This window comes from Oryx dammah, unplaced genomic scaffold, assembly GCF_014754425.2.
Source record: "Oryx dammah isolate SB20612 unplaced genomic scaffold, SCBI_Odam_1.1 HiC_scaffold_18, whole genome shotgun sequence".
Taxonomy (NCBI): Eukaryota; Metazoa; Chordata; class Mammalia; order Artiodactyla; family Bovidae; genus Oryx; species Oryx dammah.
In genome coordinates, this window is record NW_024070202.1 from 92,607,193 (window position 1) to 92,679,281 (window position 72,089).

General features: G+C 46.3%; 1 long non-coding RNA gene across 1 annotated transcript; it reads right to left on the reverse strand.

Moving 5' to 3' along the window:
• Nucleotides 1–32,323: 32,323 nt before the first annotated feature.
• LOC120877317 lies at nucleotides 32,324–53,595 on the reverse strand. Its single transcript, XR_005724312.1, has 3 exons — nucleotides 50,599–53,595; nucleotides 49,252–50,250; nucleotides 32,324–32,509 (listed from the first exon to the last, which is right to left on the reverse strand). It is a non-coding gene; the product is annotated as an uncharacterized LOC120877317 (long non-coding RNA).
• Between the last annotated feature and the right edge of the window lie 18,494 nt (nucleotides 53,596–72,089).

Genomic DNA, 72,089 nt, shown 5'->3' on the forward strand with positions numbered 1-72,089 from the left:
TGAGAGCAAACGAGAGGCCAGAGATGGGGCTGGAAGCTGCTCTCTTTAAGATTATTCTGAAGAAAAGGAAAGAGAAGGGCCTGGAGAGACGGATCGATAGGAAACAGCGTGTGCGCTCCAAGCAGGGCCCAGTGCCCTGCAGAGGCCTCGGCGCCCCCTTCAGCAGCCGTAGCACCACCAAACTTGAAGGGGACAGGCAGGCTGGGGAATGCGTGGGGTGGCAAATGGGTCACAAAGGGCCACTTTCTGACCAGAACAGGTGGTGCTCCAGGTAAGTACCCTGAGTGCCTCTGGGTGCTGGTGGGCAGGGGCTGCAGGAGCAGCATTGGCCACCATTCAGGAATGGAACTTCCCTGGTAGATCAGTGAGTAAAGAATCTGCCTGCAGTGCAGGAGACCTGGGCTTGATCCCTGGGTTGGGAAGAAGAGATCCCCTGGAGAAGGGAAAGGCTACCCACTCCACTATTCTGGGCTGGAGAATTCCATGGACTGTGTAGTCCGTGGGGTCACAAAGAGTCGGACACGACTGAGCGACTTGCACTTTCACTTTCAGGAATGAACATTGCCAAGGACGTGAGCCCTCCCTCCCGCCTACAGTACCGGTACTGGTACCGGGCTGGGAGGGAGGAGACCCCAGAAGGGGGACGCAGGACAGCGCCAGGGACAATGCAGCCGGTGTGTCCTGATCTCAGACATGTATGGCAGGGCCTGGGGCTCCGAGGCTCACTGGCTCCCACGTCTGGCGTTCGATGCTGGCAGAGGCTGGGATGTCGGTCACACCCACACGTGGCCTTTCTGCTCGTGAGTCAGTTTTGGTTTTTTTTCACAGCATGGCAGCCTCCGGGCAGTCAGGCTGCTCCTGTGACAGCTGAAGTCTTCCAGAGTGAGAATTCAGTTCAGCCAGTGAAGCAGAAGCTTCATCACTCTTTCTGACCAAGCCTTGGAAGCCACATAAAGTCACTCCCACCATCCTCACCCAACACGGTCTTGCAGCCTTGCCTGCCACGAGGGGTACTAGGGGGTCAGGGGCAGGGGGCGTGGATCCTCCACCCCATCTGGGAGGGGAGATAGCCTTGCAGCCATCCCAGAAAGGGCAGTCAGCCACCCCTCATAGACTTTTCATGACCTGAGTTCCCCAAAGCCCTCCCTTCCCCAGGAATATCAGGGAGTGTCTCAGAGTTACTCTGTGTCGAAGTGTCACGCGGGACATTACCTCTGAGTGCAGCCAGACTAGCTTCCCAGAGCTCACAGGACAGAAAGGCTCACAGACCGGATGAAGACTGTCGAATCACATGGCTTATTAAATCAATTAAAAATGTACCGTGAGAAGCAAGGGCAAAGAGCTGGGTAAGTCAGCATGCTTAGGCTGGGGTGCCCGCGGGTGCAAGAAGCACAGTGCTGAGTCCTGACTGCCCATGTCCACATGTCCTGCTCCCCCCGGTGACGGGATCATGGGTCGGGTGAGCCAAGGGGCTCCGTGCCTGGCACCAACACTTACTCTATCAGAGATGTGCAGAGGCAGGGCCTGTACCAATTAGCCTGGGGAGAAGCTATTCATTTTTTTTTTTCCTAAAGATTCAAGCCCACTTGGCACTTATTTAGATTATTAAAGGTATTTTCCACAGTAGGAGTTAATAGAAGTTAGCATCTGGGTTATTTGAAGTTACTAATTTTCCTGGGCATAGCACACTTGGAGCCAGAATGAGTGTTGCCAGTGGGTGGCCAGTTTAAGACCTTGTGAATATTGAGCATGTTGGGAGTGTCACAGATATTTAGTGTATCATGGCTATACATGCCTAACTGTTTTTTTTAATCTTTCTTTATCTATCAGTAATACTCTTGTTTATTCCATTCTTTGTCTCTCTATTCACATACACAGATTCTGTATACTTTAAAATGTTTTACCAGCTGTTTGCTTTGAGAGTCAATTTTTTTTTTTTAATCGGAATTGGATATTCTTAAAAGATCCAGCCAACACAGGTTACACACATTCATTCTGGAAAAGGCCCCTCTGGGTGTCTTGGCTCAGTTCTCAGATGACTTCGGACACGTTGCTGCCTCTCGGTCCAGTCACTGCTCTTCTACGTCTTTCGGCCCTACTGGTGACTCTGGCTGAGGACCCCACCCCAGCCTTAGGACGGGGTCACTCTTCTCCCCTATGACTCTTCCTCTGAAACCTGGAAAGGCTTGCCAACTGCCATTAAAAGTGGCTCTCCTTGGTGCCCACAACTCTGACCTGCTCAGGGCGGGCTCGCTCCCTGACTATGCCCCATAGCGCAGAGACCAGCCCTCTGCCACCCTAAAAATGTTCCCTGCAGAGCGAGGTTGACTCGACAGAAACCACCCCACTCTCAGAACTGCCTTGTTTCCTATGGGACCAGCCATACCTTTCACAGGCAACCTGAGAAGGCTGTAGTCAGCCTTGTCCTGACAAGACTGTCCTGACAGTCCAGCCACATCCTTCCAGAGCCTGGTCTATGCGGTTACTTTCCTGCATGTGGTCACCAACATCCGTCCCAGGTGAGCTGGGGAAGCCCATCCTGGTTCTGATCTAGGTCTTTCCTTCACTGTGAGCTAGAGAGCATTGGGCCTGTCTGCCTCCTCCCCCAGTCACATCCCCGTTTCTGCTCCTCATCTCCAATGAGCAAATGCTTCTGTTTTTTGTTTCTAGGGTTTGGGTTTTTTTTTTTTGTTTTTTTTGTTTTTTTGGCTGTGCTGGGTCTTTTTTGAGACATTCCGGCTCTTTCTTGTGGCCAGCAGTCATCTTCTAGTCGTGGCTCACGGACGCTGAAGCTTGCCTGCTCGCGGGTGCAGTACGTGGACTTAGTTGCTCCACGGCACGTGAGATCTTAGTTCCCTGAACAGGGACTGAGCCCACGTCTCTGCACTGGAAGCAGATTCTTAGCCACTGGACTACAGGGAAGTCCAGCAGATGCCTCTGTTTAATTCAGTTGCTTATTGTGGCATCTACTAGGTAGTGCTGGGCAGTATTCTAGGCTCTGGTGATTCAGCAGTAAACTAAACAGGTAAAATCCCTGCCTTCACAGCCTTTGTACTCTAGTGGAGGGGACACACAAGACCCCGCATCAATACATAATACAGTGTGTTAGAAGGTGCCCAGGGCAAGGTCGGGGGCTGGGCGATAATCCAAGGGTAAAGGTGGAGATTGTGGAGGAGGGGAGTGAGGCTACCATTTTAAATATGATGGACAGTAGAGGTCTCACTGAGAAGGTGACATTTAAATAGAATCCTGAAGTACAGGAGAGAGCTTACCATGTGAATGCTGGGAAAGGTGTTCTGGGCAGAGGGAGGAGCCGGTGCAAAGGCCTGGAGACTTTGGACAGAAACAAAGATATCTTCTAGGTTATAAATTTTTTTTTTTAATCTATTTTCCTCTGCAAGGGCAGGTTCTTCCTAAGATGAGATGAGGGAGGACCCATCCTCAGACAAAGCCTCCATTGGGTTAGGTCTTTGGGTCATCAAGACACCACCCACCTGACCCTCCAACAGGGAGCAGGCTCTTGTCCACCTACATGATTACAGGACTGTGCAAGGGCTCACTGAAGAACACAGGGACATCTAGTCCCAGAGACAAAGCCAGGTGTCCACCCTCCAATGCAGAAATTGCTTTTAATACTAAAAGAACAATCTTCTTAACATTCCACGTTTTACATCCAGTCTTTCTGATAACTTTTTTGCACTTAAGTTTTTGGAGCCAGTATACCCATGAAACTCTTTTAGGAATGATCATTATCACCCCACTTTGCCATCAGGGCCCATCAGGTCTTCCCTGATGGCTCAGATGGTAAAGAATCTGCCTGCAATGGATGAGACCAGGGTTCGATCTCTGGGTCGGGAAGATCCCCTGGAGAAGAAAATGTCAACCCACTCCAGTGTCCTTGCCTGGAAAATCCTACGGATGGAGGAGCCTGGCAGGCTACAGGCCAATGGGTCACAAAGAGTCAGACATGACTGAGCGACTCCACTTCACTTCTTCACTTCATTTTGCCATTTGGGAACTGAGGTTCAGAGAGGGCAATTTGCACATGCAAGGACACACAGCCAGCCCTGTGCTGTGCTTCTTCTTTGTCCAGAACAACTTGGCCTCTGAGCCTTGGGTGGCTTATCTGAGAATGAGAAGGCTGCTCTTTCCCAGCAGGGTGTGGGGAGGAATAAATGAAAAGTAAGATGGGTGGCACATAGCAGACACTCAGCAAATTGTTACTATTGTTACAGCTCTCACTCTGTGGCAGAAAAGGGGGTTCTGGGTCCATCAGGGGTGCCAGTCCCCCACCCCCACCTCAGTCTGGCCTGGAGGGTCCCCAGGGGACACACTGGGCATTTTGTGGGGTACAGGAAAGGGAGGAGGGGATCTCAGATAGAGACTGGGCTCCTCTGGGCTCTCTATTTTTCATCTTCCTTTTCTTCACCAGCTGCAATAATTTAACAACCCTGAGAGTGAAAAAAGATAGCTGGGGAAGCAAATGCGGAATAACTTAAATTAAAATTAAATTGAAATAAATTAAATTAAATGGGCAACTTTCTGGTGCTCATCTCTCAGGCCAAATTATTGTGGAGCACTCAGGCTGCAGAAGTGGCCTTGGGGTGGATGCTAGCACTTCCTGGGGGCCAAGCCAGGTGGCCCTGGCTGCCCCCCTGCCCTGCCGGGGCTGTTGCTTCTGGCGACCCCTCCTGGTTGAGGGAGGTGCTGGAGGAGCCCAGGAAGTCAGAGGCGCAAGGCTGGCCACACCCCTGTTTCATTCATCCTGTCTGCTTCCACCATTAGGTACCAGGTAAAGGAGAGACTTGGGCTTCCCTGGTGGCTCAGTGGTAAAGCATCCGCCTGCCAAGCTGGAGATGTGGGTTGAAGCCTTGAGTTGGGAAGATCCCCTGGAGAAGGAAATGGCAACCCACTCCAATCTTCTTGCCTGGGAAATCCCAAAGACAGAGGAGCCTGGAGGGCTACAGTCCATGGGGTCGCAAAAAAGTTGGACAAAACTTAGGGACTAAACGACAAAGTTGAGACTAGTATCCAAGACTAATGACCCCCAGCTCCATGTCCCTTTGCTGGAGGAGGTGCGTCTCTGATTACCAGCAGAGGGGCTTAGAACAACACTGGGTCTAAGCTTGACTCCCTGGGTTTTTAAGGCCTAACTTAACCTGGGATGGAGCCCAGCTACTCTGCAGGGCACAGGCCCTTCAGCTGTTGCTTGTCTCCCAAGCCACCACGAGCACTTCAGACCAAAACAAACCAGAGTCCAGGCCAGGCCCAGGGCTCATGGGCTTGAGTTCTTCAGCTTCCCATCAAATTCTACTGCCCCAGGGTCCAAGGTTAGAAGAAAATTTGCCACAAGCAGAGAGTTTCTTTCAAGTCTCAGTTCCAAGTGAAAAATTCATGCGCACTTTGCATTCTGCCTCGTGGTAAATTCATGTTTATTTTAACGTGTAACATTTTCCAGTGTTTACCAATAAGTAAAACTGACATGCCCGGAGGCTGTGCCCCTTTATTCTGGTTCTTCCAGACACAAGGCCTGGCAGCGCCTGAGTGAGAACCAGCCTCCCTGTCCTTCTGCACCTCCCACCCCCAGACACCCCAGGCTGGAATCCTAGAAGGTGGGAAGATCCCAACAACAAAATCAAGGGTATTTACAACAGAGATGAACCTCAAAGGTTATGGTAGGTGAAAGCCAGTCACAAAAGGACAAATGATTCCACTCATGAGATACTTAGACCAGTGAAATTTATAGAAACAGAGAGTGGTTGCCAGGCAGCTGGAGGTGGGTATAGGGAATTATTCTTTCTTAAGTGCATGGACTCATATTTGCAAGATAAGGAAGTTCTAGAAATGGATGGCACAATGGTGTAAATGTCCTTAAAACCACTGTGTTGTTTGGTCATTCAGTCCTGTTCGACTCTTTGAGACCCAATGAACTGTTGCCCAACAGGCTCCTCTGTCCATGGAATTTTCCAGGCAGGAATACCGGAATGGGTTGCCATTTCCTCCTCTAGGGGATCTTCCCAAACCGGGGACTGAACCCACATCTCCTGTGTCTCCTGCATTGACAGGTGGATTCTTTACCACTGAGCCACCAGGGAAGCCCCTAAACCACTGTGCTGTGCACTTAAACATGGTTAGGATGTTAACATTTATGTATGTTTTTTATCACAATTTAAAAAACAAAAAATGAAAGCATCAAAGTCAGAAAGGGTAACAGACCAGGGTCTCCCCTGGGATTAGGGGCAGGGCCCCCAGGCTCCCCAGGGAGGTGGTGGTAGATGCACCCTGGCTGTCTGGGTTGTCCCCAAAGTTGAGGCTGGAAAGAGACCTGGAAAGCTGGCATTCCAATCTCTGAATTTTACAGATGAGGAAATTAAGGCCCGGGGAGGGGGAGCCACTTCTGCAAGCTACAGAGTTAAGAGTGACCCCCTCCTTCCAGGGGTGATATCCAAGGGTTGGCCCGAGCTCTCTTCTGGAGATCCAGCAGCTAGAAGGATGCTGGGTGAGTCAAGCCAAGCCCCGCCTGCTTCCCCCTTTTAAAGGGTGCAGATAACCCTTGCCCCCTCCCTGGGCTGTAAGGAAGATGATTAATTAATTAACCTTCCTTAAGGGCTCAGGCACAGGCTAATGGGCAATAGGCCTTCTTATTGTTATTTTTAATCAGACTTTGCAATATTATAGCTCCCATCACCCAGAGCTATCAGTGTCTCTTGAAGTTAATTAAGCCCGTTAGGGATGGACTCAGAGGGAGGAGGATGTGAGGGCTGGGTTTGGGGGTGAAGGGGGACAGATCCTGATTCCCCTCCGGGTTCAGGCCTAGGGCCCACTTTAGGGGGTGGGTGGGTGTGTGAAGATCCTCCTCTGCTGTGCTCCGTGGTCACATGACCGAGCCTGGGAGGATGCAGGGGATGGGTAGGATTGCAGGTGGCCAGGGGGTCCCCAGCTCCAGTCTCTGACTCCCACAGTGGGGCAGGCCCCTGCTCTCAGCTTACCTTGCTGAGCAGTGGGGAGAACTAGGAGCTAGAGATGGCTGACAGAGCTTCTCTTGCTCCACGTGACTTTCATTCTGCCAGGGGCACACATGCGTGCAGCGCCCCTTCCTCTCGCCCCCCCTTTCCTCATTTCATCAGACAGCAAATACCTCTTGGGTGTATCAGGTCTGTCCCTGGAGCTGGAGACAAATGAGCAGCCCAAGCGTGGTCCGCTTCTCACAGAGAGGACAGTGGTCCTTGGTGGCATGTGCTCCTGGCTGGGATGAACAGCTGTGAAGGTTCTGGGGATAATGGAGACTCAGGGAGTGGGGACCCTGCCAACAGGCACTGCAACCACTGTGTGGGCTGCCAGGGCCCCCGGGCAGCACCGGAGACCATGAGATCCACAAGGAGGTTTCCCTGACCCCTCCGAGCTGGCAGCAAAGCAGGCCCAGCACATGGGGCAGAGATGGTGCCATCACCCCAAGCCCAACCTAGAGCCCGCACTATGGAAGCAGTAGCAGGAAAGAGATGCTACAGACTTAGGGAGTCTGGTACCGAACAGACTGCCAGGGAATTGGGAGCCCAGGGCACAGTGGCTATGAATCCAACCATCCAGGCAGGGCCTCCAGCTCCCACACTTACAATCAGAGCTCCATTGTCTCAGTTGCCAGACACAGCAGGTAACCCTGGAGATCACTGGCAGAGAGAATCCAGGTGTGTGAGCTGTGGAAATCAGGACAGCTTCGGAAAGTATAAGATCTGTGGGCAGCCAGAGGCTATGTAGCCTCTTAAAACAGGCCTCGTCACATCAGGAAGTCCAAGGATCCTGTTCCCCAGCTCTGTCTACTCTGGGATCCCATAGGCCCCGTCCTTGCGGGGAGGGAGAGCTGGGAGGAGCCTTTTGTGAAGACAGCACAAGGATTCACTGAAAACCACTGGCCTGAGAGCCATATGTATTTGGCCTGAGACCCATACGGGGTTTGCTATCAACTGAATACAATCATCCCCAAAGAAAGGCAATGCCAAAGAATACTCAAACTACCGCACAATTGCACTCATCTCACACCCTAATAAAACAGTGCTCACAATTCTCCAATCCAGGCATTCAAGCTGGTTTTAGATAAGGCAGAGGAGCCAGAGATCAAATTGCCAACATCCACTGGATCATCGAAAAAGCAAGAGAGTTCCAGAAAAACATCTATTTCTGCTTAGCTGGGAAAGATTGAGGGCAGGAGGAGAAGGGGACAACAGAAGATGAGATGGTTGGATGTCCACTGACTCAATGGACATGAGTTTGGGTAAACTCTGGGAGTTGGTGATGGACAGGGAGGCCTGGCGCGCTGTGGTTCATGGGGTCACAAAGAGACGCACACGACTGAGCTACTGAACTGAACTTCACTGAACTGCTTTATTGACTATGCCAAAGGTTTGATTGTGTGGATCACAATAAACTGTGGAAAATTCTGAAAGATATGGGAATACCAGACCACCTGACCTGCCTCCTGAGAAACCTATATGCAGGTCAGGAGGCAACAGTTAGAACTAGACATGGAACAACAGACTGGTTCCAAATAGGAAAAGGAGTGTGTCAAGGCTGTATGTTGTCACCCTGCTTATTTAACTTATATGCAGAGTACATCATGCAAAAAGCTGGGCTGGATGAAGCCCAAGCTGGAATCAAGATTGCTGGGAGAAATATCAATAAACTCAGATATGCAGATGACACCACCCTTATGGCCGAAAGTGAAGAAGAACTAAAGAGCCTGTTGATGAAAGTGAAAGAGGAGAGTGAAAAAGTTGGCTTAAAGCTCAACATTCAGAAAACTAAGATCATGGCATCTGGTCCCATCACTTCATGACAAATATATGGGGAAACTGTGGCAGAGTTTATTTTTGTGGGTGCTCCAAAATCACTGCATATGGTGACTGCAGCCATGAAATTAAAAGACGCTTACTCCTTGGAAGGAAAGTTATGACCAACTAGACAGCATATCCAAAAGCAGGAACATTACTTTGCCAACAAAGGTCCATCTAGTCAAGGCTATGGTTTTTCCAGGAGTCATGTATGGATGTGAGCGTTGGACTGTAAAGAAAGGTGAGTGCAGAAGAATTGATGCTTTTGAACTGTGGTGTTGGAGAAGACTCTTGAGAGTCCCTTGGAATGCAAAGAGATCCAACCAGTCTATCCTGAAGGAAATCAGTCCTGGGTGTTCATTGGAAGGACTGATGTTGAAGCTGAAACTCCAATACTTTGGCCCCCTGATGTGAAGAGTTAACTCATCTGAAAAGACCCTGATGCTGGGAAAGATTAAGGGCAGGAGGAGAAGGGGACGACAGAGGATGAGATGATTGGATGGCATCACTGACTCAATGGACATGAGTTTGAGTGGACTCAAAGAGTTGGTGATGGACAGGGAGGCCTGGTGTGCTGCAGTCCATGGGGTCGCAAAGAGTCGGACACGACTGAGCAACTGAACTGAACTGAGGGAATACAGTCATTCACAAAGTGCTATGGGCAATATGCAAACAATTCTGATACACATGTCTGTTTTTTATTATTTAGAATTTGAATTCATTTCAATTACAAGTCAATACATAAATCTAGTGACCTTAAAAATTATTAAAATAAATTGAAAGTCTCTACTGACCTAGCTCTTCTGCTCCTTCCCATGTCCAGAGTGAGCCACTATCACGATTTGGGTGTGGGTCCTTAAGACGAATTTTTTTTTCCACTCCATTAGAGAGACCACAAAAAAAAAAAAAAAGGAAGAGTGTTTTTAAAAATATATAAAGGGAGGACTTTCCTGGTGGCCCAGTGGTTAAGACTTGCTGCCTCTGCTACAGGAGGCACAGGTTGGATCTTAATTGGGGAACTGCATACCACACAGCATGGCCAAAAAACAAAAACAAAACAAATTATATACACGTATACACACACACACACATATGTTGCTTCAGTCGTATCTGACTCTTAGCAACCCCGTGGACTGCAGCCTGCCAGGCTCCACTGTCCACGGGCTTCTCCAAACAAGAATTCTGAAGTGGGTTGCCATGCCCTCCTCCGGGGGATCCTCCCCACCCAGGGATTGAATCTGCGTCTCTTGCATCTCCTACATCGGCAGGTGAATTCTTTACCACTAGCACCACCTGGGAATCCCTATACACATATAGGAGCCCCACAAAGATATGATACTCAAAGAAATGACCAGAGAAGGCAGCTTTTATACCTTTTAGACAAAGAGACAATAAACTTGTGAAGAATTGACAAGACAAAGGAGCTTGAGCTTGGGGTCATAAATTGCTGAAGAAGTAACAAGGTTTGTTTTAACAGTGTTCTCAGCCTTAGATTCCATATCTCTGGTGATAAGAGTGCCTTCTGCCCTCCTGGTACAGGGAACGTACCTTTCAAGTGGGAAATTTATCTCCTGCTTTTCAGAGAGATAAAGGAGGGTCAGAGTGTCCTTCTTACACCAGCTGTTTCTTAAGTTCCTTTAATTCAAAACAATCAATATGCCAAAGTGGCATATTTGGGGGGTGACATTCTGAAACCCTTACATCTGCAACTGGCTTTTTCACTTGGTAATATTTTTCATATTTAAACATAGTTTCACATTTAAACATAGTTCATTCCTTTTGGCTGCAACGTAGTCTTCTATCCCAAGAAAATATCACATTTTATTGCTGTATACAACTTGATATTTCAAATATACCTCAAAGATCATTCCTGTGCATGCCTGTGTACACATGTGGGAGGGTTTCCTTATGTGTCCGTCTCTCTAGTGCCAACACAGAAGCAAAATCACTGGTTATGGGATATGAACATTTTCCATTGTATTTATTTATTCATTTGGCTGCACTGGGTCTTAGTTGCTTCGATCTTTGTTGCAGAATGTGGAATCTAGTCCTCTGACCAGGGATGGAGCCAGATCCCGCCCCTGTATTGGGAGCGTGGATTCTTAGCCACTAAACATAACTCAGTTGGTAAAGAATCCACCTGCAATGCTGGAGACCCCAGCTCGATTCCTGGGTCAGGAAGATCCGCTGGAGAAGGGATAAGCTACCCACTCCAGTATTCTTGGGCTTCCCTTGTGGCTCAGCTGGTAAAGAATCCACCTGCAGTGCAGGAGACCTGGGTTTAATCCCTGGGTTGGGAAGATCCACCTGCGATTTGGGGGACCTGGGTTCAATCCCAGGGTTGGGAAGATCCTCTGGATAAGGCAAAGGATACCCACTCCAATTTTCTGGCCTGGAGAATTCTATGGACTGTATAGTCCATGGGATCACAAAGAGTCAGACACGACTGAGCGACTTTCACTTCATGTCACTTCAAACCACCAGAGAAGTCCCCATTTTCCATTTTAAATAGATACTATCACATTATTCTCTAAAGTGGCTGTACCAATCAATACTCCTCCCCCAGCAGTTATATGGGCATGCCCACTTCCACACACCCTCACTAGCACTTGATATTATAAAGAAATTTTTTTCCAAGCTGGTGACTGAAAATACTGTGGAGTTTTGATTCACATTTCCTTGATTACTCCAGGGATGAACATCATTTGTTGATCAGCACTTATATTTTCTCTTCTGTGAATTTTGTACTTAAATCCATTGTTTATTTGTTTTCTACTGGGTGGTTTTCCCTTTTATTCTATTGATTTATAAATATTCTATGAATGATAGATTTTAATTCCTTTTCTATATATTTAAAATGTTTGCCATCAATATGTTGATTGACTTTTAAATGTGTTTATGGTATCTTGTATCCTGTACAAATTTTACATTTTGTTTGTAAAGTTTCCTTTATGTAGAAATTTCCTGTATGATTTGATGTGTAGACTTTTTGTCATCTTTAAATAAGCTTTCCCTGCTGTAAAGTAAAAAAGATGATCTAAAATTTATTCTAATAATTGTAAAACTTTTCTCTTTGCATTTAGGTCTTAACTCATTTGGAGCATATTTTTATGGCAACAATGTACCCACATATAACTACATTTCCCTGTCTCCTCTGCATATTAGAGCCTCCATGGGACCCAGCTCTTGTCTCACAGAAGCAAGCAGAATCTGGGTGGAAACTTGGGGAAAATGCTTTTCTCTATGGGCACTGCTCTTTCCTCTTTCTCACTTTTTTTTTTTTTTTGCTGCCCAGAATTCAAGTATGTTGTCCTTTCAGTAGAATTTCAGAATTTGTTTGTCAAGTGTCACAAAAAATCTGGTTGGAAGTTGAACTGGCATTTCTATCAACTTTGAGTAACAGAGACAATGGACACTTAATATAATAGAAATTTTAGTTTTGCCTAATAAGTAAATTCACAGGAATGCAGACCAAAGCTGGTGCAAAGAGCCCATGATGTCAGCATGAAACTGAGCTTTTTTCCTCTCCACTTTTGTTCGTGTGTGGTTTTTATGCTCTTGGACACAGGATGTGCTGTACTCCCAGGGATGGTATCTTTTTTAAAAAACAACATTTTATTTATTTCTTTATTTATTTTTGGCTGCGCTGGGTCTTCCTTGCTGCACAGGCTTTCTTTAGTTGTGGAGAACAGGCGCTACTCTCTAGCTGCAGCGCACGGGCTTCTCATTGTGGTGGCTTCTCTTGTTGCAAAGTGTGAACCCAGGACATGGGTTCAGTAGTTGTGGCGTACGGGCTTAGCTGCTCAGTGGCTTGTGGGATCTTCCCAGACGAGGGATCGAACCTGTGTCCCCTGCATTGGCAGGCAGATTCTTTACCACTGGACCACCAGGGAAGCCCTGGGATGGCATCTTAATAGCAACATGAACTCTAAAGCATCTAGCATAAACCTAATAAAATCCAAGTCCCAGGTGGAGCCTTCTCACCACGAACATGATATCGCTTTCTTTTATTCAACTTTTTTCTTGCAAATTCTTCTGGAACAATCCTACTTGGTCATCAGTTCAGTTCAGTTCAGTCACTCAGTCATGTCCGACTCTTTGCGACCCCATAGACCGCAGCACCCCAGGCCTCCCTGTCCATCACCAACTCCTGGAGTTTACCCAAACTCATGTCCATTGAGTCGGTGATGCCATCCAGCCATCTCATCCTCTGTCATCCCCTTCTCCTGCCTTTAATCTTTCCCAGCATCAGGGCCTTTCCCAAAGAGTCAGTTCTTCGCATCAGGTGGCCAAAGTACTGGAGTTTCAGCTTCAACATCAGTCCTTCCAATGAATATTCAGGACTGATCTCCTTTAGGATGGACTACTTGGATCTCCTTGCAATCCAAGGGACTCGTAAGAATCTTCTCCAACACCACTATTCAAAAGCATCAATTCGTCTGCACTCAGCTTTCTTTATAGTCCAACTCTCACATCCATACATGACTACTGGAAAAACCATAGCCTTGACTAGACAGATCTTTGTTGACAAATTAATGTCTCTGCTTTTTAACATGCTGTCTAGGTTGGTCATAACTTTCCTTCCAAGGAGTAAGCATCTTTTAATTTCATGGCTGCAATCACCATCTGCAGACATCTATGTTAGGAGCCATTAATTTATACCAATGTGTCTAAGTACAGTCAACATCACAGGATTCTTTCTAATTTTCATTTTTGTATTTAACTTTTCGCCATCTGTGAGAACTCTGAATTCCATCATTCTCAATATATTTGCTTATGTGATCAGTTATCCTATGTAACCAACCTCCTATTGATACTGACATATCGTAGAAAGAGAGAGATTTTCTAATTCTGTCCACAGAGAGGGTCTGGGAATAACACAATCCACAATCAAAGAGCACACGGAGGGCCCAGCTCTTGGGTTCTAAATACCACTATCCCCTAAAAGGAGCCATAGTCCCTTGGAGAAATGGCTGATTCCAAGGCTAAGGCAAGAAAAGCACAAGATAAGCCTGAAAGATCTTGAACCAGAAGGTAAGGATGTCCTCAAAACATGACAAAGGGACACAGAGGCCAGCCTGAATGAGTGCTCACAGGTCAAGTCAGGGGCTATATGAATATTAAATATTAATAACAACAACATTTTGTTATTATTACTCAGTGAATAAAGTCAGACTCCATGAGCCTATGATGATAGAAGAGAGGGAGAAACACAGAGACAGAGAGACAGACAGGGTGGAGAGACAGGGCAGGGGCAGGGAAGAATAGAGATGACAAAGCTTTTCTTTAGAATAGAATTCCAGCTGATAAATACAGAAGGAAGAATGGAACAAACAAATTTGGCAACCTCCATAGTAATAACAAACTCAACCAAGAAATACTAATGGATGCTAAAACTAATGAGTGAAATTTTAAAGAATAACACAATATTACAGAGTTCAAAATGCTTGTTGATTACCAAGAGGGAGAGTGGCTTTCAGTGGAGAAATCTGGCCATCACTACCTCAACTAACAAGGTTAACATCATCAATAATGAGACAAATTGAAATCATGTACCACCTGCCAGGACTCAGCGAGAAGAATGTAGCATCAGTTCGGTTAATACTTCTGCCAAAGATGCATGACCTGAATCTAATCATGAGAAAACATCAGACAAATCCAAGCGGAAGGACATCTACCAAATAATAGGACTGTGATCTTCAAAACTGTCAAGGTCCTGTAGGTAAAGAAAGACCGGAGAACTATTGTAGACTGAAGGTTACGTGACAACTAAGTGAAATGCATGATCTTGGATTGAATCCTTCTGATAGAAAAGACATTATTTAAAGGATCAGTGAAGCTTGGAGTCTACAAATTCAGTGGCAGTGATGTATCCATGATATTAATAGCATCCTCATTTTGCTGGTATGTTATAGGAGAATGCCCTTGTTTGTAGGAAAGGATTCCTGAGTGATGGGGCAAGATACCAGTAACTTTCATTCAAACAGTTCAAGAAAAAGTTTTTTTTATATTGTTCTTGCACCTTTTCTTTAAGTTTGAAATATTTGAGAAAAAAAAAAGAGAGAGAGAGAAAGAGAACAACAAGCAAAAACACGAAAAGGAATACACAGAAGAGAAAGCCAACAGGCAAATGCGAAAAGTGGGCTATTGTATAAGACAGCTGACTGGGTGTTTTCAAAGTCAATGAGATGGAAAACAAAAAGGCAGAATTCAGAGGGAGGGGATAATTAGACAAAAGAGAGTTAAGAGACAGAGGAAACCACTGTGGATCCTGGTTCTAACAAAACAGTTCTGAAAAGACATTTTAAAGACAATCAAGGATGCTGTACACCTGAAACTAACCCAACATTGTTAATCAACTATACTCCAAAATAAAGTTTAAAAAAAAAGGCAATCAGGGAAATCTGAATGAGGACTGAATGTCAGGTATTACCAAGTAATTCTTGCTAATACTGTAAATGTGAAAAGGCCACTGTGATTATATAAGAAAATATACCCTTCCCCCCAGACACACATGGAAATAAAAGAACTTGAGGTCTGGAGTTGGCTTTAAAATACTTCAGAAAAGGGGGTAGACCAACCAAGAGGAGAAAAACCTTTGATAATTATTGAATCTGAATGTGGATGTTGTATTAGATAGCTCAGGCTGCCATACCAAAATACCACAGGGTTAAACAGTAGAAATTTGTCTTTTTACAGTTGCAAAGGCTAGAAGTCCAAGGTTAAGGTGTTGGCAGATGTGACTTCTTCTGAGGCTATTCTCCTTGGCTTGCAGGTGGCTGCCTCCTCACAGGTCTCCCCTTGGTCTGTATAGTCTGTGTCCTAATCTCCTCTTTGTATGAGGACACGAGTCATATTGAACTGGAGCCACGATGACTTCATTTAATTACCTCTTTAAAGCCCCTAGCTCCAAATATGTCACATTCTGATGTCCTGAGAGTTAGGACTTCAACATATGAATTTAGAAGGAATACAATTTCAATCTGTAACAGGTGTATGGAAGTATATTGTATCATTCTGTCACTCTGGTGAATATTTGATTTTTCATAATAAATGTTTTTCATCATAAAAACAAATGCAGAAAAAGTAAGCAAAGAGAGCCCCCACAGATGTATCTTTCGAGGAATTTTGCTGCAGAAGACATCAGAGAAATGAGATCATGTCTGGGGGTAAACATGAGGTAAAGGGAGTAATTTTTTCATTTAAAATGATTCTTTTTTAAAAAATAATTTACTTATGTTTAATTGGAGGATAATTGCTTTACAATATTGTGTTGGTTTCTGCCATACATCAACATGGATCAGCTATAGGCCCACAGGTCTCCTCCCTCTTGAACCTCCCTCCCACCTCCCCCTGACCGCCTCCCACCCCTCTAGGTTGTCACAGAGCACCAGGTTTGAACTCCCCGCCTCGCACAGCAAATTCCTACTGGGATCTGTCTTAAACATGGTAATGTACATGTGTCGGTGTGCCTCCCTCTGTTCATCCCACCCTCTCCTTCCCCCGGTGGCTCAGAAGGTAAAGCGTCTGCCCGCAGTGCGGGAGACCAGGGTTCAATGCCTGGGTTGGGAAGATCCCCTGGAGAAGGAAATGGCAACCCACTCCAGTACTCTGGCCTGGAAAATCCCATGGACAGGGGAGCCTGGTAGGCTACAGTCCACCGGGTCCGCAAAGAGCCAGACACAACTGAGGAACTTCACTTTCTTTCCTCCTTCCCCCACTCTTCTCTATGTCTGTGTCTCCATTGCTGCCCTGCAAACATGTTCCTCAGTATCATCTTTCTAGATTCCACATATATGCATTAGTATACAATATTTGTTTTTCTCTTTGATTTTCTTCACTATGTTTAATAGGGTCTAGGTTCATCCATCTCATTAGAACTGACTCAAATGCATTCCTTTTTATGCCTGAGTAGTCTATATATGTACCACAAATTCTCTGTCCTAAAATGATTCTTTTATTATGGGATATTTGTATGCTACTAGGAAGGATCCGACATACCCATGGAGGAGAGAAGGGACAATTGCAAAAGAAAGTCTGGGAGTTGGCAAAGGGGTTGGAATGTTCTGATAGGAGCAGAGGCCCTGCCCACTGCTGGGGAATGTGGAAATCCTCTTCCAATTGATTCTGCTTCCTCAGTGAAACAAGAAGCAGGGGCGCCCACCAGTTAAGAGCGAGCCTTGCGGCTGCCAAGAGGGAGAGGGATGGGGGAGGGAAGGGCGGGGAGTCTGGGGTTGGCAGATGCAAACTGTTATACACAGGCTGGATGAAAAACAAAGTCCTACTGTATAGCCCCAGGAACTACTTTCAATATCCTGTGATAAACCAAGATAGGAAAGAATATGAAAAGAATGTGTATATGTATAATTGAGTCAATTTGCTGTACAGCAGAAATTAACACAACATTGTAAATCAACTATACTTCAATAAAACTTAAAAAGCTCAAAGAGAAAAACAAATAAAAGCCATCATGAAATTATTTTTTTTTGAAAAAGAGTGAGAAAGAGTTGGAAATTTGAAGAGAGGACCGAAGATATGAGCTGTTTAGCTGGAGAGTGGAGAGTGAATTGAACAAGGAAATGGAAAGGAATACCAGGGATTAGGGAGCCCCTCTTTGTGGGTCAGGAATATGATTTGCAGATATTTTCCCCCAATCTATAGTTTGTCTGTTCATCCTTTTAATAAGGTTTTTCTTACAGCAACAGTTTTTAATTCTAGTGAAGTCCAACTTGCTAATTGTTCTAAGTTATGGAGCCTCTTTAGTTTCCTCCTAGGGTCAAGCTTAAGAAATTTTTGCTAAGCCCTAAATCCTGAAGACTTTCTCCTACTTTTTCCCTAAAACTTTTAGTTTTACCTTTTGCAATTCTGTCTGTGATCTGTTTTGAGTTAATTAAAAAAATTTTTTTTATTTATATTTTTGGTTGCACTGGGTCTTCACTGATGCTTGCGGGGTTCCTCTAGTTGCGGTGAGTGGGGGCTACTCTTCACTGTGGTGCGTGAGCTTCTCTCGGGGGGCACAGGCTCTAGGTGTCCCGGTTTCGGTAACTGCAGCTTCAGCAGATGCAGCACACGGGTTTCAGTAGTTCCAACACTCGGGCTCAGTGCTTGTGGCTCCTGGGCCCTGGAGCTCACAGGTTCAGTAGCTGTGCTGCATGCGCTTAGTTGCTCCGCGGCCTGTGGAATCTTCCTGCACCAGGGATGGAACCTGGGTCCCCTGCATTGGCAGGCAAATTTGTATCCTCTGTACCGCCAGGAAAGTCTGATTTTCAGGTTTTTTTTTTTTTTTGTATGATGTGTGAGACAGCTCAAATTTCATTTTTTGGTCTGTGCACCAGCACCAATTGTTGAAAAGGCAAGGCAAAATTTCCTTTCCTTCACTGAATTGCTTTTGTATATTTGTAAAAAATCAGACCAGTATATTTGTCTTGGGTCTAGTTTTGTATTGTCTATTTTGTTGATCTATGTGTCTATCCCTTTGGCAACAACACATGGTATTGATTTAGAACCTTACTATCAGGTAGGGTGATTTCTTCCAATTTACTATTCTTTTTCGAGATTGTGTTAGCTATTCTAGGGCTCGTGTACTTCCAGATAAACTTTAGAATAAGCTTGTCTATGTCTGCAAGCAAAAATCTTACTGAGATTTTGATCAAATGATAGAAATTGCATTAAACCTATAGAGCACTTTGGGGAGAATTGACATCTTCATTGTGCTGAGTCTTCCCATCTTTGAACATGGTATCCCCCACCCCCTCAAGTATTCAGGTCTTCTTTGATTTCTTTCATCAGCATTTCATCATATTAATGGGATGTAGGCGGGGCAGACGTAAGTGTGTGTCTGATGTCTTGAACTGGAAGCCTGGTGTCAATTTTCAAGTCTGATTACTAGAATATTGGTGAAGACCTTGGACAACTTTCACTAAGAGGTTCAGACTGAATTGTTCTAGAGTCACTCATGTTCGATGATACTTCTCTGTGTGCTCTTATATTCTATTCTGGGGTGATATTCTGGAGCTACCTCCTTGTAGCCAGCTCCTTGGATTATGAGTTGCTTACAGTTCACTACAGAGTCTTTGCTGTTTGGGTTGCTATGGAGACTCCCCTTCCTTCCAGGGTGTTCTGCCTCCTCTGCTCTTGCTTACTGATTCTTGGCGGTAATCTCTTCTTTCCACATGTTGGCCTTACAGCTTTCTAACGCTAGTGTACAATTCAGGGGTAGTACATTCACAATACTGTGCAGCATCACCACCATCTAGTTACTGGATATTTTTGTTACCCCAAAAGAAAACTCCCAAACCGTTTAAGCATTCACTCCCTGTTTCCGCTTCCCCGCAGCTCCTGGTAGTCACTAATGTGTTGTCTGTCTCTATAGATTTGCCTTTTATAGTTATTTCATACACGTGGATCAGACACTATGTGGCCTTTTTGTGTCTGGATTCTTTCATTTCAGCATATTTTCATAGCTCATGCATATTAGAGTAGAGCTTCCCAGGTGGCTCAGTGGTAAATAATCCATCTGCCATTGCAGGAGGCACAAGAGATGTGGGTTCAATCGCTGGGTTGGGAAGATCCCTTGTAGATGGAAATGGCAGCCCACTCCAGGATTCTTGCCTGGGAAATCCCATGGACAGAGGAGCCTGGTGGGCTACAGTCCATGGGGTTGCAGAGTCAGACACAACAGAACATATACACACGCATGCGCGCATGTAGTAGTAGGTATCAGTACTCCATTCCTTAAAAAAATTATTATTGCTATTATTTTTGGCTGCACCACGCAGCATGTGGGATCTTAGTTCTCTGACCAGGGATCGAACCTACAGTATCTGCACTGCAAGCACAGAGTCTTAACCTCTGGACCACCAGGGAAGTTCCAGTACTTCATTCTTTCTAATGGATGAGAAATGTGCATCATATGGACATACTACATTTTGTTTGCCCATTCATCAACTGAAGGACCTTTCGGTTGTTTTTGCTTTTGAATATTATAAACAGTGCTGCTATGGACATTCACATACAAGTTTTTGTGTGGACATATGTTTTTAATTTTCTTGAGTATATACCTGGAGTAAAACAGCTGAGTCATAGAGTGATTCTATGCTTAACTATTTAAGGAACCACAACATTGTTTTCCACACTGCAACCATTTTACATTCCCACCAGCAATGTATAAAGGTTCAAATTTCTCTGTACCCTAACTGACACTTGTCATTTTGCTTTTTCTTTCTTTCTTTATATATATATACACATATATATATAGACATCCTAGTGGATGTTAAGTGGTACCTCGTTGTGGTTTTGACTATATTTCCCCATTGACTCATGATATTGAACTTCTTTCTCTATGCTGTTGGCCAACTATATATCTTCTTTTCAAAAATGTCTATTCAACTTTTTGCCCATTTTAAAACTGAGTTGTCTTTTTGTTTTGAGTTGTAAGAGTTTTTAATATATTTTGTATAGAAGATCTTTTTCAGATTGATGGTTCAGATTAAAGATCTATGTATCTTTTTGCTTTCTTGAGCGTGTCCTTTGATGCACGAAAGTTTTGGTGAAGTCCAATTTGTTAATCTTTGCTGTTAACTGCTTGTATTTTTTGTGTCATATCTAAGAAATCACTGCTAAACCTAGTCATGAAGATTTACCTTTATGTTTTCTTCTGAGAGTTTTACACCTTTAGCTCTTACGTTTAGTTCTTTCCTCTAAGAGTTTTACACCTTTAGCTCTTACGTTTAGTTCTTTCCTCCATTTTCAGCTCATTTTTGTGTACTGTTGGAAGTAAGGGTAAATTTCTCTTTTTTTTTTTTGGCTTGTGGATTTTCAGTTCTCTCATTTCAGTACCATTTGCTGAAGGGACTGTATTGTGTTTAGTCACTCAGTCGTGTCTGACTCTTTGTAGCCCACCAGGTTCCTCTGTCCGTGGAATTTTCCAGGAGAAAATACTGGAGTGGGTTTTCTTTTCCTTCTTTAGGTTGTCTTCCCGGCCCTGGGATTGAACCCGAGGCTCTTGTGTCTCCTGTATGACGTCCCTATTGAATGGCCTTAGTGCCCTTGTCAAAAATCAATTGACCATAGACGTGTGGGTTTGTTTCTAGACTCTAATTCTATTCCATTGGTCTATGTGTCTATCCTCATGCCACCTGTTTTAATTATTGTCGCTTTGTTGTAAGTTTTGAAACCAGCATTCTGAATCTTCCAACTTTTTTGTTCTTTTTCCAAATGTCTTGGCTTTGAGGGTCTCTTGCAAACTGAATTTTAGAATCAGTTTTTACATTTATGGGGGGAAAAAAGGCCATTGAGATTTTGATATTGATTTTATTAAATCTGAAGACTACTTGAGGAGTATTGTTATCTTAATAATATCCGATATGAAGTCTTCTGACCCAGGAATATAGATGTCTTTCCATTTATTTATGTTTTTAATGATTCAGCTCAGGGTTTCCCTGTTCTCATCCACTTCACACTCAGTCTTATGAGCAGCATCTGCTTTCCTTTCCCATCTGCTGTTAAAGAGCTTTGCTTTTTTACTTCTTGAATTTTCACTTCACTTTTTATGAAATTCTACCAATTGTATTAGAAATTCATTTGTGTTAATAATATTTGGTCTGCTTAAAATTTTTTTTTTAACTATAAAAAGGAAAGAGTTTGTCAGTTATTACAGTTTACCGTGAAACCGTTTAATCTCCAAGTCTTGTGCCTCGAGGAATGAGTCTGATTGATGGAATGGAAGAGAAATGTTAGAAAACAGAATCCCCAGGTGTGGCATTTGGGGTGAATAAGGACATTGGAATGGCCATCATTCCCACTTCCCTCTGTGTGTTTCTCCCCCTGGGCCAGAGCTTAAGTTGGTACTAAAAGTCTGTTCCATTATAGGTTCAACAGACTTTTCAAGGTCATATGTAAAACAGTTCATATGGAGAAAATACATTCTGCATTCCAAAAAAGGACCAACCAACATATAAAACAGTGGGAAGTCTATCCCTTTTACTAGGAGGAACACTCATCTGCATTCCTGGATGTGTGCGGAAGGCTCCCTTGGTATAGCTATTGGCTCTTCAACACCCCTTTACTCACTTTTCCTCCTGGGCATGAGCTCTTCTCAGCCGGGAATGAGGAAGCGAGTCTGCCTTCCTTTGAGTTTCAGTGAGTGATTCTTTTTCTTCTCAGACTGAACTGAGTCCGGGAACTTAGGCTTGATCATCAGGAAAGGTGACATTTTGTTTCTCCATCTCCTTGTGTTGTCTTATTTTAAAAAAATATTTATTTGTTTATTATTATTTTGGCTGTGGTGGCTTTTAGTTGCTATGCTCAGGCTCCCTAGCTGCAGCGAGCAGGGGCTGCTCTGCACTGCTGTGCGGGCTTCTCATTAAGGCGGCCTCTCTTGCTGCGGAACACAGGGTCCAGCTCCTTGGTTTTCAGGAGCTGCAGCACGTGGGCTCTGTAGTTGCAGCTGGTAGCCTGTAGGCCACTGGCTCAGCAGGTGTGGCGCACAGGCTTACTCGCTCCATAGTATGTAGGATCTTCTCAAACCAGGGATCGAACCAGTGTTCCTTGCATTGCAAGGTGCATTCTCAACCACTAGCCGCCAAAGAAGCCCCACTGCTGTCTTATTTTTCAATTTCTCTAGAACCTAGTCAGAGAAGAGAGATGCTGTTTATTGGACTTTCTCAACATCTTGTTGAAGATGGCTGGTTTTCAGTGTCCCACTACGTCCTGGGTCAGATCTAACTAGGAAGGGAGTCTTAAAAAAGAAAACTTTGTTCTACTTCTCAAAACGATGGCCTGGCAAGGACCCAGACATCATTAAGGTGAGTCTAAATGTGTGCACATAGTCATTTATTCATAATCACATCAGTAGAAGATTGAATGTTTCTACCTGTTCACACAGGAATTTTTATTATTTGCAAAGATTCCTTTCCCAGGCATTTCTGGACTCGCCAAGGAGCGTCCTGGCCTGACTACGAATCAGTCTTCAGCATCACTTGTCCTTGCTCTGAAGCCTGCCATGGTCCTCCCCAGCTGCTGCCTTTGCCAATTCCATCTCAGCCAGACAACTGCCCTTGTCTCCGCTGTCCCTGTGGGTGGCTCAAGGGTTCTATGGTTGCTGGTCTGATGGCTGGACAGAGCTGCCCCTGGGCTGAGCTGCAGGAAGTGGTGCCAGGGACCCTCGGAGAGGCTCTCTGGGTGGGAGGAGAGGGCTCTTTGGTGGGTACATTGGATTAGGCTTAAGTTCTGAGGAATCCAAGTCAGTGAACCATTCATCCCAAAGCTCTCATTCTCTCCAGGGCACACTCACACTCACACTCACATGGCCCCTCCTGGTGCCCATGGCTGATCTGGCTGGCTGGGCCAAACTCCCTTCTCCCTTAGGGAGACCTGTGTATAAGCCCCCACAGTCCCTGCCTACACTGTGGTCTCATCCAGCAGCCCCCTCTGCCAAGCCCACATACTGTGGCTGTGTGTCTCAGCCCCAGCCAGCACCCCAGCTCAGACAAGGTCAAGTTGATTTGCTTTAGAAGGTGCCTCAGCCCTCATGTAAATGTGAACCCAAATGCACACTGGGGATGGGATGGGGTGAGGAATGTCTACCCTGGGGAACCTCACTACGGAAACAACCGTTCTGCTAACTAGAGCTTTACCAGCATCCCTGATTGTTCTTAATGTGAGTCTTAAAAGGCCAGATGAGAGCAAATTTGGATGAGGGCATGAAACCTTCAAAGCAGGAGCCTCATTTTAGGGTTGTGTTTAGAAGACCCTGTCTTCACAAGCTGCTTCTGGAACCTCAAGTCAAGAGTGGACTTGAGATGTTTACTCTGGAATGGGGAGCAGGGGTGGGGTCGGGGGGTCTGTGTGGGCCTTGGACCGTAGGCCCCCTGGTTCCACCTCCAGCCTGCACCGACTGGAGCCCAGGAGGGTGAGACGGAGGCTGCATTTGAAAAGAGTCCCTTCACAGCAGCTATGGGGTTTGCCCCTCGCTTCCCAGGTGGGCTGAGGGAAGGAGGCGTTTGGAGCGTGGGAAGGAACTTTGGGGACCCAAAGGAATTTGGCCAGGCCATCACCCCCAGCCTTCTCCTGGCTTGGAGGCAGTCTCACTTCTGCCCTGGGTGAGCCCCGCTCGTCCCGTCAAGCGGACCGGGGCGGCACCGCGCAGTGCCCCCGAGGCTCCACGAGGGGGCGCGCGAGCTCAGTGTCTGCGGCGCGGTGAGCCTGAGAGGCGACTGGAGGACGGCAGAGGTGACCCGGTTCCTGCGCCTGGTGGGGCCCCTGCAAACCACGCACCTCTGGAGGATGGGCTTTACCTCGGAGGCACAGCAGGTCCTTAATAAGTTTTTGTTGATTGAGTAAGTGAGCTATAAACCCAATCACACCGAGAATTTTTAGCTTTAACTTGCTCTATCCTACTTAATTTTATCCCCAGACGAGGATAATTCTTTTTACATATTAAGAGGCCTGCTGGGAAAGGGCAGTGCAAACCCAGACGGTCTTATGCGGTCCATTTAGGGAAGAAATGATTGAAGAGGTGAGGTGGGATGGGACGGCTGGGCTGGGCTGAGCTGGGCTGGGGAGCGGGAGCAGTTGTCCACTTGCCCTGTGTGAGCTGTTTCTGCTCAAAGGCTCAGCTAGGTTTTACTCAAATCCCGGGGAGTTTCCTTGCCATGGCTGGTCCATTTCCTGGGAGTGTTTCAGGTTAAGGACAGCACCCCAGGGCCAGAGGCAAGGTACGCTGATGCTAGGGTAGGGCACTGTTCTTCAAGCCCTCCCAGGCACTCTTCCCCTGTGGGACACACACCCTTCCTCAGACTTGGGCCTTTTCTGCCTGCTTATCCTTCTGTGGGACCTGGGCATCACTTCTCCTGGGGTGTCCTTAACCAGCCTCCCTGACACCCTGTCTGGGTTAGGGCCCTTCTTCTGCTGTGATGACAGTGGGGGGTGAGCAGTTCTACAGATCCAAGTTCAAATCCCTCTTAACAGCTGGGTGATTTGGAGCAAGTTACTTAATCCTCTTTTTTTTTTTTTTTAATAATTAACTAATTATTTTTTGACTGCACTAAATCTATGTTGCTGTGCTTGGCCTTTCTCTAGTTGAGGCGAGCGGGGGCTACTCTTTATTGCCATGCATGAGCTTCTCGTGGCAGCGGCTTCTCTTGCTGTGAAGCACAAGCTCTAGGCATGCAGGCTTCAGCAGTTGGAGCACACAGGCTCAATAGTTGTGGCGCAGGAGCTTAGTTGCCCTGTATTAGTTGCTCAGTTGTGTCCGACTCTTTGGGACCCCATGGACCAGAGCCCACCAGGCTCCTTTGTTCATAGAATTCTCCAGGAAAAAATACTGCAGTGGGTAGCCATTCCCTTCTCCAAAGGATCTTCCTGACCCAAGGACTGAACCTGGTCTCTTGCATTGCAGGTGGATTCTTTACCATTGAACCTCCAAGAAAGACCTAGTTGCCCCGAGGCATGAGGAATCATCCCAGTTCAGTTCAGTCACTCAGTTGTGTCTGACTCTTTGTGACCCCATGGACTGCAGCACACCAGGCTTCACTGTCCACCACCAACTCCTGGGCTTACTCAAACTCATGTTCATCTAGTCGGTGATGCCATCCAACCATCTCATCCTATGTCGTCCCCTTCTCCTCCTCCCTTCAATCTTTCCCAGCATCAGGGTCTTTTCCAAGGAGTCAGTTCTTCACATCAGGTGGCCAAAGTATTGGAGCTTCAGCTTCAGCATCAGTCCTTCCAAAGAATATTCAGGACTGATTTCCTTTAGGATGGACTGGTTGGATCTCCTTGCATTCCAAGGGACTCTCAAGAGTTTTCTCCAACACCACAGTTCAAAAAGATCAGTTCTTCAGCACTCAGCTTTCTTTATAGTCCAACTCTCACATCCATACGTGACTACTGGAAAAACCATAACTTTGGTTGGTTTGGTTCACAGATCGATGCTGGCAAAGTAATGTCTCTGCTTTTTACTGTGCTGTCTAGGTTGATCATAGCTTTTCTTCCAAGGAGCAAGTGTCTTTTAATTTCATGGCTGCAGTCACCATCTGCAGTGATTTTGGAGCCCCCAAAAATAAAGTCTCTCACTGTTTCCATTGTTTCCCCATCTATTTGTCATGAAGTGATGGGACCAGATGCCATGATCTTAGTTTTCTGAATGTTGAGTTTTAAGCCAAGGTTTTCACTCTCCTCTTTCACTTTCATCAAGAGGCTTTCTAGTTCCTCTTCACTTTCTGCCATAAGGGTGGTGTCATCTGCATATCTGAGGTTATTGATATTTCTCCCGGCAATCTTGATTCCAGCTTGTGCTTCATCCAGCCCAGCATTTTGTATGATGTACTCTGCATATAAGTTAAATAAGCAGGGTGACGATATACAGCCTTGATGTACTCCTTTCCTGGTTTGGAACCAGTCTGTTGTTCCATGTCCAGTTCTAACTGTTGCTTCTTGACCTGCATACAGATTTCTCAGGAGGCAAGTAAGGTGGTCTGTTATTCCCATCTCTTTAAGAATTTTCCACAGTTTGTTGTGATCCACACAGTCAAAGGCTTTGGCATAGTCAACAAAGCAGAAGTAGCTGTTTTTCTGGAACTCTCTTGCTTTTTCTATGACCCAGTAGATATTGGCAATTTGATCTCTGGTTCCTCTGCCTTTTCTAAAACCAGCTTGAACATCTGGAAGTTCATGGTTCACATACTGTTGAAGCCTGGCTTGGAGAATTTTGAGCATTATGTTGTTAGCGTGTGAGATGAGTGCAATTGTGTGATAGTTTGAACATTCTTTGGCATTGCCTTTCTTTGGGATTGGAATGAAAACTAACCTTTTCCAGTCCTGTGGCCACTGCTGGGTTTTCCAAATTTGCTGATATATTGAGTGCAACACTTTCACAGCATCATCTTTCAGGATTTGAAATAGCTCAACTGGAATCCCATCACCTCCACTAGCTTTGTTCATAGTGATGCTTCCTAAGACCCATTTGACTTCACATTCCAAGATGTCTGACTGTAGGTGAGTGATCACACCATCATGGTTATCTGGGTCATGAAGATCTTTCCCTTGTGGCTCAGCTGGTAATCTTCCCAGACCAGGAATCAAACCTCTATCCTCTGCACTGGCACATGCTAAGTTGCTTCAGTCATGTCCGACTCTATGATCCCACAGACTGCAGCCCACCAGGATCCTCTCTCCATGGAATTCTCCAGGCAAGAATACCTTGCCATTTCCTCCTCCAGGGGATCTTCCCAACCCAGGGATCAAACCCCTGTCTTTTATGCCTCCTGCCTTGGCAGACAGGTTCTTTACTACTAGTGCCACCTGGGAAGCCCCCTGCATTGGCAAGCAGATTCTTATCCACTGAGCCACCAGGGCTGCTACTGCTGCTAAGTCGCTTCAGTCGTGTCCGACTCTGTGCGACCCCACAGACGGCAGCCCACCAGGCTCCCCCGTCCCTGGGATTCTCCAGGCAAGATCGCTGGAGTGGGTTGCCATTTCCTTTTCCAATGCATGAAAGTGGAAAGTGAAAAGTGAAAGTGAAGTTGCTCAGTTGTGTCCTACCCTCAGCGCCAGGGAGTTCCTATTTAATCCTCTTTTTCTTCCCGGTTACACCATTACATGGGACCCATCTACCACAAGAGTCACTGTGAGATGCTCTAAGACCTTAGAACCAGAACTGCCACATCTTAACTAACCTCAGTTGGGACTGCTATGGTATCTTTTCTTTGTGGTGGAGCAGGTCACCATCTCATTATCAGTAAATATCAGCCCTTCAGAGGCAGTGGCTGCTGTACTCATCTGGAGCAGTGCCCCACACCCAGGGCCAGGCTCATGTGGGCTTACTGGAGACAGTATGTCCTCCCTGGGACCAGGCTGCCCCGGGCAGGACCTCTCACATCTCCCACCCACTCCCCTTTCTCAGAGGCTCTCTTGGTCCTTGCTGAGGTCCCGGAATGACTCCTTGCTTCTCCCCTTTCTCCGCCCCAAGCCAGCTTCGCAGCCTACAGCCCATCAGCTCCTCTATCTCCAGAGGCACTCTTGGCCCAGCCTTGCTAGCAGCTCTGGTCTCTGCATGCAGACGGTCCCCTCAGCAGGGGATCCACACCCAGCAGGGCTGCTTCCTTGTCACTCACCTCTCCTCACCCAGGCTCTGCTGCTGACCCCTTGCTCCACTTAAAAAAAAAAGTGTGTTTATTATTTTAAGTAGTTGTGGCAGCAGGGTCTTTGATCTTCACTGTGGCATGCCGAATCTTCAGCACGTGCTCTTAGTTTCTGCAAGTGGGATTGAGTTCCCTGACCAGGGGTCGAACCCAGGACCCCTGCATTGGGAGCAAGGAGTCTTAGCCACTGGAACACCAGCCTTGGGAGCGAGGAATCTTAGCCACTGGACCACCAGGAATGTCCCTTTGCTCCACTTTAGAGTGAATCTTGTGGAGGACCCAATTCTCTGCTCCCTGGACACTCTGAAGTGCATTGGTCTCAGATAAAGTCTGAACATCGGTGTTGCCAGAGGTTTAGCAATAGTGGGAGATGGCTGCACCATGGGGTGGGTCAGAGAGTCGAGCTAAGCCCCAGAATGGACTCTGTTCTCTAGCGCCCTTATACCCTGGCTTTGGCCTGCATCCTGGAGGCACAATCAGTTCAGTTCAGTTCAGTTCAGTCGCTCAGTCGTGTCTGACTCTTTGTGATCCCATGAATTGCAGCACGCCAGGCCTCCCTGTCCATCACCAACTCCCGGAGTTCACTCAGACTCACATCCATCGAGTCAGTGATGCCATCCAGCCATCTCATCCTCTGTCGTCCCCTTCTCCTCCTGCCCCCAGTCCCTCCCAGAATCAGAGTCTTTTCCAATGAGTCAACTCTTCGCATGAGGTGGCCAAAGTACTGGAGTTTCAGCTTTAGCATCATTCCTTCCAAAGAAATCTCAGGGCTGATCTCCTTCAGAATGGACTGGTTGGATCTCCTTGCAGTCCAAGGGACCCTCAAGAGTCTTCTCCAACACCACAGTTCAAAAGCATCAATTCTTAGATGCTCAGCCTTCTTCACAGTCCAACTCTCACATTCATACATGACTACTGGAAAAACCATAGCCTTGACTAGACGGACCTTAGTCAGCAAAGTAATGTCTCTGCTTTTGAATATGCTATCTAGGTTGGTCATAACTTTTCTTCCAAGGAGTAAGCGTCTTTTAAATTCATGGTTGCAATCACCATCTGCGTCTTGCTGAAATGAAGCCCCATACCCGGGATTCTTGTCCCCTATCTGGCTTTACTTTCTCTGTAGCACCTATTACCACCTGACGTATTATAGATTGTATTTATTGTCCATTCATTCCCATTAACATTCCCCACAAATGTAAGGGCAATGATTTATTGGAAGATTTAGTTATGAGCTGAGGTTTCCAGGTGTGCCAGGTAGAGACTATAACAACAAAAAGTGTCAAAGGGAAAGAGAGGGGAAAACCCAGTGAACCTTTCTGTTGAAAGTTATAAAACACATAAGGAATTTTAATGCTAAAAGAGACAAGAGCAATGAATCAAGACAGTTCATTGCAGCTGGCATTAATTTATAGGTCTTTTTTATTTGTTTATTAATTGAAGAATAATTGCTTTACAGAATTTTGTTGTTGACAGTTTTTTAAGAATAAATGTGTTGAAGGAGCTCAAGAAAATGGTTGAAAGGATAACACCTATTAAATAAAAATTTTAAAAAAGAACAAGACATTCTAATAGGGAAAAGTGAGCCAAGAAGTAGACATCTTGGAAATGAGAAAAAAAATTAGCCATTAAAAAATGTGATAGGATAGATTCCACAATTGAAACAAAGGCTATGTTAGTGAATTTGAAGATAGTACAAAAGAATAGCTTAGAATGCAGCAGAGAACGAAGAGATTTAAATAAGGGCTAATTAAGACACACGTGTGATGGGAAGAGCCTCCAGTGCATGAAAATAGGAGTCTCAGAAGGCAAGAAGGGAGAAGTAACATCTAGAGAGAGAAAGCTGAAAATTTCCTAGACGGAAATGGACATAAGTGCACTCACGGTGCAAAACAAAGTTAGTAAAAACGGGTCCACACCTAGACACGCTGTACTGAAACTTAGAACATGAAGAACAGCAAGACAACCAGAAAATCTACTGTCTTGGTCTTCTTAGGCTGCTAGAATGCATTACCATAGACTGAACAGATATTTATTTCTCACAGTTCTGGGCCCATTTGGAAGTCTGAGATCAGGGTGCCAGAATGGTTAGCTAAGGGCTCTCTTCTAGATCACAGAACTTATCATACACTCACACGGTGGAAGAGGCAAGAGCTCTCTCTGAAGTGTCTAAGTCCCTAAGAGTCCTCCTGCCAATGTAGGAGAGATGGGTTCCATCTCTGGGTCAGGAAGATCCCCTGGAGAAGGAAATGGCAACCCATTCCATTATTCCTGCCTGGGAAACCCCATGGACAGAGGAGCCTGGTAGGCTACGGTCCATGGAGTTGCAAAGAGTCAAACACAACTTAGCAACTAAACAACAGCAATCACATTCATGAGGGCTCCAACCTCATGATATAAGTACCTCCCCAAGACCTAGCTTTCAAATACCATCACCTTTGTGGGTTAGAATTTCAACATATGACTTGCAACATTCAGACCACAGCAGCTATTATGAAGAAAAGATTACACCTAAAGGTATGTCCGTTAGACTGTCAGCTGACTTCCCATCAATAGCAGTGTCTGCCAGAAGACAATGGACACGAATTCTGTAATGCTCTGAGTTTACATGCAGCTACATTATCATGCAGGAACAAAGACAAAATAAAAATATTTCCAAACACACAAAGTCAAAGAGAATTTACCTCCTACAGCTGTTCATCACAAGATAAAGTAATTCAGCAAGAAAAGAAATGAACCTAGAAGGAAGACATGGGATGTGATATACAATGGTGAGCACAGACATCAGTAAAACGTATTAGTCAAGTTAGTGAACTTTCAAAAGAAAATTTGGAGGACTTAAAAAAGTGAAACTTTATAAAACAATAAAGTCATAAGGGAAGAGGGGTGTTCAGTAGTGGTTAAAATAAACTAATGGTCTTGTGTTTAGGAAATTAGAAATACCGAACTTTTGACATTGCTAGAATAATTTATAATTTAAAATGCATATTAAAATGTCAGGATAATTATTAAAAGAAAAGAAATACAATTCTTATTGTGTTAGTCTTCTCAGGCTGCTGTAACAAAATACCATAGACTAAGTGTCTGAAACAGTAGAAATTTATTTTCTAACAGTTCTGGAAGTTGAGAGTCCAAGATCAAGGTGCCAGCATGGTTGGGTTCTGCTGAGACCTTCCTCCTCCGCTTTCAGACAACTGTTTCCTTGCTGCATCCTCATATGACCTTTCCTCTGCGTTAAGACGAAGAGATAAAATAGAAAGCATGGAAGTCGAAAAGTAAGGGGAGGGGAATTAGCCTTCTGAAGGGTGAAGTGTTCAAGATTGCCACATTAGGAGTGGCTTTTTTCTTTTTAATGCACCGTGCTCAGGAAAAATAAAGATTGATGTCTTTCGTCAGTTTTAGAAAATTCTCAGCTGTAATCTCTTCTGTTCTCCTCTATTCTCTCTATTTTCTCCTCTTGAACTCTTGTCAGATATAAACCCAATTCTTTCATATCTCTTAATCTTTTCCATAGTTTCTATGTTCTAGTCTGTGCTGAATTATTGGGTAATATCTTCATATTTCTTTTCCAGCTCACTGATTTTCTCTTCAACTAAGTCTTCAATTGGGTCTAATCTGCTATTCACCCCACTCTAACTTTTTAATTTTAAAATCATATTTTTTCATTTCTAAAAGTGCTATGTGCTTCTCAGTACTTGCAGCTCTTCCCAATTTTGACAGTCTTTCAATGCTGGCCTGTTCTTGGCTCAGTCTCTCATTTCTTTATATACTTGCTACATAGTTATGTTATCTAGTGATTCCAATATCCAGTGTCCTTAAGGACCTAACTCAATTGTTGGTTTTTTTCTTGAGTTTCACTAATGGGAGTTCTTTCTTGTGTCTCCGGAGATCTTTTACTGTGAGTTCACATTGAGAGATATTAATCTGTGGAAATCTTCGGGCCTTAATTGAAGATGATTTTCTCTAAGGAAGATTTGCGTTTGCTTTTTCTGGATGCCAAGGCATGTACCAACCCAGGGCTGTGGCCACTTTGGTCATCTTTCAAAGGTCAAGCTTATTGCAAGGGGTTTGGGTTCGGCTCCTCCTGTTACTGGCTGAAAGTTTAGTCTTACAAAGTTTATCTTGTTGCACAAGATACGTGGATGTTGGCACTCAAGGCCATCCCATCTTTCCTGTGTGCTTATAATTTCTCACTTTGGTTTCAGCCTATTTGGTCCCCTAAAGGTTTCCCTTGCTTCTTGCAACCTCAGCTGTGCAGTAAGAACCATTTTGAGCAAGATAATTATGACTGTGCCACAAGTCTTGTTGCAGCACCTAGGCTGCCTCTTCTAGAAGTCCAAGAAATTAAGAAAAACAAACAAACAACTTTTTATTTCTTTTGGCTGTGCCAGGTCTTGGTTGCAGCGTGTGAGATCTTTAGTTGTGGTATGCGAGATCTAGTTCCCTCATCAGGGATCGAACCTGGATCCCCTGCACTGGGACACAGAGTCTTAGCCAGTGGACCGCCAGCGAAGTCCTCCAGAAATTCTTTACCATGAAAATATCCTGAAAAATAAATAGAATTAATAAAAGAACTCAGAAATGCTGAAAGAGGTCAACTTAGAAAAATTCATACCATTTCTATACATATGTAATAACCAATTAGAAAATACAATAAAAAAGTAATTCACAATGCAATAAACTTTGAGATACCTAGGAATAAATCTAACAAGACATGCAAGACCTTTATGGAGAAAAATGACAAATTATTGTTGAAGGATATAAAAGAAGATCTGAATAAATGGAGATTTTTTTAATGTTCATGGATAATATTCATAGGTTGGAAGATACTATCATAAAGATGTCATCTCTTCTGAATTTAATCTATAAATCCAATGCAGTACACATGAAATTTCCTCTTTTTTGGGGGGAGAACTTGACAAGCCTATTCTAATATTAATGTGGAAGACCTCCCCTGCCTAAAAAAGAAAAAAAGACACCCAGAAGAAGAAGAGCTAAAACAATTGTGAAGAGGCATAACAAGGGGCAAGGGGTAGAGGGGACTTTCCATAGAAGATATGAAGATTTACTATAAAGTTATAGTAAGACAGTGAGGCATTAGCCCAGAGACAGAAATGTAACTCCATAGCTTAGAATAGGCTAGAGTACAGAAAATAAACCCTCTTATGTTTGGAAACTTGATAAATGAGCGAGGTTTCCCACATTAGTAGGAAAAAGAAGGACTATTTAATAAATGATGCTGGGACAAATTATTATCTTTATGGGATAATCAATCTTCACAGATACCATACAAAAATTCTATGTTGACTTCAATGTGAAAAGCAAAACTTCATAACTCTTAGAAGAAAATATAGTGAAGTATCTTTGATCTCCAGTTAGGAGGGGAAGGATTTCATTTTTTTAAGGAGGGTGTTTTAAACAAGGCACAAAACTTCCCATTTACAAAAAATGATAAATTCAGCCTCATTAAAATTTAGAACTTTTGTACAACAAAAGATTCTATGAACACAGAGACAAGACAGATTTTTTTTTTGCAATGCAAATAACCAACAATGAGTTAGCATCTAGAATATATTTTAAAAGTCCTACAAATCAATTTCTTAAAAAGATAGAATTTAAAAATGGCACATGATGCAAATAGGCATTTCACAGAAGTGGAAGCCCAAGAGGTCGCTATGCAATCTGAAAATGGCTTGATGTCAAAATTAATCAGGAAATTGCACATTAAATGCACATCTTAACCTTGTCAGATATTAAACATTTAATATTACTGCATGTTTACACTTTTAGGTATGTAAACTGGTATAATCTCTTTTCAAGAGCAATTTGGCAAAATCTAGCAGAGCTTAGGGGTAAATCCTTAGAGCCAACAATTCTATTCACAGGCATATTCCCTAGGGTAATCATTATGCATATGCATAAAAGACTGTAAACAGGAATGCTCACCCCAGCACTGTTTGTAACAATGAAAAAAAAAAACGGAATCACCAGAGAATAGATAAATCGTGATGTATCCTTATAACCAAGTACAGTGCAGCAGTTAAAGTAAATGAACAAGAGCTACATATATCAATGCAGATGCCCCTAACACAGTGTCTAAATCATGCAAGTTGCAGAAGGATGCATGCTGTCTGAGGCCTTTTATGAAAATTTCAAAATATGCAAAGTGATTCTCTATATTGTTTATGGTTATGGTTACACCATAAATCTGTAGGAAAAGTCTAAAAACATGGATGAAAAGTAAGTACAACAAAATGTTAAAAATGGAAAAAGTGAGTATTTGATGAAGTGGGCACATGGCTGTCTTATTATTCTCTTGTCTCATTTTTTAAAATACTTGATTTTTTTTTTTTTTTAAAAGCACTCCTCCACTGTGTGTGGGATGGACCAGAAGGGATCAAAACCCGCTGGTATCTCTTGCAGTGAGAGGCGATGGGTGACTACAGGAGAAAGTGTGGAGAGAGGATGGTTTCAGATTTATCCTTGAGGATATGGGCTTCTGGTTGCTTGTTTTGTTTTGTCTTATCTGGAACAACTATGTGGCTAAGTAAAAAACTGAAAAGTCTGACAAGTTCAGGAGTTGTCAGTGGAGTGAGGAAATAGCACCCTAGCGCAGTGCTGGCCCGGGTCAGTGGTTTTTTTGGCACACTGGTGGTAGCTCCACTGAGGTCAAACATATGTGGAGGGAGGCTTGTGCAAGGCTATTCAGTGTGGCAGCAATCCCAGTGTCCAGCCAAAGAAGGATGGATAAGTAGGTTGTGGTAAAGATAATGTCTGGGAATCCTATGATACTTGCCTGAGGTCTTTGCCAAACTGATGCTTAAAATTTTGAGAAGCTTTCTTGCACAGCAAGGGAAACCATCAACAAAATGAAAAGATAATCACAGAATGGGAGAAAAATATTTGCAAATCATACTTGATAAGGGTTTTATATCCAAAATATATAAAGAACTCATACAAGTCAATAGCCAAAAAATTCCAATGAAATAATGGCCAGAGGAACTTAATACATGTTTTTCCAAAGAAGACATACAAATGGCCAATGGATACATGGAAAGATGCTCAACATCAGCAGGGAAATGCAAATCAAAACCACAATGAGATATCACCCTACATATGTTAGAATGGCTGTCATCAAAGTCAAGAGAAAGTGTTGGCAGGATATGGAGAAAAGAGATGCATTGTGCCCTGTTGATGAGAATGTAAATTAATGCAGCCACTATGGAAAACAGTACAGAGCTTCCTCAAAAATTAAAAATAGGACAACCATATGATCAAGCAAACCCACTTCTGGGTATATATCCAAAAGAAATGAAAACAGAATTTCAAAGCGACATCTGCACTCCCGTGTTCATTGCAGCGTTATCCACAACAGCCAAGCCAGAAACAGCCTAAATGTCTGAGTATGTGATTTAGTCACTAAGTCGTGTCCGACTCTTGTGACCCCATAGACTCTAGCCTGCCGACTCCTCTGTCCATGGGATTCTCCAGGCAAGAATACTGGAGAGGGCTGCCATTGCCTTCTCCAGGGGGAGTATATATTGGAGTATTATCCAGCCATTTGGGACAACATGAATATACCTTGAGGGCATTTGCCAAACGAAATGTCAGAATGAGAAAGACAAACACTGAATGGTATCACTTACATGTGGAATTAAAAAAAAAAAGTCAGGGGCTTTCCTGGTGGCCAGTGGTAAAGAATGCATATGCCCCTTCAGGAGACACGAGTTAGATCCCTGGTTAGGGAAGATCCCACGTGCCGCAGAGCAACTAAGCCCATGCACTCCAACTATCGAGCCTGGGTTCTAGAGCCTAAAAGCCGCAACTACTGTAGCTCACGCACCCTAGAGCCCGCACTCTACAACAGTGAGAAGCCCGAGCACTGCCAACTAAAGAGTAGCCCCCACTCGCCACAGCTGGAGAAAAGCCCGAGCAGCCACAAGGACCCAGCACAGCCAGTGAATAAACAAAATTACGTAAGAAAAAAAGTCCAACTCATAGAAACAAAGGGCAGAAAAGTGGTTGCCAGGGGCTGGTAGGTGGGAGAAATAGGGAGAGGTTGATAAAAGGGTGCAAACTTTCAGCTCTAAGATGAATCGAGTCTGAGATATAACGTATAACATGGGACTATAGTTGATAACACTGTGCTGTATACTTGAAATTTGCTGAGAGTAGAAATTAAATGTTCTTGCCAAATAAAAAGGATAAATGTGTGAGGTGATGGATGTGTTCATTAACTAGATGAGGGGAATCCTTTCACAATATACACATATATCAGACCGCCATGACATGCACTTTAAATATCTTACAATTTTATTTGTCAATTATACCTCAATAGAGCTGGAAAAAAAGAGGAAAATGATCCATTTTCCTATGGCTTGAAATGCAAATACATGTGTACAGTCATTTGTCATCTGACGCTTATGTTAGCTTAGGTCTACAGACATTTTTTAATTTCTACATAGCTGAATTTACCGATCTTTTTCTCTTATGGCAACTAGGTTTTGTTCTGTGTTTTAAAAGACCTTCTTTGCTTTGAGATTACAAAAACTCCTTCTGTGGTTTAAAAAAAAGAAGTGAGATCAATATATATCAACACGGTCATGCTTGTGCTCAGTGGCTAAGTAATGTCTGACTCTTTGCGACCCCATGGACTATATGCCCCGCTTGGCCCCTCTGTCCCTCGGATTTTCCAGGCAAGAATACTGGAGTGGGTTTTGCCATTTTCTCCTCCAGGAATCGTCCTGCATCTCCTGCACTGGGAGGCAGATTCTTTATCACTGAGCCACCTGGGAGGCCATCAACATGGTAAATCTCAAATAATAATATTGAGTGAAAAAAGCAAGATGTTGAATGAAATGTGCAGTGTAACACTGATTTATGTAAATGAAAACTGCAAAGTAAAGTTATATATTTTCTGTGGATACAATTATGCACATAAATTGCATCTTTAACAACTGGAAGGAAACTACCAAATTCAGAATAGTGTTTCTCCTGGTGGTGGAAGGGGATTAGGATGTTATGGTGGTAGAGGTCAAGGGAGACATTAGCTTTATTTTTTTTTTAATATTATTTATTTATTTATTTGCGACTGTGCTGAGTCTTTAATGCTGCACACGGGCTTTCTCTGGTTGCAGAGAACTGGAATTACTCTCTAGTTGCCCTGCGGCATGTGAAATCTTCCCGGCTGTTGTTCAGTTGCTCAATCGTGTCTGACTCTTTGCAATCCCATGGGCTACAGCCCGCCAGGGAAGGCCCCATGCTTACTCTTGGGAGAATGCTGGCAGCTTGGCAGGATGAAGATAGTGTTGACTGCTGCCAGGAGCCCATACTTTTGAGTAAGGTCACTTTCAATTTTTTACTCTGCCTCCAAGTAGATATTTCACTCATATCAATGAAGTTGCCTGAGCCTCAGTCTTCTCATCTGTGAAATGGGGATAACGGTGCTTACCTTGCAGAGGTTCTCATGAACACTGACCTAGTTCTGCAGATCTTGAACTGGTTCCATTTGATCCTTCAAATACCCCTCCCTACCTCTACCCCTTTCAAGAACCCACGCCCCTTTTCTGGGGCTTGAGGAGTGTGGAAAGTTTGGAGAGGAGGCTGTGTTTCTACACATGGAAAGCCAAGGGTAGATTGGGCAAAGCATTGCCTCTGCTGGCAGTCACCAGCCAGGCTGAATGCTGGCAAAAAGAGCAGTGAAGGGAGGTCTGAGTGTTAGGTGGGGGCAATACTGTTAGAATGAACGGGAGGCACTCTAGGACAATGACTCAGCTTCCACCAGGTGCTGGGGTTTCAGAGAATCCTCCTTGCAGTGTCTTTGGCCAGCTCTGCCCCCTGAGCTCTTTTCAGGCAAAGGCCCTCCTTTTCTTAGGAAACTGCCTTCTCAGGAAACCCCTTCTCCCTCCTCAATTATTTCATAAAAACATTTGATGGCTCATTAGCTTAGAGTATGAGTTGATCCCTCTCTGGGAGGACTGACACCTCCTGGCAAAGAACTGGAATGATCTGAATCTGTGGCCACAGGAACTGAGACCTTACCTTGCCTGGCACAACACAGGTGCTGGTAGACGATACCACACGTGCTTCCCCCTCCCCGACACGCTGGATAAGCAAGTGATATTAATAGGTAGTCTCCAGTAGCTAAGACTCTGAGCTCCCAATGCAGGGGGCTGGGATTCAATCCCTGGTCTGGGAACTAGATCCCACATGCCACAACTAAGACCCAGTGCAGCCAAATAAATAAATAAAAATAAATGTTAAAAAAAAAAAAGGCAGCTAACAAATTGGGGAATTGCTGACTTAAAGTTAAGCAAGTCTATTGTGGGAATTATCTGAGCCTTTAAAGACTATTGCTCCTTGTGACTTTCCAGGAAGAAATTTACATAGGAGGCCTGTTCACAGTTCCTTAAACTTCCTGCACTGTGGGGCTTTTGTTCAAGTTCCTGTGAAACCAGATCTGAGAACACTGTTTCAGAAATAGATTGCATAATTGGATTACAGTAATTCTGAATAATTCATTATCAAAAGAATGATAATTCTTTTGCCTTATGAAGCCTTGGCTTTTAGAGTATGGCTGCAAGTGTGAGGGTCTTCTGAGCCCAAAGCACCTGAACGTTCATTGGAAGGACTGATGAAGCTGAAACTCCAATACTTTGGCCAGCTGATGCGAAGAGCTGACTTATTGGAAAAGACCCTGATTCTGGGAAAGATGAAGGCAGGAAGAGAAGGGCACGACAGAGGATGAGATGGTTGGATGGCATCACCGACTCAATGGACATGAGTTTGGGTGAACTCCAGGAGCTGGTGGTGGACAGGGAGGCCTGGCGTGCTGCAGTCCATGGGGTTGCAAAGAATCTGACACAACTGAGTGGCTGAACTGAACTGAACTGAGGATGGATGTACTTTGGGCTTCCCTGGTGGCTCAGATGGTAAAGAATCTGCCTGCAATGCAGGAGACCCTGGTTCAATCCCTGGGTAGGGAAGATCCTCTGGAGAAGGGAATGGCAATCCACTCCAGTATTCCTACCTGGAGAATTCCACAGACAGAGGAGCCTGGTGGGCTACAGTCCATGGGGTTGCAAAGAGTTGGACACGACTGAATATGCACACACACACAGGATAGGTGAGTGATGGTTGACCACAGCAGAAGGGGGCAGGGTGCCCATATTTTAGTCTCCTGGGGAACCGCAGCCCGTATAACCTCTTTCTCCCCACTTGCCTTAGGTCTGTGTTCCCCATACATGCTCCCCTGAATTCTAATATGTGCTCTCAAGTCTTGGTGCTCAATACACATGTGGTATTTTAACCACAATACAACTTTTCACTTGGGCATATTTTTTTTAAAACATTTCTTACTTCTAGGGTGAGGTAGATTAAACTTCATCAGATTTGAAAAGGGCGATTGTGTTTGGCTAGTGACGGAATGTATTCAGATACAGATAAAAGAGAAAATTGTTTCATAAACCCCATGAGGGGGTTTTACTTGAAAGCTTAACTTGTTGATTATGATTGCAAACCAAGATTTTTAAAATTAAACTTTTGATTTTGAGATAACTGTAGATTGAAAGGCACTTGTAAGAAATGACACAGAGAGATCCAGTGTGCCCTTTATCTGTGGCACAAAATCACAACCAGGAACACAACGTCGATACAGCCTACCGATCTGATTGTGATTTCCCCCGCTTCACACGTCCTCCTGTGTGCACGTTTATTTCTACTCGGTTTCATCACTTGTGTGTGTTTGTGTATCCATCCCCACCATCAAGATACGGAGCAGTTCTAACATCCCAAGGGTGCCCTTCTCCTTCAACTGCAATCAGGGGGGCTTCCAGTGTGAAATGTGAGAGACTTAAGACAGTGAGTGCAGGGGAAGGAAAAAAATAGAGGTAAGACCCTGGGTGACAAAATACGAAATATGTGTTTGCTCTCTGCCCCGTTTCCTGAAGCAGAGCTCCTAAACTCCTTAAATTTCCTGTGAAAGTTTTTTTTTTTTTTTTTTTTTTGGTCTAAGGAGGCAACTCCTGGTGGGTTCTTGGATGGGGCCTTGTTGTAAGAAAAACCAAGCCATGGTTAGAAGCTTAGATCTTTCAGCCGTGCCTCCTCTACTCCCAGGAGAGAAGTGGGGCAGAGATTGAATTAATCGCTGATCAAACCTGTATGATGAAACCTCCATAAAAATCCCTACAGTATGGGGTACAGAGAGCTTCCAGGTTGGTGAGCACATCTACGTTCTAGGAGGAGGAGGATGCACCCCAAATCCACGGGGACAGAAGCTCCTTTGTTTGGGAACCTTCCACACCTCTTCCTATGGACTGCTTCATCTAGCCGTCCCTCAGTATTGCTTGTGATAAACCAGTAAACATTAAGTGTTTCCCTGGAGGTCTACGAGCCATCATAGTAAAGCATGGAACGTGAGGAAGGGGCATGAGGACCCTCTATTGATGTAGGAGATAGACGCACTCCAGGTCAGACATTTACAACTGGCCTCCTGTTCACATTTCAAGGGGCACGAAGAAGTGGGCTTCAGGCTGCATCCTTACAACTGTTAGCACTTTCTGAGACAAGAGATAGGTGTGGTCCAGTTAAGGCACATTACAATCAGCCTCCTATTTGCCCTCCGAAATGGAAGTAACAACAGTAACAGTGTAAATAGCTAGTGTTTGTCTCTCATAAACATGTCAAGGTAATAGCCATGGCAAAGACAAAGAGGGGCAAAACTCCATTTGAATAAAGGATTAAGGGATCTCCGTTCTCCCCTTTGGAGACAAGGGAGACATTACACATACACAGAAAGGTGCCATGTGGGTCAAAAGTCAGGGGATAACACCAGGCCATAATGAGTCTTGCCCCTCCCAGAAGCCTTCACTTCGAGATGCATCTTGGTTAATGGGTTTGAATGCACCCAGGGGAGGGTCTCAGGGTAGGTCAGGTGTGGAAAAAAGAAATCAGATAATCGGCTAAAGGTAAACAAAGACCCAGAGGAACTGACCTATATAAATGGCTTAACCACCTCTCTTCTAGCTCCTCCTCACCAGGGGGGCCGCCCTTGCCCTTTCTCTCTGGGTGTGCCTCTCTGCCTTGCTTCTATATTAACTAAACAAACCATCTCTCTGTGTGCCCTCCCACTTGCTGTTATGCTGTCTCTAGTAATAAACTGTACCTGCCTTTATTGCTTCTGCCTCCACGATAAACGCATTTTTCACTGAGGGCAACAATCCAGGGGCAAATAGCTTCTAGCCGTTAGCCCTTGCTGGTCTGGTGGCTAGGATTCCTGGTTCTCATCCAAACTACTCAGGTTCAATTCCTGGGCAGGGAATTAAGATATCGTTTCATGCCATGGCTCACTGCTGCCTTGTTGAGACCCCTGTGTTTTCAGACACCCCTGGTGTGAAAGTGGGGACAGTATAAGGGGCTGAGCCCCAACCCCATGGGGAGCTGCACCAAGTGCAGGCAGTTAGTGTCAGGAGTGAATGGTAGAGAACTCAGTTGGTGTCCAGAGAGCTGGAGAACTGGTCATTGTTGGGGGGGGTGGGGGTGGGAAACCAATACATCTGGTCTTAGAAATGTTCCGCAGCAAGAAGAAACAGTGGTTTTCTTCATCCTAGAAGACTCAGGCAGCTGCAATGGGAGAGGGAATTCATGGAAAGAATAGAGGCATTTAAAGGGAATTTTCAGAAATTTCTGACATGCAGTGGGTGATTCAACCTTTCATTCACACCCTCCTCCCCCCTCAAAAAAAAAAAAAACCACTAGAGAATCTCCCATTGATTCCTTCAGAGTTGGATATGGTTGGGAAGGGAGTGTTCAGATGCTGGATCAAGTAGGAATCTAATCAGGGTCACATGAAATCTCTTCTGATTCTCACCACTACCTACACAGGGATGGGCACGAGATACTATCTCCATATTTGAGAGAAGAAAAGAAGATTGGACCAGGATTTCCGCGGTAGCCCAGTGGTTAAGAATCTGCAAGGCAGGGGACGTGCGTTTGAGCCCTGGTCAGGGAACTAAGATCCTACAGGACTCAGAGCAACTGAGCCTGTGTACTCTGGAGCCCAAGCACCACAACTAGAAAATTCGTGTGTTGCAACAAAAGATCTCGCATGACACAATGAAGACCCGATGCAGCCAAATATATAAATTAATTAGTTAATTTTTTAAAAGTTTGAACAGAAGTGACTTCTCAGGGTCACATAGCTTATAAGCTGCAGGCTCTGGGAAAGTCTAGGTGTGGAAAGGCCCTACTTCCTGGGTTCCAAATTGCATCTGGTGAGTGTATCAAGACTTAAACTTGCAGATTCCTATGGTCCAGTGGTTAGGACTTGTCACTTTCACCACTAAGGGCTCAGGTTCAATCCCTGGTCAGAAAACTAGTAATAAGATCCCACAAGCCTCCGCTTCCCCCAGATCCGCTCCTTCCTTGTCCTCAGGGAATTCCAGTCATCTGTGACCCCTCTCCTTTCTCACCCCACATCTCACTCATCAGCACGTCCTGGACCTCAATCCCTAGCCTGCATCTCACCCCAGCATCCTCACCATCTCCACTACAACCACCCAAGTCAAGCCTTCTTCACCTCCTGATGGAATATTTTGCAAAAGCCTCCAAAACAGTTTTTCTGCTTCCATAGTCATCCAGCTCGAGTGATGTAAATCAAGCTTTGGCCAACGATACCCTGCAGGCCAAATCTGATTTGTGAGTAAAAATGATTTTTACATTATTAAATGGTCAGGAAAAACCCCCAAATAATAATATTTTGTGACACGTGAAAATACGGAATTCAGATTTTATGGCCCATACGTAAAGTTTTATTGGCATACAGCCACGCTCATTCCTTTATGTACTGACTGTGGCTCTGCCATCACAGAGCAAAACACTGCACAGAAATCACATGGTCTACACAGGACAAAACCTTCACGGAAAAGGTGTTCTGACATCACCTCTTTCCCAGCCTCCTCTGTGGGTGTCCTCCTCCCCTCAGAGTGAAACTTGAAGTCCCAGAGTCCCCTGCCTGCCTCTCTGAGTCCGTTTCTTTCCCTTGTGTCCACCATTATCACACTCCGGTCATGCTGGCTTTGGGTGGGCCCCCACCTGGGCACCCACTCTTGCCCCCTCAAGCACTGCTGCCCACTGTCTTTGCTAAGGTCTTTCCCCCTCAGGCCTCTGAATTGCTGATTCTCTGTCTGGAATGTTCTTCTGCTCTTTGCGTGACTGACTCCTTTTCTCCAGATCTCTTCTCAAGTGTCATCTCTTCCAAGAGGCTTTTCTTGTCCACTCCTTCACCCATTACTCCATTTCATCGCGTGTCTATTTCCTTCATTGCACTTTTGTCTACTTATTTCCTGTCGCCCCCACCATGACATAAATTTCATCTGGGCAGAGAACATATTAGATGCTCAATGATTATTTGCAAATGAATGAATGAATGAGTAGCTTTTCTTGGCTCAAGAGCTGTGTGTCCATTTCCCTAGCAGGGTGACAGCCATCTCAGAATTGAGATAATTCCTGTAAACTTCTCCCCAGCATTTTGTTCTCCTCTTGGATCCATTGCTGTTGTTAACCATTATGAGTTTATTTTCCTAAAATGTTATCCTTAGGTCTTTCTGCAAGAAACCAAGGAGACAGCTGGTACTTAGCCAGTTTAGAGAAGAACTGCGTGCCCTTCTCACAGGTAAAGGAAGTCTTTCTTCTACTATCAAGAGACCCAACCCATAAAAAAGATTTATCTGTAAACATCCAAGTCTGGTAACTTACACTTATAAAAAGTTTCAATTTACTTCTTTTTCTCTGTAACAGGAAACAACCTCAGCTCAACAACCTTGGTAACAGGAAACAACCTCAGGAATACAACAGATCGCTAGGGGATGTGAATACATGAAAAGTACAGGGACTGAGCAGGGTTGCCTAGGTTACAAATAAATAAATCAAATCTCCAAATCTTAGTGTCTGAAGACAACACGTTTATTTCCTGCTCGCCTCCATCATGGTTGGCAGGGACCTTTGGATATAGTCACTTAGCAATCTGGGTCGGTGGGGCGCTTTGCTACCAGCTAGGGTTGGTCTCAGGGGCTTAGTCCCCAAACACAAGGGACAGGAAGGGCAGTCTATCCTGTGCCTGAAAGGGTTGGTGGTGATTGATGAACAACTGTAAGGACAACCACAGGCTTCCCAGGCGGCTCAGATGGTAAAGAATCTGCCCACAATGTGGGAGACCCAGATTCGATCTCTGGGTCAGGAAGATCCCCTGGGGAAGAGAATGGCAACCCACTCCAGCATTCTTGCTTGGGAAAGCCCATGAACAAGAGAAGCCTGGTGGGCTACACTCCGTGGGTCGAAAAAAGTCAGACACGACTGAGCGAATAACACACAATCACAACCACAGGAGGATGAAGAGAACATAGTCTGTTTAAAGGCAAAATGAGGCCAGGGAAGAGGCAAGAAAGATAGGAGCTGAGAAAGAAGGGCTTCAGAGGCTCCTAAAGGCATATCAGCGAGACTAACAACTCTGGTCACACTCCTGTATTCACCTGAGCTGTAAAGTTCTGTGTCATCTATTGTCATGGTGTTTGAAAAGCTGATTATGCACTCTTATGGAGCTCTTCAACGACTCTTTACTCTTAAACATTTATAGCACCCTTCCAAATGAGTGAGTTACAGCAGTCCTCTTCAGGTGAAAGTATTCTCCAAGCTCTTGCTTCTGTAAGCAGAGGCGTGTAATCCTTAGGGACATACAAAGGCATGAACTCTGACCAGGCTCAATTGCTCACAGAATCTCACACACACACACTTCGCAGTAAGGACTGAATCAATACAAGATGACTCATCTTTCTCTTTAGGGCTGACCCTAAAATGTGATTTCCATTTATAGCCAACCCTTCCCGTGGAGCAGTGTTGTCCAACAGAAACTTCTTCGATGATAGAGATGTTCCACCTGCCAATGCAGGAGACATAAGAGACACAGATTCAATCCCTGGGTCGGAAAGATCCCCTGGAGGAGGGCATGGCAACCCACTCCAGTATTCTTGCCTGGAGAATTCCATGGACAGAGGAGCCTGGTGGACTACAGTCCACAGGGTCGCAAAGAGTCAGACACGACTGAAGCGACTTGGGACGTTCTGTGCCTGAGCCGTCCAGTGTGGTGGGTAGGCCCTGGCCGAGTGTGGCTCTCAAGCATTTGAAATGTGGTTAACGTGACTGACGTGTGGGTGCTTAGTCACGCAGTCGTGTCCGACTCTTTGCGACCCCGTGGACTATAGCCCACCAGGTCCTCTGTCCATGGAACGTTACAAGCAAGAATATTGGAGTGGGGTGCTGTTTTCCACTCCAGGGTATCTTCCTAACCCAGGGATCAAATCTGTATCTCCTGTATTAGCAGGCGGATTCTTTACCATTAGTGCCATGTGGTAGTGCTTTATGGGAAGCACAGTGTGACTAAGGTGCTGAATTTTAAATTGTACTTAGTTTTAAATTTTTCAAATTTGAAAAGCCACATAGCCACACATGGCTAGTGGCTGCTGTATTGAATAGCATAGCTTTGGAGTAAAAAAGAGAACCGTAGCTTTCTATTCAGCTCCCATCTTGGCTATGCCAAGAAAAAGACAGCTATGCTGTGAAAAACCAATATAAATGCTAGTCCTGATGCATTCGATTCTATTATCTCCTTCTGACTCATACTGTCTTGCACACGGTCTCTTATTCAGGGAAGATGTCTAGACTGTTCCTTGTACAAAAGTGGCCTCAAACTGGAAGGGGTGGGTGATGGTGGACCACTGACCAAAGGCTACCCACAGGCTGCCCAGAGCCCTGGAAGGTGGCCTGTTTGGAGTCTCTGAAGGAGCAGCAGTGACTGACTCAGCCTATCAGGGTGCCTCCCTTGGAATTTTAAAAGGTTTGGCCAATCAGCAGAGAGAAGGGGCGGGAGCAAGCAAACCAGGAGAGACAAAGACACTAGGGTTCAGAGAGCTGGGTTCTCCGACAGCAATTCTGTTCTAACCCCAGTTGCCAGTCATATATATCCTTAAACAAGCAAGCAAAAAATCACCCTTTCCTTTCCTTTAAGGTGGACTGAGTGACTGTTTTTTCTTTACTTAAAGTCAGTAACTAAAAATTCCTCTAACGAGAGGTTTCTCAACCTGGGTGCCACTGACACTGAGGCCAGAGCATTCTTTGTTCAGGGGTGCTGTCTTGTGCACTGTCGGACGTTTAAGAGCATCCCTGGCTCATACTCACTAGATGCCAGCAGCATGGCCCGCCCACCCCCACCAGTCGTCGTTACCAAAAATGTCTGCAGACGCCGCCAAATGTCTCCTGGTGGGTGGGGGCATGGGGCTGGGGCAAGACTCTCCATTCTCCACCCCCTTGAGAATCACCTCTCCAAATGTATCCCAAGTCCACCTCCTCTGGCCTCCTTGAGGACAAAAAGATAAAAACGGCAGATTATTCCTAGCAACTCCCAGCTCTCCCTCCCTCTCTTCTCCAGGCTAAATAAAGATAGCTTTTTTAGTCTTTTTCCTAGAGTCTGTTTCACAGATATTGATGGCGACATCTAAAGATGAGACTGAAACCATTTGGTGGAGAGGAACTCTGTTCCCTTAGCTCTCCCTATTTATAGAGGCAGTGGGCAGACACAGCTGTGCAACCCTGGGACAGTGACAGCTCCCTGGTCAAGGAAGGGGCATCTCCAAACTCAGCACTCAGTCCAGCCCTTTCTGCCCACCAGCTGATTAAGGTCTGCTGAACCAACATGCTGCTGATTTACGAAAAAAGAGGAAATGCTCTTTTAAGGCCCTCAGCTTTTGTCTCTTCACATCCCTTTGAATATTCCAACCCTTTGGTGGGAGTCTCTCCCCTTGGTATTCTCTCAGACACCTCAAACTCAGTCAAATGAAACTCTTTGTCTTCCTCCAGTGTTTTCTATTGTGTCCATCCAGTTTCCCGAGTCAGAAGCCTGAGAGTATTCCTCTGAAATCATGTGAAAGGAAGAGAGTGCTAGAAGAATCTGGAGATGGAGACAGTAGCTAACTCAGGGAGGACTTTTTTGCGCTGTGCTAAGGCTTTTCCATGTTGATGGCTGCCTCCCCTTTCTCATTAGTCAGTTCCTCATTCATCTCTCACAGTATGACTTGGTTTTTTTCTTTTGGCCTCGTGTGCAGCATGAGGGATCTTAGCTTCCTGGCCAGGAATTCAACCTGCATCCCCTGCAGTGGAAGTGTGGAGTCTTAACCACTGGACCACCAGGGAAATCCCTAGATGCCTCTTGAAAGCTTTCATCATCTTCACAAGTCCCATCCACGGGAAGGGGTTTATACAGGGTGTACAGATCATCAGGGTCAGAAACCTTGGGGCCACCTTAGAATTCTGCCTACCACAAACAATAACTCTTCTACCCCATTTCAAAAATATTAAAAAAAATTTTTTTTTCTCCAACTAACTCCATTTTCAACTTTATCATTTAAGAAAATGAGGTAATGGCAGAAATGGTTAGCTCTTTCCCAGTGCCCAAATGCTTCTTCTTTCATAGAAACAAAATTCACTTCTATCACAGTGGGTATCACTAGCTGGGTACAAGGCTACTTAGAAAATAAAGACCATGCTCCTTAGCTTCCCTTGCAAATAGGTGTGGCCACAGACCACTTTCCAGATAACGGAATATAAATAGAAGTGATGAGTGGAGCTACAAGAAACCTCCCTCACGGGGCCTCTGGCTCTTGCCTTTTGCCCATTTATCATTCCTTTCTCCACGTGAATGCTAGAACCCCAAGTCCAGCTGGTGGCTCCAGCTGGTACCATGAGAATAAAGACTATGCCCCAGGATGGTAGATGAGTGAGCTGTCAGGAGCCTGGTGCTCCAAGGCCTTTGTGAAACAGAGCTGCCTTCCCAGATTTGAACTGCACTCCACTGGGCTTTCAACTGGTAGAGAAATAAACTCCCATTTTGCTTAAGCCATTGTTGATTTGAGTTGTCTGATACTCAGAGTTAAATATAATCCTAACCAACATAGGGGGTTATTTCCTTAGTCCCGCTAGACTTGACAACTTAAATTTATTTTTCCTTCCTTCGATCCCTTTAAACTCTTATGTCCACGAAGGTCCTAACTCCTGTTGATTCTTCCTTTGCGCTTCACCTCACACTCATCCCTTCTTTTCAATGTCTACTGACTGTTGTGATCCCAGACTGTTCTCTAGGCTCCATCTCCCTCCCTCCCATCAAGGCTGCACAAGTCCCAGACTCCTGAGATATCACATTCATCATGTCAGTCCTCAATCTCAAGCCCTCAAACCTAGGCTCCTCTTGTGCTTATTAGGATAAGGTCCCAAAGCATCTTGAAACCCTTTCAACATGGAGCTCCCACCATTTTTATTTTTTGTTATTTTATTTTTTACTGGCTGCACCGCCTGGCATTCGGGATCTTAGTTCCAGGGAAGTGCAGAGTCTTAACATGCTGGACCGCCAGGGAAGTCCCCTCCAACCATTTTAGTTTCTCCTCCCTCTGATTCAGATCTTCCTTAACAACCAGGAGAGTCCCCAGAACAACTCAGTTTGTCTTTGCTTTGTGCTGGAGATCTTCAGCCCTGGTTGTATTAAATCATCTGGAGCCATTGAAAACAACCAGCACCATGTGTCAGCATTGTTCAACGCATGGAAACATTATCTCAAGTGAACCACAAAGCAGCCTCATGAGATGTAGGCACTGGCATTGTCACCATCCTACTGATGAGGAAACAAGAAACTTAGGAACTTCAGGACATCATTTCTAGTCAGGTGGCCAGTGAGTGTGGAGGCAGGACTCCAACAGAGAGGACTGCCCTCTAAACCACTCCGGGTTGGTCCCTAGAACTACAGTACAGAGTATTACAGATGAAAAATAGTTTCTGATGGCAAGACACATAATTCATGGCCAATAAATCACAAAGTACAAATGAAAATTTAAAAAAATACAAATGCCACTGGACTCTGGCAGTCCATTGGTGAGGACTCTGCACTTTGACTGCCAAGGGCACAGGTTCAATCCCCAGTCAGAGAACTAGGATCTAGCAAGCTGTGTCATGCCACCAATAATAACAATAGCAACAATAATAAATACAAATTCCAAACCTCCAGCCTAGACTAGTGGAATCTGTTTCTTGGGATTAGGGTCTGAGCACTTTTGTATTATCTTTAGGGTGAGCCCAGGTTTATCACAGTGTGATTCCAAGGTGAGCTGGGGTTGAGACCCATTGCTTTACATAGCTGCTCTTGCCTATCTGTCTTCCTCTCATTCCCTCTCAGTACCCCAGGTTCCACTTACCTTTTGAGGTTCAGTCCAAGAGTCACCTCCCTTTGTGGAGCTAGCCAGCTTTCTCCAGCCAGAGTGCTGCTGCTGCTAAGTCGCTTCAGTCGTGTCCAACTCTGTGCGACCCCATAGACGGCAGCTCACCAGGCACCCCTGTCCCTGGGATTCTCCAGGCAAGAACACTGGAGCGGGTTGCCATTTCCCTCTCCAATGCATGAAAGTGAAAAGTGAAAGTGAAGTCGCTCAGTCGTGTCTGACTCCTAGCGACCCCATGGACTGCAGCCTACCAGGCTCCTCCGTCCATGAGATTTTCCAGGCAAGAGTACTGGAGTGGGCTACATTTTTGAAATGTCAGTTGCCAAACGTGTCCACACCAGCTGAGCTGGCACCTATTCTACCTCTCGGTTTGAATCCATCTCTTGGCTTCATGCCACTGGATCCTTGGCAGGTTTTTCCAAATTTAATCATCTGCTGCTCAGCTTTTTCCACCTTTGCCCAAAAGAGCAAGAAACAGAATCACCCCTCTATCAGTAGCAAGATCCAAACTTAGGGTCTTGCAAAGTCATAACCTTGGCTCAGTGCTCCCCTCTCAGGGATTGGAGGCTAGGGAGATGTAGGGAGATGTAGGGAGATGGTGATTAAGGGGCAGGACCCCCAGTGCAGTAGAAGGGAAGAGTGTGGGTGGGGCCTTTCCAGAACTCTCAGGTACAGAGCTGGAGGTTGGTAAGATGAGGGGGTGCTGGTGCCTCTAGGGGAGAGGTTGGACTCACAGACTGGAAAATCTTGAGAGCAAAGCTTGGGTAGGATATGGAATAAAATCTGGTGGTCAAGGAACAGAATCTGAGAGGGCAACAATTTGAGCAAAAATGACTTTGGGCCACTGGAAGTTGTTGAAGGACTGAATGAATGGATCTTCACCTGCGTTGTTGGGAAGAACTTAGAGGGATGTGGCATCCTTGCTTGCTGCAGGAGACTGCCAGGCAAGAGAGGCTAAGAAGGCATCAGATGAGGGGCCTGTTGGGGAAGAGAGGGCCTAGTCAGACAGCGGCCAGATCCCAAGAGAGTAGTGCATTCTGCCACCTACCCCTCGCCCCCAAGTTTAAGGGGCACAGGGCTCTTGTTGGCTGTGTCAGTTTCCACCAAAGTTATGGGTGTGGCCAGGTCTCCCTGTCTGTCCTGATAATCTTGATTATCTCCTTCCACCAGTCTATAAACCAGGTGATAAAAAGGGTCCCAGGGAAGGGGCATCACTGGTCTTGAGTTACATGGGGACTTAACGGCAGTGATGGAATTAGAAGCCAGTTCGAATTCCCAGCCCAGGGGTCTTTACTCTTGACTCTGTTGCCGAGGTAGTCACTTTACCTTCTGTGGGCTCAGGATGAAGCCTCTGGTGAGAGTGGCGGGACTAGATTCCTCTTCTCCTGGCAGATCTGTGTTCCACAGGAGTCCCACATCTTCTCTGATCGAACCTGTTCTTGCAGACTAAATAGGGGCTGAGTGGGACAGAGAGCAGCCTCTGGGGAGACAGTCTGGCAGGCTGTTCCCTACACCTTTGGCCATTCCGGTCCCACTGCCATCAGCTGCACATAGTGAGGTCAGCCACTGTTCTTTTGGGCCCTACGGGAGGCCTGGTGTGAACATCAGCTCAGCAATGAAACCTGCTGTCCACGTGATGAGTTTCCCGATTCACTCAGGCTTGGGATGGAGGTAGAAGTCAAGGTCTATTCCAGAACATGACAGTATAGGACAGGCCAGTCAAAGTGCCCAACACATCAAAGGAACCTTTCCAAGAGACTCCCCATTCCTATCGCTCTGCTGAGGGCAGCCCCACCCCCACTGGATCCTACTCCAATCCAGTGGAGTGGCCTGAGTTCAGGGTCCTAGAAGACAAAGGTTGTAGATCTCTGGACATCCCAAGCACCCAGAGATGACCTGGGGCAGACACTCTGGCTGACCAGGGACCCAGGCTAACCTGAGTCATTCAAGTTCTCTGCTTCTTAATAATTTGAACTAGAGCTACAGACAGAGGGCCAGGAAGCAGGGATAAGTGAGCTGCTGAGCAGCCTTGGAGGCAGCACTCCAACCTGGGATCTTGGAGCTCCTGCTGCCTCAGGGCTACAAGACAGCTCAGGCAGTCAGAGAGACCCCGGGAGCCAAACAGCCCTCCAGGCTCCCCTGTGTGCCAGGGTCCACAGGACATCCCAACCACCTTATTCCCAGGCATCTCCTCACAACACAGTTGGTTACCTGAGGCAACCTGAGTGAATCTGTCATCAGATGGCCCCTGTGACGGCTGTGGAGACACACTCAAGGGGGGCTTGCATCTAGGAGGCCAAGTGGGGGTGTCGTGGCCCCTCCTTGCACAGAGTACTCCTCCGCTCCCCACCTGGGAGGACCAGAGTGTTCCATGAGAAGACCCCCAGATGTGCTGACTAGGTTGCAGAGTTGAGAGTCTGGGGAAGAACTGCAGCCGGGAAGGACCACAAACAGAGCCAATGACAGGCCTGCAGGTGTGTGTGGAGGGGCTGGCTGCGGCAGGGCGCTTTTTTCACCCACAGTCACCGGCTCATCGTTGTTCTCTGAGCAGCAAATGCTGCTGTGAGTCCAGATGAGGCCGGAGTCTGTCCCGTCAGTGCAAGACCCTGGCTTTTGTTTCAAACAGCTGATTGGGTAGATTGTGACTCTGACCCAAGTGGGTTTTTCTCCCTTCCATCACCTCCCCCTCATACTCCCAGGTTGCCAGACAGATTCTGAACTTCCTCCCAGGGTAGAAGAGAAGCAGGACGGGCGCTCTGTCAGGGCCTGCCTCCTCAGGTCTGGGTGGAGTGGGGCATCTCCAGACAAGATTGCTGAGGTTTCTCTCAGCCCAGATCTGCAGAGATACCACCATCAGCATCAGCGTCCGCCTCAAGTCAGGCCCTCGGCTAAGAAATGGTGAACAGACCTGCAGAGCTGAGTTCAGCAAACATCTCCTGAGCATCTACTCTGTGCCCGGGGTGGGCACAGCTGGGCAATGTGAGCCACGTAGAGATGGGCAAGACCCAGTTCTGACTCTGAGAAGTGACAACCAAGCAGGGAGGTGTAGAATTTACAGAGAGAATGGTAATTCAGGGCAGAACATGGTCAAAGCCATGAGAGTCTTTTCCAACTGATCCAGGGACTAAGGAGAGATGAATGCATATCCCTGGGGACAGAGAGGCCTGCATGGAAGAGTCAGCATTTGACCTTGGTCTTGGGGACTGGGGTCTTCCCTAGTGGCTCAGATGGTAAAGTGTCTGCTTGCAATGTGGGAGACCTGGGTTCGATCCCTGAGTTGGGAAGATCCCCTGGAGAAGGAAATGGAATGCACTCTAGTACTCTTGCCTGGAAAATTCCATGGATGGAGGAGCCTGGTAGGCTACAGTCCATGGGGTCGCAAAGAGTTGGACATGAATGAGCAACTTCACTTTCTTGGGGACTGGGTGGACTTTGATGTGGAAAGAGAGATGGAAATAGACAGGCTGGAGCAGGAGATTCCCTAAAGAAGGACTGTCAATCATTGGGTTACCAGTAATCAATGTCAGCTGCTGTGCCAGGCACTGTACCAGGAGGTGCTGTGCCACATGGCCTTGCCATGGTCAGTGGGGAACCAAACAGGCAGAGGATGACCCTAGCCCATGGGACAGGAGCTGCGGGTGAGAAGGCAGGGGTGAGGGCATCCCAGACCATGTAGCCTTGGTGCATGGTCTGCTGGAAATTAAGCCTCAAGAAAGGGAATCAGAGCCAGACCATATTGCCCCACCCCCAGCCACCACCACTCCACTGAACTTGAATCTGAAGGCACTGCACGCATGCTAAGTCGCTTCAGTCATGTCTGGCTCTTTGTGACCTTATGGACTGTGGCCCACTAGGCTCCTCTGTCCTTGTGGATTCTCCAGGCAAGAACACTGGAATTGCCCTGCCCTCCTCCAGGCAATGGAACTCATGTCTATTGCATAGACAGGCAGGTTCTTTACCACTAGTGCCACCTGGGAAGCCCCTGAAGGCATTAGAAACCTACTTTTCGACTTTGGTCCCCCGGCTGATAACATGGAGGAAAAGACCAAAGAGGCCAGACTTTGGGGGGCTGGGGCACTTCATGGCACTGTTTCCCCACTGTCCTTTGACCAGTTTTCCCCCAAAGACGTGACCAGGAAGTATATATATTGGGGAGCATGGGTTCACTCCCTGCTGAAAACACACTACCCACAGGAGGGTCAGGACCAGGAACAGAGCGCCCATCATTTCTCCAGCACATTCTCGGGGTCATCTCTTGTCATCTTCACAGCAAACTCTGGAGTGAGCTTTACGACCAGCTTTTCCACCACAGCTTGGAGAAGGAAAGGCCTAGGCAGAGGCAGACACAGAGCTCACACGTGGTAAGGCCCCACCTGTCTTCTCCAAAGCTTGCTGTTTGATCTGGCTCCTGTTTGATAGGTACATCTGGGTTTGTCCACCAAGGTCAGCGCGCTTGTTGTCTGTTTATCACCTTTGTGGTCAACGGGAACAAAGCCAAGAGGGGATACCTCGGGTCAGGGCACTACTGGAGAGCCATTCCTTCCCACCACCCCATCCCGGTGCTGCGGAAGAGAGGGCTGTGTGAGCCAAGTCACTGCCCTGAGCTCTGCGCACAGCACGAGGAGACACAGCATTTGCGGGACGTGTCTCCAAATCCCAGGCGCCGCGCGCCTCCCCGCCGCCCGCCGTCCTGCCCCGCCAAGCCGCAGACAGCAAAGGCGAAAGAAGCCCAGGGTGCAATGAAGCCGAGTGGAAAGACCTCTCTGCGACCTCTGGGAGGAAGGGAAAGTCTGAGCCGTCTCAAAAGACCCTCCCTCCCTGCTACCCCGCTTACACTTAGGTGCCCTTGGGAGCCCGCCGAGCCCGCTCTGTCCAAAGGGCGCAGCCTTTGCGTTCTGAGCTCCCGGGCCCCGCACACCGCCTCCCCGCCTCCGCCCCAGGGCTGAGCGCTTGCTATTTTGGTCGGAGGGGAGCGATCTCACCCTCGCAGTTTGAGTCAATAGCCCAGTCACGGGAGGACGAAGAGCTTAGTAAAGAACCTCTGAGGCTGGGTGCTCACGTTTCTGTGTGTCTCGGGCCCCGCCAAGAGCGGGAGTGAGGTGACGCTCAGAAAAGTCGTTCGCTCCCCAGCACAAACGACTGTGGAATCTGTGACAGCAAACCCGACCAGTTCTTCCGTTCGAGATCAGTTCTCTCCGGATGCCAGAGAGTACCAGGTGGCCAAACTGTGGTTTGGCGGCGAGCTGGATCCCTGCAGGGTTTCTCCTCTGGCGGGGTCCGGGAGCCGTGGGTGTGGGGGTGGGGATAGCGCAGGGGTGCGCCTGCTGTCCGAGAAAGGAGCTCCTCCCGCTTGGGTCTGTAGATGTGGGTGGGGATGGACATGTGGTGGGAGGTCGTCCTGCCCGCGGGACGGATGGCTGGGCGGCGGTAGGGAGGTCGTCCTTCAAACCCAGCAGAGCCGGAGGCCGTGACCTGAGCCTATCTTTTGCCCCGGGGATCTGGTCACACACCCCAGCAAGTCCCTGAAAGAGCCTGAATTCAAGGAGCGTCTGCCCGAGGTAGACAGAGCCGGGTGTGTTGTGCACTGCGTGTGTGTATGTGTGTGTGTGTGTGTGTGTGCGTGCGTGCAAGGCTAGAGGGTCTCGGCGTCCCCGCACTCTCTCTCCGGGATTCTATATTTTGCCATCCTTTGTTCTCAAAATAGGCGGCGAGCCTGCTCAGAGCTGCGCTCGGAACGGGTGGGGGCCGTAGCGAGCTCGCTGGCGCGCGCAGTTAGCGGCAGGGTTACAAACAGTCTCTCCCTGCTCCCCCGGCCTGAATTAATGTGTTACTATTTTGGGCGCGCCAGTGTTTCCAGGGGAAACCTAATGACGCAATGACGTCAATGCAGGTCAGCAGCAGACTCTCCGGGAGGGCGGGCGGGCTCCCGGCTTTCAGGCTCCGCGCAGTCTTCGGGCGGCAGGGCGCAGACGAGGTGGCGAAGGCGGCGGGCGCGGGGGCGAGGGAACCCCGGGCGGGACCGGGAACCAGAGGGCGCTCCCTCCTAGCGCCCGGACCCGGGTAACTTCCCGTCGCCCGGCACGGAGTTTCCTTGCTGCCCACGACAGAAGGCGGCTCGGAGGGCAAGCGGGGTAAACCCCCACGCCCATCCCACCTTTGTCCAGGGGGAACCAGAGGAGCCAGCAGGTTCGGACTCACTGAGAGGGCTCCACGCGGGGCCTCCCACGCACAGGTACGCGCAGGTCCTCAGGGTGTCCCCAGCATGGGGGAGGGAGACATTTACACTCATTCCTGTCCACACTCCTCTCGTATTCTGGCTCCGTAACTGGGAGTCTGGGGTCTGAGACCTAGCCCCTCCTCCTGTCTCCCCCACATTTCTGAGCCTAGGAGCTGCCTCTCTGCTACTCTCCAGCACCTTATTGGGTCGCAGGCTAGAACTGAGGCTTTTCGGCCGCTGGGCCTCCCTTAGAAGCGCCATCTGAGACCAGGAGACTAGGTGGAGAGGGACGACCAGGCCAGACGTGGGGGTGTGAGACTGGGGTGGGAGCCTCAACAGCCTGGAGGGGGAGCCGGTGCCCCTGTGCAGGGCGCGTGTATGGTACTGCTATGTACTTGGTGTGTGCGTGTTCTGGGAGCACGTCGTGTGTTCATGAGGTGTGTATGGTTGCTCTCATGGAAGTCTGCTGGGCGAGCGTGTCAGTGGCATAGGTGTGAGAACACCTCAGGCGCTCCTCCTTGACCAGTGTAGGAGTGTAGGGGGCCAGCGAGGGACCAGCCCGAGTCCAGGGTCTTTTCCCCCCAGCTCATCTGCCACGGATGGCCAGGTCGCACCCTAGCCCCAGCCAGGCTGTGGCCCACTTTGGCCCGACCTGGCTGTAGCTTCGTCTGGAAGCACACTTCCTAAAGCTCAACCTGCCTTCTTACTCGAACTCACTGGTGCCCTTCTCTCCTTGGAGCGTGAGTAGAAGGGGGAATTCATTTCCATCCACCCCTCCCCACCCGGACAAGGCTTAGGCTTGCTTACTGCTCCGCTCGGCGGCAGACCTCGTTTTCAGCACCAGAATCCGGACAGCTCCACGCCCGCCCTGGCGCCGCCTCTTTCCTCCCAGAACTGGGTGCTGGGCCTCGGAATGAGACTCCCTGCATGGGCCTCTCTGGCTTCTGACTTAACTCCTAGGTCTTCCCACCCCACTGCCCCCACCACACACACAAGTCTGGCCCTTGCCTCTCTTTCCCAGATCTCTGTCTGGAAGCTTGGAGGGGTAAAACCAGCCAGCGAAATCTCCAGAGCTGACTGCTGGGTGTCTCTGTGTTGAAGTCTAGCTTCCTCCAAGGAATAGTGACTCTGAACAGAGGCTGCTAAGGCCCTGTTGCAAGTTCCCTGTTCCTACCTCAGTTTATTAAAATTAAGTAAATAAAGCCAGATTCCCTCCCTGCAAAGGCAAACCAGCCTTCAGAAGGCATTGTCAGGGTTTAGGATTTTCTGGATTCTCAAAACACAGTTCATGGCCTCTGTTATCCCTTCCTGGGGCTTCCCAGGTGGTGCTAGGGTAAAGAACCCACCCGTCAATGCAGGAGACATAAAAGATTTGAGTTCGATCCCTGGGTCGGGAAGATCCCCTGGAGGAGGGCATGGTAACCCACTCTGGTATTCTTGCCTGGAGAATGTGGACAGAGGAGCCTAGAGGGCTACAGTCCACGGGGTTGCAAAGAGTCAGACATGACGGAAGTGACTTAACTTGTTTTTCCTCCCCAGACATTTTTATAGCCCTGCCCATTCCTGTTTTCCTGAATCTGGGCCTCAGCTAGTGGAGGGGCAGTGAGGATGAGTCCTGCCCGCCTCTCTACTTCCCCCCGCAGTCAGTGTTCAGCTGAATGTCATGGCTTTGGAGCTCTAGATGGAGCAATGTCTGCATGAGTTTTCTCCAGAGCTGTGTCCTGGACTTCCCTGGAGGCCCCAAGAGTAATTTTTGTGGTTGCAGAACTCTGTGTAGCTCACACTCGCTTCACTGGCCACATAGAGACCTCTAAGAGAACCCGCACTCCACACCACTCTCCAAGCGGAATCCAGGACACAGCCAATCCCCCTGTGGTTCTCTCCACTCCGGGTTTCCTTTGGCTGATGAAGGCACCAGAGGTAGTACTGGAATGTTGTCTCAGACACCTCTCTCCATTTGCTCAGGTGTCTCCTTACTGTCATCCCAACTCCTCTAAGAAGAGCAGATTCAGAGATGGATGAGGGAAGCCAAGAAGTCACCTCTGTCTGTCCTGCCCCACCCCACCCTATTTCAGAGACCCTTGGCAAGGCTGGGGACCATGAACCTCTTCCTCTACCTGGAAATGAGAACATTCTTCCTCCCTAGACATCCTCTTCTCTCAGATAGCAGAGATTAGGCCAATCTTGTCAGAGCTGACCTGGGGCCAGATCCAGGTGTTGGCTTTGTCCTACTGAGCTTATAGCACTAAAGGAGATCTGGGCTCAGGGAGGAGGGTGCCTCTTTACAGAAGCTCTGGGACTTGGAGTGAAGCATGCACACTACCGGCAGGAAATGGCCTTTTCTCTGAAGAAGCCATTGTTCTGCTTGCTTCGAGCTATCAGAGAGAGGAGAGAAAAGAAATCCCAGGCTAGGGAAAGGGAAGGAGGGACAGTGACCCCAGTCCAGTGGCTTCCTTCTCACAAGGCAGAAGCCCAAGCCCAGCTCCTATGGCATCCTGAGTTTCCCCAGGTCTCAAGGGGAATCAGAAAAAGGCTGTTATTCCAAAAGAATTAATTTTCATGATGAAGCTGTGTGTGGTGGGGGTGGTGGCAGTGTGGGCAACATGTGCAAACCACAAGGGTATATGGCTTCCACTGAAGGGCAGTGCCCCCTTCCCTTCGCCCCAGGATTTCTGCAGCTCAAACTTGGTCCTCTGGGTCACCATCTGCCTAGCCCCACTCCTGGCTACTTTCCAGGATGCTCTGGCTTCCTAGCTTCCTTCTGCACAGAGTTAGGTAACATCTGGCCATGGCCTCAGGGGAATGCTGGCCAGTGGCAGGCAGATAGATGTTTGCCCAGTGGACCTGAGCCTGGCTTGTTCACTTGTGGGCACAATTGGGACCTGGGGAGGAGAGCCAGGGAAGGTGAGTGGTCCCAGCCCACAGGAAGCCTGCATGTGACATTGCACTTGGTGAGAGGGAGAGCCCAGGTCTCTGAGATTGTCCTTGCCTGATCAAAGTCATCACTGGCCAGAGGAGCTTCAGTTTCACTCCCCAACCCTCCACCCTGTCTTCACCCCACCACTCCTGTCAGGTACTCAGCAGGAAGCTGGACTGACTCAGCACCATTCCCTGTATTAGCATGAGGCCAAGACTTGTTTAAGCAACTCTTTGTGCCCAGCCTCATTTTCTCCATCTGCATAATGGGATTAGCCGAAGCAGGGATGATCCCCACAGCTTGAGAATCCTGACAGTCAGTAGCATCTGAAATCAGAAATACCCAGCTCCTAAAATACCTGGGTTCCTGAGAGGCTCCTGCCTCCTGGCCAGGGTCTCAGCCTCTCCCTATGGATGGAAACCAGGTCCTATCAGAGCAGCAAGAATGCAGGAACTCACTGCTACTAGCGAGGTGCCCATAGGAAGCATGTGTGAGGAACAGCTCTGGGTTGGCCAAAGTCACACAGCGCTAACCCTCCACTCAGGGCTCTAGCTGGGAGCCCCCATCTCCACCCCCCAAACAAAGAATAGGAGAGCAAAGTGGAAATTGTCCTAGAGTTTAGTCTTGGGGCCAAGAAGCTCAGGGTATTCCCTTCCCTAAGGAATCACATAGAGGCATCCTGATCACCTCACTATCCATCAGTGGGACCCTTGGGCTCAGCAGGGACTGAGGCAAGGCACAGGTGAGCTGGAACAAGGTCAGTGTTCTCCTCCCTACGTGGAGCTTCCCAGGAAACATGGATCTCTTGCCCAAGGCTGACGTTTGGATTCTGCAGCCCTCAGAAGGAAGACAAGGAGGGTGTCTCCTCAGCCAACAGGAGCAACCCCCGTGCACAGTGCATCTGTTTCCCCAGAGGCTCCAGTTACAAGGTTGGCACTGACAGTGGGTTCTGAGTAACCTTGAACTAGTCATGTCTCTGCACAGCATGAAAACAGAGATACAGCATCTGCCCCAGCCCCTCACAGGCAGTAGTTAGTCTGATGAGTACAGTGAAGACAAGTGTGTCAGTGGGGCAGGGGAGGGTATGGGTGGAGGACTGTTGACCCTAAGAGCCCAAGAAAACCCCAGAAAGCTGTCTCCCCAAACGCTGCCGGGCCAAGTTCTATTGTCAGAGTCTCGGCTTCTCTCTGTGCGTGGAAGCTGAGCCCCGCCGTTCAGGAATACGAGAAAATACAAATGCACTAGATACGATGAGATGGCTGGGCAGGCACCACCTGACAATGTGCAGATGAGACCGGTGGCGGCTCACTAGTCACATACGCTCCCAGCCTGCAGTGGGGGTGGAGGAGGAAAGCGCACACCTTGCAGGGCCACGTGGCAGCCACACCGGGCTTGCCCTCTGGAGCTGCCCTTGGGAGCAGCGCAAGCCAGCGGGGACTGTGTAGTGTAGGCTTTACAGTAACAAGAGGGTGCATGCGTGTGGGCTAAGTCGCTTCAGTCGTGTCTGACTCTTTGCAACCCCAGGGACTGTAGCCCGCCAGGCTCCTCTATCCATGGGATTCTCCAGGCAAGAATACTGGAGTGGGTTGCTATGCCCTCCTCCAGGGGATCATTCTGACCCAGGGACGAACCCATGTCTCTCTCATCTCCTGCATTGGCAGGGGGCTGGGGGTGGGCTTATTTACCATGAGCGCCACCTGGGAAGCCCAATAAGAGGTTGGGTGCCCCTGATTCTTGTGGGAGGTCGTGATTGACTCATTTGAATAATTTCTTATTCAAATGGTGGTCCAGGGAACCCTGCAATCTCCAGGTGCCCAGGAAGGCCCTTTCCCTTTTTAGGACAAGATTCTCAGCTGCTTTGCTTCCAGTTGGGTGGTAACCAGAGAGGACTGAAGGCCCTCTTTGTTTCCTCTCGATCTTACACTGTGGAGCTAGGGAGTGGATTTGCACAAGTCATTGGCATTTTTACCCTGGTAGTCAGGATGAGGACAATGTATGGGGCTGAGTTGACCACACTGATGGGGAGGCCTGGCTCTTAGCCCAGCTCCTCACTCACCATGTGGCTTTGGGCAAACTTGTCCCTCTCTGGTCTCAGATGTCTCCACAGGAACCAGAAGGGGTTGGTTGAACTTGAAGGCTCTTTCTGTTTTGTTGTGCTGTGACCCTCAAAGATTCTAACTGTGAAATACAAGGCTCCATGCTCTCAGGTAGAGGCATTTGAAGGCTGGGGGTGGGAGGGCTTTTTTGTTCCCTTAGAGTTGGGGTGAGTGATGGTGACTTAGTTCCTTGGTGTGAATAGATTTTGGGATAATGGGAGTGTAGGTCAAGACCCTCCCCCAGCCCTTAGCCCAATCAAGGTCTCATGTGTCCCAGGAAATTGGGCTTTTTCCAGAAGAGGCCTACTTCCAGAAGATGTGCTAGATACTAGATGTGCTAGAAGAGTTTGTGTGGTTTGGCTGTTGAGAATACCAAAACAGAAAGCTGTCTGGTTTTCAGAACATGGAAGCCCCCAGCCCAGACCCAACTAAAACAGATAGGCCTTCCCATCCAGGCCTGTCTCACAGGAGCATTTGCTGTTCCTTTCACTTCCTCTTTCCCTTCCTGGAGGCTTGCTGGATTTATCTCTGTGTGCAATGCAGGAGATGCAGGTTCGATCCCTGGGTCAGGAAGATCCCCTGGAGAAGGGAATGGCAACCCTCTTCAGTATTCTTGCTTGGAGATTTCCATGGACAGAGGAGCCTGATGGGCTATAGTCTATGGGGTCACAAAGAGTCAGACACAACTGAGCGAACAACACACAGGCAATTTCAAGATTCCCTGGTACTGAGAACCCAGAGCCTGTTCCTAGCCCTTCTTCACACGCTGGGGCTCTGGGTTTCTGCTGCTTCAGAGACAGAAGTATGCCGGCTTGGCCCAAGGCCTTTGTATGTGTATAGATGATGCTGATAAAATAGAAAATGATCATCGTAGCAGCTGAGGAAGCTAAGCCCAAGCTCAGGCAGCCAGGGGTGGAGAGTGCTGGTAGGAGGCCAGACTTGAACCTGCTCTTTTTGTGTTCATTTTACACCCTTCCCGCAACACCAGCACAGATTTGCAGAGACAGCTCATCAGAAAGGAGCTTGTGCAAACCTGCAGGCTCCCTGCTATGGATCAGGTGGCCGCGCCGTGGTGAGTGCGGAGAACAGCGGGTGTGCCCTGTCTCTTCACAGGGCCAACCAGCCTACTGTGCAGCATCCAGGCTGCAGGCCAGAATGCCTCGCAGGGGTCGTGTTTGATTCCACCTCTCAGCCTGCCTACGAATGCAGGTCCCTGGGACGTCCCTAGTGGCCTGGGCTGCTCCTGAACCATCTGCTTCCTAACCAGACCTGCCAGAGACTGCCCCCAGCCATGGGCCTCCGAAGCCAAGCTGATAGGTGGGGACACGAGGTGGTGACCACATATGAGAGACGTGCAGACAGGCTCCTGTGTGGCCATTTTTCCCCATTTCATTTCCCTTTCCACTCCAGAAGACAATTAAAAATTGGGGGAGAGAATAACACAGAAGCATGTACACTACCACGTATAAAATAGATAACCAATGGGAATTTACCATATGACTCAAGGAACTCAAATCGGAGCCCTGTAACAACCAAGAGGGGTAGGAAGGGGAGAGAGGCGAGAGGGAAGTTCAAGAGGGAGGGGATACATGTATACCTATGACTGATTCATGTTGATGTATGGCAGAGACCAACACAGTATTGTGAAGCAATTTTCCTTCAATTAAAAATAAATGAGTTTGGGGAAAAAGGAAAAAATAAAAATTGGGGCAAGGAGGGCACATATTTTTAATCTCATTTTAGTGATGAGGCTGAATTAACTACTCCAAAATTATACATCACTGGAGAGCCAAGACTGGGGTCTGACTTCACACCTTTTCAGTATCCTGGACTCCTTATCCCTCCAACCTGCAGCTGTTCCTCAGAGCCGGGGCTGAAAACAATGAATTGCAACCCTGGCTGCGTATTAGAATCACCCGAGGGCTTTAAAAACATTCAGGTCCGAACCCCAGAGATTCTGATTTAATTGATCTGGGCGGGTCCCAGGCGTCAGTAGGTGATTAAAAGCTCCCCAGCTGCTTCTAACAAGTACCCAGGACTGTGAATCATCATAGGCAAACTCAGAGGTGGCTCAGGGTAGGAGTTCCCTGGCTTTTCTGCACATTGGAGTCATCTGGGAATCTTTAATAATCTTGCTGCCTGGCTCCCTCCCACAGACATTCTGATCTAGTGCGGCATGCACCCTGGGCGTCCAGATTTTTTTTTTTTTTTCCCCAAGCTCTCCAGGTGATTCTAATAGTAAACAAGTTTGAAAACTATTGGCATAGTTTGAAAACTATTGGCCCGGCTCCTCGACACATGGTCTGTGGACAGCAGCCTCAGGATCACCTAGGAGCTTGTTAGCAATGCAGAATCTCAGAATCTCTGGACCTGCTGAATCAGAATCCACATTTTAACAAGATTTCCAGGTGATTTGTATGCACAGTCAAATCTGGCCTATGGAATGACAAAAAGGCAGATGAAGGCATAATTTTTTAATCAACCCATCTGCTCATTCATTTATTCACTCATCATACTGATAATCACACAGTGCTGGCTGTGTGCTAGCACTGTGCCAAACACTGCTTATTCAAAGAGGAATAAGGCTAGGGATGCGGTGAGAACGGAGCTGTCAGAACCCGAGGGCAATGCCAGTGCCCATGGGAGCGGAAAGGATGCACCATGTGAGAGAGAGGAAGGACTAGTGCCTTTCACTCTCTAGAGAGCAAAGGGCTCATCTTACGAGGCAGGTGTGTTCAGGGGCTACAGAGACTCAGGATGGCTGCTGTGGAGGTGGGTGCACAGGATAGAGAAGGGGTTCTGTGCCCCCCAAGGAGCCTCAGCTTGAGCTGTGGACAATGAGGTGCCTGTGGAGGCTGTAGGTAAGACAGAGGAGAGTGTCCTGGCTCAGACTGGTCTTCTGAAGAGAGCTGGGAAAGATCAAGTGGAAGGACTGGTGTGGAAGAAATCTGGTGGCCGTGGAGACCAACTGGAACATAGAAGTCCAATGATGAGAGGCTGGCTGAAAGGATGGAGAAGAGGGCCAGGTTTGGGAGAGGCTTCTGAGGGAAGATCAGCAGGACTTAGGGGCAGGCTGCATGTGGGCTGGAAGGGAGAGAAGTAAGCATGGCTTCTGTGTGTGCAGTTTAGGCATCCAGGTGAAGGTGGCACCATCAGCTGAGGGGAAGAAACCAGGAAGCTGGATGAGTTTGAACAGCCTGAGAGGCCATTGTGTGTTTGGGACTGGAGCTAAGGAGACAGGCTGAGGCTGGCTGGGGATCTGGGAGTCAACAGCATCCGAGGGTCATTGAAGTCATAGGAATGAGTGAGATAATTTAAAGACAGAGGAAGTGGGGAGAGAGAGCGGCAGAATACTGGGGCCTGACAGTTTGAGGAGAGATTGGAGGAGGAGGAGAAAAGAAGGGGGGCAGGAAGGAGGTGGAAAAGTGGGAAGGAGCCAGTAAAGACAGGCTGGCACGAATGAATCAGAAAAGGAAAAAGAACACCAAGATAGAGGATGCCTGAAAATAACAAAACATTTTTGTGGAGTGAAATGCTGCAGAGAATCCTGGAGATGAAGACTGAAAGCTGGAGCTGGGAATTAGATCGCTTATCGCTTGTGACTCAGTGGTCTCAGTGGCGCACGGGTAGAGGGACCAGGTCGTAGAGGGTCTAGGGGGTTGAGAAAGGGGACATAGAAAGTGCAGATTCGTCTCCATCATTGGTGGGAAGAGGGAGGGGGAGATAGAGCGGTAGTTTAAAAAAGATGTAGGACAAAGGGGTTTCTGTATCCTGTTTAGTTTGGAGATGAGCCCATTTCCTTTTTTTTAATTTTTTATTTTATTGGGGTATACTTGCGCTACTGTGTTGTTTTGGTCTCTGCTGTACAATAAAGTGAGTCAGCCATATGTATACATGTGTCTCCTCCCTCTTGAGCCTCCCTGGCCCGCACTCCCACCCCTCTAGATGATCACAGAGCACCACGCTGAGCTCCCTGTGCTATGCAGCAGCTTCCCTCTAGCTAGCTGTTTACACGTGGTTCCGTGTATATGTCAGTCCCAATCTTCCAGTTCATCCTACTTCCCCTTCCCCAGCCCACCTCCACACATCTGTTCACCGTGTCTGCATCTCCATTCCTGCCCTTGGTAATAGGTTCGTCTGTACCATTTCTCTAGATTCCACATATGTGCATCAATATACAATATTTGTTTGAGCCTACTTCTGAGTTAAGAGGAAAGAATTAAAAGTGGTTAAAGATAGTGGGGAGAGAAAATAACTGTCTTCTACCTGGATGGGGAGATGCAGTTCAGACCAGAGAGGGAGGAATTCATCGTGGAGAAGAGAGGGACATTACAGCAGTTCCTGTGAGTGTGCGGCAAGTTACCTATAGACAGCCAGGAGGGAGTGCCGAGCTGAGCAACCTCAGGAGCCCCGAGAAGTTCTGGGAGCAGGACAGAAGTGGTAGAGCCAGCCAGGCAGGAATCTTTATGTGTTAAAACACATATTCCTATATTATAAATGTGTCATTTTAATTTTTGTATGTCAATTAGAGAAATGTATTGATTTTTTAATTGAATGAAACATTCTTTAAATTCGGTAGTGCTGTATAATTTTCAGAAACTTCACATACCTGATTTCATGTAATCCCATGTGTGCATGCGTGCTAAGTCGCTTCTGCCGGGTCCAACTCTGCAGCCCTATGGGCTGTAGCCCACCAGCCTCCTCTGTCCATGGGGCTTCTCCAGGCAAGAATACTAGAGTGGGTTGCTGTGCCCTCCTCCAGGGGACCTTCTCGACCCAGGGTCGAACACATGTCTCTTCTGTCTCCTGCATTGGCAGGTGTCTTTACCACTAGCGCCGCCTAGGAAGTCCATGTAATCCTACAATAACCCCCTTTTTCCTTCGCCCCTATCTTGCCCCTCCCCTTCTCCCTCTTCCCACTGGTAACCACTTATTTGTTCTCTATGAGTCTGCTTCTTTTTTGTTAATATTCACTAGTTTGTTATATTTTTTAGATTCTATGTATTAGTGATTATATAGTATTTGTCTTTGTCTGACTTACTTCACTTAGCACAATACCCTCAGAGTCCATCCACATTGCTGCAAATGGCAAAATTTCATTTTTTTAATAGATGAGTAGTATTCCATTCTGTGTCTGTGTGTGTGTACCATATTGTCTTTATCCATTCATCTGTGAATGGAAGATTAGGTTGCTTCCTTACCTTGGCAATTGTAAATAATGCTGCTAAGAACATTAGCGTGTATGTATCTTTTCAAATTAGTGTTTTTGTTTTTTTCAGGTATATACTCAGGAGTGAAATTCCTGAGTTATATGGTGGTTCTATTTTTAGCTGTTTAAGAACCTTGCATACTGTTTTCCACAGTGGCTATACCAATTTACATTGTATTCATTTTCTAAAAAATATTTTTAAAGTAGCTTTACTCTTTACTCTTTTACTCTTTAAAATACTATACTACTGTTTTAGTATAATATAATAAAGAGGATCTTATCAACGATTTACTACAAAAGAGGGTGTTTTAACTCTAGCAGAATTAGGAAAGAATCTAGTCTAATCTCTCAACCAATGAGAGATCTCTCTCTCTACAGTAACTCTCATAGCTGGTTGCCTAGCTCTGCTTGACCATTTCCAGGGCAAGGAATTCATCTCCTCCCCAGTGATCTATTCCATCAGCTGAGAAATGAAGAGGCTTGCATGTAAGGAGCTGAATCTGTCATTGAATAACTCCCCGTACCTCACTAGTCCAACTTATGTCCTCTGAGGCCCCAAAGAAAGTGTCAGTCCTCCAGCATGAGCTCTCTTTGATATTTGCATGTGGCCAGAAACCCCATGCATATCCCCTTCTGGCCCCTTCACTCTCTTCTCTTCTCCAGACAAAAGGTGTGCAGGCCCCCATCATTCTGTGTGTGATGCTTTGCTCTCCTGGCCATCAGACACTGAAGCATGAGGGCTTCAGAGAGACCAGTAGGTTCCATTCTGCTCGGGGGATACTTTACAGACTGCTCACCTACGCCATTCACTGTGCTCAGCTCTAGGGACCCAAAGATGATTGAGAAACAGCTATGATCCCTGGAAGCTCGGCCACATGAAGTGGCACATGGAACAGAGTTCTATCTCCCTTCTTTCTCAAGACGCCTCTAGACTTGTAGGAAGGGGATATTCTTTTCTTAAGAAATACAGAGATTTCCCTGGTGGCCCAGAGGTTAAGACTCCATGCTTTCAATGCAGAGGTTATGGGTCTGATCCCTGGTCAGGGAACTAAGATCCCATATGCTACATAATAAGTAAACAAAATAAAGTAATTTTAAAATACAATGATGAGGAGAGGCCATCAGCAGATGAGATGTTTCCACAAAATTCTAGAAGACTAAGAGCAGCGGGAGGTCTGAAACAGTCATATAGAAGAATGGAGAAAGCATCAGCTTAGAGAACTCAGAGAAGGGACAGTAGACGAGAAGGGGCTGCTGTACTCCTGAGAACCCCTGAGAACTGGTCCCCACAGGGCCGGGCATGGCAGAAGGCAAGAATGAGATCTGGTGCCAGAGTAGGGAGATTGTCTGAACGTCTACTTATGTAACTGTCGACCCATACCACCAGATTACCGGTCTCCAGCCCTCACTCACGTGATTGGAGGTTTCTTCCAGGAAAACTGAGTGGTCCCAGAAAACAGGCCTATGAAGATCCCCAGAGAACAGCCAGCTCCTGCTGAGAACCTGAGAGCCAAACTCAGCTACTGAGGGAACCCCCAACACACACAGAACTCCCAAATGGCATTTCAGTGTCTTATTTTTCAATATATGAATCGACACAGCCAAAGATAACTCACCCCCGCAAGGAGAGTCTCCACCATAATGAGACTGAAGGAAACACAGAGAAAGAAGACCCCTGAGGAACTGGAAATAACCGAAAAACCGAAAAGAATTCAAACAAAACGAGCACAGCCTCTAATTAATGTCCACAGAGACGGTACCAAGAGGGAAAACTCAGAGGACAAGAAAGCGCTCTTGGAAATGAAAACATTTTAAGAATGGCTGCCAAAATAAAATATTCAGTTAAATTAAAGATAAAATTACAGAAATTTCCTCGAAAGCAGAAGATGAAGATTCAACAGCATTCCAAGATGAAGTTGAGGAAATAACCCAGAAAGCAGAATAGCAGGACAGATGAAAAAGAAAATAGAAATGAAAAGAGAATGAATTTGGTAGGTTCACATGGGACTAATAGGAGTTCCAGAAAGAGAGAACAAAGAGCTCTGAGGGGAAGAAACTATCAAATCAATAACACAAGAAAATTACCAACCCTGAAGTTTAGAGGCCTTTATAAAGAATAAAATCAGCAGTGTATGTCAACCTAAAACTTCAGTGTATCAGGAACAAAGAAAATAACCCAAAAATGTTCAGAGAGAAAATATAAAAGCCCATGAACATTACAGAGGCAAGATAATTCTATTTTTTTTCCTTCAAGAGACTCCAAAATGCAGAGGAACCAGAACTTCAAAATTCAGAGGGAAGGTAATTTCAACCCAGAATTCAATACATGACAAATTATTATCATCTAGCACTCCAGTACTCTTGCCTGGAAAATCCCATGGGAGGGGGACCCTGGTGGGCTGCCGTCTATGGGGTCACACAGAGTCGGACATGACTGACGTGCCTTAGCAGCAGCAGCAGCAGCACAGAATAAAGACATTTTAAAGATTATATAAGGGCCCAGACAGTAAAGAACCTACTGGCAATGCAGGAGACCTGGGTTTGATCCCTGGGTTGCGAAGATCCCATGGAGAAGGGAATGGCTACCCACTCCAGTATTCCTGCCTGGAGAATTCCATGGACAGAGGAGCCTGGTGGGCTATAGTCCATGGGGTCACAAAGAGTTGGACATGACTGAGTGACTAATACTTTCACTTTCAACACATCAGTTAAGCGAGTTGTTAATAATGTACTCCTCAAAATAACAGAGAATTTCAGAAGCAGTGGCTCCAATCTGGAGAGCAACTGGGAGATGTCTCTGGCTGATAGCTGAGCCTAGGGAGCTGCTATCCTGTCCAGCTGGGAGCCCAAGGAGAGAGGGCTCATGGCAGGTGGTTTCTCAAAATTAAAGTAACTGAGGCACCAGAGCTTCTGAATAAAGCATAAACTTTATATAAAGCATGGAGAACTGTTTGAAGGAGATCATGGGAAAAAATAAAATAGAGCCAATTAGCAAGTCCTGGAAAAGCAAAAAAACCTACACACACAAAGCTTAAACCTTGTATGCTAATTGATTCTGCTGTGGCCACGTTTGCATAGTCACCATAATGTAAACACTAACCAAAGATGGTGATAGGCCAGGAGAGGTAAGGCATGGGCAGAGTCATACAAGTGAACCCTCATCTGGTATATAAGAAATACATCTGCGGGCAAGCATCTACTCATATACTCATAAGCCATTTTTATTTCCTCTTCTGTTTTGTGTTTTGATTATTTTTCTGTTTATTTCAAACCAAATTCTTCATCTAGCTTAATGATAAAACCATAGAAGAAGTCCCATTAGGGTAAGGAGCCGTTAGATGAAGTGTTAACTAAAGCAGTTAAATAAGAAAGAAATGAAGCACCAAATTAGAAAACAGGAAGTAAAATTGTATCCTTCATGTAAAATGATGTGATTACATAACTTGAAAACCCAAGAGAATCAATGGAAAAAATTGCAAATAGTAAGAATTCTATAGGATTGCTGATGCAAAATTAATACGGCAAATTAACAGCATTCCTCAATAAAACAATCAGAATTTTAAAAATACAACAGAGAGGAAAACCAACTGTAATAGCAATAAAGGGCAAGATCCATTATGAAGAATTTTGAGACGTTGTTCAGTAATGCAATAGAACTCATCAAATGGAGATGAAAACTTCTTGGGTTGGAAAATGTTCATCTTAAGTATAATGATGTTAATTCATCTTAAATTATGCAATATCTAGATAATACCTACATAATTATTTCTTGAAACCAGACAAGCTTATTCTCAAGTTGATATGGAAAAATAAACATGCTTGAAGAACCAGGAAATTCTCATAAAGAGGAGTTGTGAGAAGAGAGCAGTTCTACTCTGTGTGAAAACATAATTAAAATAGAGAGGTACTGGAGAGTACTTGGTCAGACCAATATGACAAAATAAAGAGCTCAGAAATAGGCACAAATTTATATGGGACTTTAGAATATCATAAAATGGCATTTCATATCAGAGAGGAAAGACAGATTACTCAGTAAATAGGTCTGGGCACAGCTGGAGACATATCTGGGGGAAAAGTTGACTCCAACTCACTCTTTACTTCAAAATAATGGAACAAGTATGTAAAAGTTAAAACTGAAGCTATAAAGATACTAGAAGAAAATATGGAGTATCAGTTCAGTTGCTCAGTTGTGTCCAATTCTTTGTGACCCCATGGACTGCAGCATGCCAGGCCTCCCTGTCTATCACCAACTCTGGGAGTTTATAATATTAATATATAAATATATGGTCTTACAGTAGGGGAGAACTGTGTGCTTATGAAGCTTTATTCAACAAAAGACTAGTTAAATCAACTACTTAAAAATATATCCCTGCATTGGAAAAAAGCACAAGATTAAGCAACAAATGATAAATTGCTAAAAGATATTTGCAGACATATGGCAGACAAATGCCTACTTTTTTCTATAGAAAGAACCATTACAAATCAATATAAAAAATGAAAAATCCCACTGAAAAATGGGTAAGGGATATGAATAAATATCAGAGATAAAGAAAAATTCATTGCTCTTGTACAGATAAAAAGATATTCAATCTCATAATGAGGGAACTGCAAGTGAAGATTACAATGAGATGTCATTTTTCATCCTTCAAAACTCAACAAAGATGGAAAACAGAATAGTGTATTGGCAAGGATGGGGAGCATTCGTGCATTATTGGTGGGAGACTAAATTGGTGCAAACCAATATCTACTGTCAAGTAGAAAAGGCAAGGATAGAACAGTGTGTAGAGCATGTTACCTGTCATTTACATTTAAAAAAGTAAACACATATACTTTATACAAATATAAAGGGGCTTTGAAAGAAAGCACAAGATATAGGTCTCCTTTCTTCCTCCTTCCCTTTTTTTTCCCCCAAATTAATTAATTTATTTATTTTTGGCTGCGCTAAGTCTTTGTTGCTCTGCACAGGCTTTCTCTAGCTGTGGCAAGTGGACGCTTCTCTCTCGTGGTGTCTGGGCTTCCCATTGTGGTGTCTTCTCTTGCTGCAGAGCACCAGCTCTAGAGCTAAGGCTCAATAGTTGTGGGGCATGGGCTTTATTGCTCCACAGCATGTGGAATCTTCCTGGACCACGGTTCAAACCTGTGTCTCCTGCATTGGCAGGCTGATTCTTAACCATTGGACCGCCAGGAAAGTCCTCTCCCTCCATTCTTCTTTCCTTCCTCTTTTTCTTTCCTCCCTTTAAAAAGAAATAGAAATAATTTTATGTTTTTCTAATTATAAAAGTATTCATCTCTTCTCATAAACAAGAATCTGAAAAATACACAAAGCGTTTTGTTGAAAAGAAAGCAAAACTATCTTCAGCCTTATCAGAAAAATCACAGTTAACATTTTGTTGTATATTCTTTCAGATATTTTTCCTGATGTATATTTTTGAAATATTATCCCACCTTGCACATTATTTTCAATCTGATATTTCTCACTCAACAGCATCTTCCTCTTCCTATTGGAATGGTCAAAATTTGTATTGCCTTCTAAGAGAAATGTATGTATTATGGACATTTATCTTTGGGTCATAGTGCAAATATTTTCCTAGTTCAGATTTCTAATTTGTATGACGTTTAAAACTTTTTTTTTTTTTTTTGACCTCTCGGAGTGGTAAGTAGGTTTTTCGTTCCCCAACCAGGGACTGAACTCATACCCCCTGCGTTGGGAGTGTGAGTGCGTGTTCAGTCGCTCAGTCATGTCTGACTCTTTGTGACCCTATGGACTGTAGCCCACTAGGCTCCTCTGCCCATAGCATTTCTCAGGCAAGAATACTAGAGTGGGTTGACATTGCCTCCTCCAGGGGGTATTCCCCGACCTAGGGATCAAAACTGCATCTCCTTGCATTGGCAGGCAGCTTTGCCACTGAGTCACCTGGGAAGCCCCACAGAGGCTTAACCAATGGACCACTAGGAGAGTCCCCAAAGTTTTTATTTGGGGGAATTTTCAAGCATACATAAAAGAAGGCAGAATAGTGTAATAAGCCTCAGCATATCCATCACCCAGCTTCAGCCATTATCAAAATATAGCCAATTTTGTTTCATCTGTATCCCTTCCACTTCCCTCCTATTATTTTGAAGCAAATCTCAGACATCCCATCATTTTATCTGTAAACATTTTGGCAATGTAGTGATTTTGACATATGGAAAATTTCAATGTTTCAGTAAATCAAATCAAATCAGAAGACAATAGTCCTTGTGAAATCCCAGCATGATTTCTTGAACAGCATATTCTTTCCCTCACTGACTTGAAATGCCAGTTGGGTTTTCTGTTCTCTTCCTTTGATCCGTCTGCTTAATCTGACACCAATACTTTACTGCTGCAGTTACTATAGGTTT